This window comes from Amblyomma mixtum, chromosome 8 (assembly GCF_055824585.1).
Source record: "Amblyomma mixtum isolate Tamu chromosome 8, ASM5582458v1, whole genome shotgun sequence".
Lineage (NCBI taxonomy): Eukaryota > Metazoa > Arthropoda > Arachnida > Ixodida > Ixodidae > Amblyomma > Amblyomma mixtum.
In genome coordinates, this window is record NC_143019.1 from 30,398,314 (window position 1) to 30,470,402 (window position 72,089).

Genomic DNA, 72,089 nt, shown 5'->3' on the forward strand with positions numbered 1-72,089 from the left:
TTCAGCGGAGACGAGCTACGAAGTGTTAAGAGGTTTTTGGTCGTTTGGTGCCCAGCTTTCGCCGGTCGCAAGCCAGAGAATGGGTCGGAGCCAAAGGTTCACAAACAAAACAAAGTTTATGCAGCAATGAGACGATGCAGAGGATTTCACAATCCCTAGTACAGACACATACAAAGTGATTAACAAAACGGTGCAACTAGTGCAAAGCTAAACTCGAGAGAGGTTACAATACAAAATGGAAATATCACCCCAAGTGCACTAATACAAGAAAGAGAGGCAAATAAACAAAACACATTTTTTTCACCGGACACTGCGACAGTCCGACGACCAGAGGTCCACGACGATGCCGTCCCGCAGACTGGCGCGCGCTGGCTAGTTGGTGCGTGGCTGGGCGAGTGGTGTTCTCCCGGGAGTCGAGCGGGCGCACTTCTCCGAAGCTTAAGTCCGAAGCTCCGAAGTCTGAGGCGGCGCGGACTAAACTGACAGCGGTCAACCCCCTTCTTATATCGGCATGGTCCGCGTCATTTTGTTCTACGCGCCAAAGTAGGCGCACATAAACTCAGTGTCGGCCACGCTGTCTCCTTTTCTTTCATTTTGTTTCATTTTCTTCTTTCATTATCTTTCAAGTTTCGTTTTGTTGAATACTTGTCTGACAGGGCAAAACAAAGACAATCTGAAGAGTGTGCTTGAAGCGGTAACTTTAAGAGAAACGGGCAGAAGTTTTTATCCTGCAAAGCTGGAAGGACCTTTAAGGAAGCACGAAAGTTTATTAAACATAGCGGCCCAATTCCAACAGAGAAACATTTTTCATAGGAAGCTTATCAAAAAAATATATACATATTCGCAGAGAGGATACCTCACGTTGGTCTTTCGCCGGACTTTGCGCTTCCTCACTGTGTGCCCCGCTCACGTGTAGAGGATAAAGGTCGCAACAAGTTTACGTCCGGTCATTCCATAAAACAGGATTGTAGTTGAGAATTACTTCATTTGATGATGATGATGATGATTATGTCCTCAGGCTTATCTTCAAGCGCTCTCCGATCTTCGTTTTCCTCAGCGTGTTTCGCAGCTACTGCGTGCCACGCAAGGCACACTGGCTTGAGGCACGTGATTGCCTGAGCCGCGAGGCGTTCGCTAGTGTCCCTCCGACTACGATCGCCCTTGACTGCTGCGTTGCTTCTACGATTTCGTTCTCTGCGGGCTGTGTCCACCGCTTCACCATAGCGTTTTCCAGGCATATCACTCAACAATGCGTAAGTTGACGATATGTTTTTACTGTACTCTAAAGAAGAATTATAAATGCAGCCGCTATCCGCCACACCAACGACAGAGCTGCAACGCGCTCAGAAGAGGGACGACGCAGAAAGAACTACCGTTAGCATTTTCGGTTGCTGGATAACAGTTCTCTACGAGGTAGAACAGCATTTTGAAAAAAAAAGAATATAGTGTGTCCCATCTCTCAACGCACAAGGGGAAATTAATTTTTACGAAATCCCCCATGTCCATCTCTAGTGTTCAATTCGGTCATTTGCCACTCACGCTCAGCTGGGTCCTGGGTCCGGGGAATACCCGCGGTCAACGCGCTTCAGCGTGCTTCGTTTCGTTCCTTTGGGTTTAACGTTCCGAAGCAACTCAGGCTATGAGGGACGCCGTAGTGAAGAGCTCCGGAAATTTAGACCACCCGTGTATCTTTAGCGTGCACTGGCCTAAAAAATTTCGCCTTCTTCGAAATTCGGCTGCCACGGCCGGGATCGAACCCGCGTCTTTCGGGTCAGCAGCCGTGCGCCGTACAACTGAGCCACCGCGGCGGGGCACAGCATTCTTCGTGTTGCAGGCAGTTGTCAAGCGGTGGTTAGGCCCTGACTTCTCCCCGAGGTGCACCTACTGGGGAATATCGGCGGTCTGCCTTTTGTAGCCCCGCTGTGATCATCTTTTTTTTTTTAGTTCGTAAAGCGTTTACCGCATTGATTTTCTTATGGGCTTTGCTTGCTTCGTGTAGGCTAAGGGCAGATCTCCTGTGACAGACAAAATATTTTTCGCCATTTATTTATAGCCCCAACTCACAGATGTCTTTCGCAGGATCTCTCTCTATTGCCCCGCCTCCATCAGACTCCCTTCTTATTAGGTTGGCGCCACTGCTTGATATAATGGGTTCTCTTCCAAGCTGAAACGCACGAATGGTCGCTCTCGGACAGCAGTGCGCGCCCGTATCCAGCCTATATTTTAGTAGAGGACACACGAAGCATGTCTGGTATTTGTTATGCTGTGTACTGGAGAAGTAATAACACATCTGTAGTGGAACCTAATACGGTTGTTTTTGTCGTAATATTTGTCTGTTGTGAAAAAAACTTTAAGGGCAAAGAATTCTTTTGGAAACATCTAAAAATTTATTTCATTGGAGACATCTAAAATTGGTAAAGTCATCATTTTCACTTTGGAAGTACCGCACGTTCAAGGCACAGATCCCACAGATTCCTTTAACGCAATCAAAGCAGTTACGTCAAGGTATATTAAGAAACAGATGTCTGAAAAAAAAAACTTCTCTAGTGCCTGCAACCCTTAATGTATTTTTTAAAGAGTATATTTATTGACCACGCTTCATTCAGATGTGGTTCAAATTCCAGAGGAGATTTTCCGGAAAAGGGCGCTTAGAAATAAACACCCACCGAATGTGTATCTCATGCGGGGCTGTGAATTTTCAGCTGTAGCTTTTCTTCTGGCATACGCTTTAATGGTTACAGATTGGTGTAAACATGGTTGCGCCAGAATTCTCTAGTGCTAAATGAGGCTGACGCGATGCTCTTCCTGACCATTCCTAGAGTAACAAACATAAAATGTGACTTTTAACTGCAGCTACTACCGTCGAGGCTACTCACGTTCGCTGCAAACTAGTTATTAAAAAGCAGCCCTGCTAACAGTACATAAACCACAAGAAACGATAGGTAACCCAAGGACGTCAAAGCGCTTTTTTCCCTTCGTCCAGCTGCATATTTCGCAGCACATCAACTCCTAATCATCACGTCGACTTCCCGGAGTCAGACTGCCAGGGTGGGTTCAGTACCCATTGTGGAGACTACTACACACATGACAACATATCCGACAAGGTCGTTACATGACGATGGGCGCTATTTGGAGCTTATACCACGAGAAACATAAAAAAGTACAGCTGATATACAGGGCAAGAAGTACCTTGAGTACGGCCAATGGAACCGCACTGTTGCAAAAAATTCGCAGAAGGAAATATTCCAGGTGACGTCATTCCCACTTTCCCATGGTATGAAGCATTTCTAGTAGTTGTGAGTGTCTACTTTCAGTAGTTGTAATCGGTGCGGTCTACCTATTTCAGATAACACTGGAGGCCTTCTCAAACAATATTGGCCATTTGTCCTCTTCTGACGTAGGGTGTGCGTGACGTCACTCAGCTGTCTGTCGTGACGACAGTGTTCGCACCCCTTAGTGTGGGGCGTTGCAGTGCCCTCAAACATGGCGTCACTACATGATGGCACACCAACATGGCACAGTGCACCTGCTTCTCTCTCTTTCTCTCTCTCTCCTCCAATTTCCTCCTTGCCTACATTCGCCTTACCCCAACGCCGCAGAACCGGCAAATGCGCCCTTAGCAGCGGTGCCTGTAAAATTTCTCAAATATTTACTGCCGAAAGAACCAAATTCTTTTTCTTTGCTCTCTTCCAGAAGCGACCACGAGCACGACTGGCAGCCTGCCGACACAGTCGAGGCTATTAGGTGCGTTGGCAAATTTCACGAAAGACTTGGTTCATAGCTGGCAAAGATTCGTTCCAAAGATGGTCTTGCGCAACTTGAATATATCATTTTTATTGATTGCTTTCGCGCAGAATTCGACCTCGAGAAAGGTAAGTAAACAAAAGTTTGTTTGAGCTGTTTTGACGTATGAATAATTGATTAAAACACGGCAACGTATCAATTGCACGTGCCTTTATCCACTAAAGCAACTCGGGGAGGCTTTCGAAGACGCTTAATTACTGCTGAATAAATGCCCGAAATGTTCACCAAAACCTGCCCAAGGGAATCTCTCCAATTTCTCGCACTCCATTAAGAAAAAAAATCGAGAAGACTCCTATGTTTCGCCTTTCAGAGTGAAATATGATAACTTTTTCGGGCCCCATTTGCATACGCACCGATTGTTTGAGTGCAATCTCCGACATACAAATACAGTTTGGCTCAATCACTAATTGTCACTAAGTACCGTAGTCACTAATTCATATACCCCTCATACAAGGATATGGCACATACACACTCTTCAGTCGTCCAAGCAAAATGACACCTAGAATTCGTATTTCCTGGTTTAGATTCCAATTTAATCGCAGGATTATGAATTAACATTTTAATATTTCTATTCACAAAACAGTAATATTTTAGTACACCACACATAATCATGTACCAGATGGATGGCTAGGTCCACTAGAATAGCGTATTAATTAGGAAGTCTTTGTGTATTTGGATAGTGTGCTCTTCTCACAATCGAAGGGGCCTGGGCTGGATTCCCAAACGATTCACGCAAATTTGTTCTTCACTAAACCTGTTTAAATTTCAATATTTAAACGACTTATTGATGTTTGCGGCCAATCCCAATGCTCTAGCGCTAATTTATCTGACTTTTTTGTTCTTTTCCGTCCTTGCGATTTTCATGTTACAACAGCGACGCCGTTTTTTTTTCGCGACACGGAGCCATGAACACTATCTGGTTAGAAATGGATGCCATCACTATTCAGCACCAGGGCAAGCTTGACGTCTCGTGCCTAAATTCACGAGGAGAAGCCGGTAATGCCTTGGGTGTAGCTGAGTATTGGAATGAAACCTGTAACCTCTGTTTGCAGATTCGGTTACGTAAGTACAAGCACTATTCTTCTATTTGCCTCCTAATTTAACTTCTGGCATTCGTTACTTCAGGAGAAACGTGTGCAGACAGAAATCCGTTGCGTAGAAGAAACTGTATTTGGGAGCAAACAACGGCTGTCTGTACGCTTCTGTAATGAACATAATAGACAGCTTTACCATACCGTGTTACCGTTACCGGAGTGTTGGGAGCCCGCAGACAGCCAATGTGCATGCGCAAATTGCCTTGACGGTGCCAGATGGCGCCAGGTACTCGAATTATGCGCGAGAATCTGAAGCATCGGGGCCAATCAGCGCTTGCTCACCGGCGGTGAGCGGGCTTCCCGGCACTACGTTAACGGTAACACAATGCACGGTATGCCAAAGATTTCTAATGACATCCAATCCCCAGAACACGGAACTGGCCCGTGCAAAGCTGCATGAGTGCTGCTAATAAGTTGCTGGGGTCGCAAGCAACATGTAAATTTTGTTCATTTGGCTCAAGTTGAGGTGGGCAAACCAAACCGTCTATGCTCCAAGCCATTGTGATTGCAAAACAGAATAGGTAAACAAACGAAACCAATACATTGAATTTGTATTAATGGTTGTTGTTATAATACTTCTTTATAATGGTTATTGGTTGCAGCTGCTATCAGTTTACCAAGGGGAGTAGCTGCAATGATCTCGACTACACGTGGATCGTGTGCTTTGCGAGTGCCCTAATGCCAGCAACATCGCATTCAACAAATCCTTAATGGTATGGTGCAATCTGGTATATGCGGTTTAACATCCCAGAGGTTTCCATGGACTGAAATAAAGATGGGTAGTAGGGAGGCCTGGCTATTAAAAAAACAACCAAGGATTGCTTAACGTGCATTTATATCGCACAGTGCATTCGTGCTTTTGGATTACCCTTCCCTCGAAATGGAGGCGCGGCTGGCGGGATTTTATATCGCGTCCTTGGGCCCAGCAGCCTAACTGGATCGCCATTAAGGCACCGCGGAGGGAGCCATTATCCTTAATGCAATGCCTTTTGTTGCATTTTGGACCAAGGATTTCGTGTGGACCAAGGCATGCTTGGAATGGCACATTCGCTTGTTGCTAGCTACAATAAGGAATGAAATTCTGGCGCATGACAAATACCAGTTCAAAAAATTGTGAGAGGTTATGGCACACTAAATGCCGCTTACTGGAATCATAGGTATGTCTGGCATAATAAAATTTGTATGCTATGGGCCACCTCTCTGATTCCCAGCCCCTTTCGGATTAAGAAGTGACTCGCTAAATTAGCTGTCGTAGAAACGATGTGCGCGAATTATTGATATCAAACACACCACTGCACTTCCAGGAATGAAAGGAATGAAAAGATGCACTGGGCTTTCGCTTGCTGCTTCTTTATCATCGCGGGCGTCGTCTCTCTCCTCATCCTTTTTGCTGCTTACACTATACAATGTGAGTTTTACTTCGTACTGAGTTCTTCCGCGAGGGAGGAAAATTTTTTTCGAAATTTTGGAGTGTTGTGAAAATGAAATAAGCGCCTCTCTGGTAATGCTACCAATAGCCGGAAAAGCACGTTTTTTCACCTGTTTATCTTTATTTCAGCTATATTTATTATTGTTTAGTGTTTCTCGGAGAAGTACATCTTTTTTTATCTTTTTATCTCGATTTTAATGCTTGTTACGAAATTTTTTATTGTTCCTCGATTTTTGTTTTGCTGACTTTTTTTTCATGTCCTGGTATTCCCCATGCAATCCTTATTCTGTCCTTCCTCCTAATATTTACTCTTGTGTTTCTTCTTTCCTTCCTTCTTTGTTATCTCATCCTTCTTTTTTGTGTCAACTTCCAGCAGCCTTCTTGCGGCTTGCCTATTTGATCCGCGCAGGGAGGGTTTTAAAGAGAGCAGCTATCTTACTTTATGAAAGTCAAATATTTCGTATGATGTAAAATAGCCTGCAACTTTTGTGTCTTGAAAGAAAACAAGAGTTGAACGCTGGTTGCGCCATAGCTTTACTTCGTTCCGCCTCTACTCTTCCTAGATGACGACGACGTCGACGTTACTTCCAGCCGACGCGGCATTGAAGCCAGCCGCACTACGCTCCCTGCAAAGGTGAGGGATGCCGACACGTGTCTACCCTGCGGAGAGTGTTCCCTCTTCAGTATGAGGGTGGTAAATCTCTTGATGTTAACACTGTGGTAAATCTCTCTGCCGTACAGAGGTACGAAGTAGCCGCTAAGTCATACGGTACTGTTACGTACTTGCCGCAGAGAGGTGCATATAGCGGTAGTTGAGAAATGCGGTGCTGTTGCGTAGTATCGTTATACTGAAACTCTTTGTAAGGTCTTTCGAAAGGTCACGCGTGATATGGGACACAAAACGTGTTCTAGTGTTGCATGGAGCGCACACCGAAGCACATAACAATGCACTGACATTCGGCTTTGGAGGTGGTCGAAGATCAATGCAGCGTACCCTGGAATGTGAGCCGGGACTTTCCAATCAAGCTGTTGTGAGGTAACGTTTTGGCTGTGAACTTCCATTCTTTCATTCGCTTATTTGCATTGGAAAATTGAAGTGCCGGAAAATTGTGAGTTTTTATTGTTCGCAACTCTTTTAAAGTCTTGTTTTGCGGAAAGAGTTAAGCGCAATTTTTGGCTGCACCGAACAGAACAGCAGCAGAAAAAAAAGGGTAACAGATTGGAAAGCTTCTCATCGCATAGCTTTTCATAACTTTTCTTGTAGATATCAGCTTTCTTTAGTCCCGTTCCAATTCTCGGCTGTGGTACTTACACGTAATCATATAAATTTTACTGAACCATGTCATACTGTTTTGTACATAGTTCTAGTGAGCGAGAGCCAACAGAAAGTTTTTTGAGGTTAAGCTAAGAAGGTCCTCGCGTTTTTGCCGTTGTACCTGCTATATTGCTAGGTTCCCTCCTTCAACGAAATGTGTGTAAGCTTGGTACAAAGGGTAGATCTGGAAGCCAAACGTGGAGGGACGCTCAAGTTTTTGTGCGCATGGCAGTATTTTGGCCTTCGCGTGAAACAATTCTCTAGGAGCCCCTGGCGCTGACATCTATAACACTGTGTAGGGAACGTCGCCTTCGGTATATAAGGCTCCTTAAGAGCAAGTAAGGCATTGTATGGATCGAACGAACCGCTCTGCGAGTGCTTAGCCCATCGGGTTAGTAGTCTAATTTTTACGCGCACACTCCGCAGATCTAGACGAAGTTCAGAAGAATCGACTGATGGGTGATTTGGTTCATGACTATTTGAGACAAGGCACGGTACGGATGCTCGGCGATGAAAAAGACGCTCAAGGACATGGTGCTACTTCAACAGAATTTCATTCCACAATCTCTCCTGATATTGCAAGATGCCACGGAAAAAAAAGTTTGCACTGGCTTAGCTCTGCTATGCCAGGATATAAGTAGCGTAAGCAGCAACGCCAGCTGCGAACGCGCTTAGCGATGCGCGCCATCTGTGCGCAGTGACGTCACTCGCTCCCCGCGCATGCGCAGTATGGTCGACTGAGAGAGCACGCGAAACGGCGAGACACTGGCCAATGTAGCTCAGGCTACAAAACAGGTGAAAGTCGGCCCAAATAACGCATGTCTCAGTAATGTTATGTTATTGATGCCATGGTACTGCTTGGTCAGGTAGGTAAGTTATTTTTAATGCGAAAGCAGTAAATGGCTCATGAGGCAGAAAATGCGCCTGTGATGTGGTCACCCGACAGTACTACTAAACCGACGGGTCCTCCCCAGGAAAACAGGCAAAAGTAATACTGAAATCAAATTTCTCCTGGAGTGTCTCTCGGACTTAGGCTAGCCCGAACAATTGAGCTTCGATGTCCACTTCATCAGAGCACTGCGCCGTGAGGCCAGCACAGCACTTTGCGCTACTGCCAGTGTCTTGCCCTGGGTTTGGGTATCGTCGCGGGCGGCGCGAATGGATCAGCTTCGCTGGCCACTGTATTTATAGTAATAATACGCGATGGCAGCAGCCGAGCATCACGCGTAGATGCTTTCGCAATCACAGCACGTAAGTAGCCTTAAACGCCCTATATAACTTTTCGTCAATTATACCGAAGGGGTACTAGCACAAGTTCTTTTCTTTTTTTTTTTGATCGAAAGGCCTTGAATTACCCTTTTGAACACATTTTCCTAGTGCTTTCTAATCACGCGTGAATCTGAACAACTATGACCTATAGTGCTTTCGCTCCGTACAATAGGCAACAATATATGCTTTTACTGCTACCTTTCCCTCCTATACATGGCAAGCGAAGAGCCGTAAATAAAGCATCTGGCCATTTGCTCATGCAATCATTTCCACAAGAGAGCGGTAGGTGGTAAACAAGCAGTTCAGAGTGAAGTACAAAGGAGTCACGGCGCTTTATGCAGTCTCGGGGTAACTGTAACAACTTTTGCACCTATTCTACTGGAAATAGATACACCGATGATAAGCTAGTGTTGCTATGTAATGACAATGACTTCCATCACTGTTGTTTCTGGTGGTGGTGAAAACTTTATTTACAACTGCGGAGTTCGGCACACAGGTCCGTGGGCCCCCGCACGGCTCCACTGCACTCAAACGTTCATGTCCCGGAGGCTCATGACGCTGGCAGCCCGGCCGGTGGCGATGGCTTGCTTGGCCGGGGCCTCAGAACGCAGTAAGGTCTCCCATGCCTCCCAAGTGGTAAGGTGCTCCAGGCCCCGCGGGGGAGGATCCGCCGGGCAGAGGAAAAGGATATGGTCTAGAGTGTCTTTGGGGTGCTGGCAGAGGGTACAGGAGGGGTTTCTGAAGACTTGGTGATAGCGTGAGCGTATATAAGGGGAGGGTAAGTTGCGTGTTTGAAGCCGCCTACAAAGTGTCTGATGATAATGGTCGAGGGAGGGATGGGGTGGAGAGTAGAGCCGACGCTCGGCTTTGCAGGCCTGCGTCATTTCACTGAATGAGTGCATGCGCTCCCGTGAGAACCCCAGGTCGGAGGCCGCCGGTGCCCGGTTGAGAGAACCTCGGGCTAAAGCGTTGGCGGCCTCGTTTCCGGGATTTCCGGAGTGGGCAGGCACCCATATCAACTCCACGTACCAGGGTGGGTGTGCGGCGAGGGAGTTCAGTATGCGAAATGCAGGGACGTTAATTCTCCCGCGAGTAAAATTTAGTATGGCAGTTTTAGAGTCGGATAGAATATATCGGGCCTCCGTGCGTGCGATGGCCAGGGCAATGGTGGCCTCTTCGGCCTCCTCCGAAGTGGCAGTAGGGGTTATGGGAAGGGTGGCAATTGGATGGAGGAAGGGGTTCCTGACGGCTACACCCGCGTCCTCGCCCGTGCATGCGGCATCCACCCAAACGGCATTCCATTCCGTGCCATAGTGATTGTGGAGTGCCCGTGCGCGAGCTCTGCGGCGGGGTTCGTGGTAGGTGGGGTGCATGTTTTTGGGGAGAGGCTTAATAAATAAGTCGCGGTGAATGTGGCGGGGGACCTGGAGCTGTGTGGGATCCGTGGCTGGTAGGCGGATACCGAGGGTGGGTAGGATGTGTCTGCCGGTGGTGGTTTTCGCGAGACGTATGTATTGTGCCTGTGGATGGGCCTCGATAAGCTCCCCTACCGTGTTGTGCAGGCCTAGTTGGAGGAGTTTTTCGGATGAGGTATCTAGGGGTAGGTGTAGTGCTGTCTTAAATGCTGTTCGGATCATGACATCCAGGTTGGAGATTTCCCCGGCCTGGAGTTTCAGGTAGGGGAGCGTGAAGATTAAGCGGCTGAGGACGAAGGCATGAATGAGACGACATAGGTCATGCTCCATCGTGCCCCGGTGGTGTGCAGAAACGCGGCGGATTAGGTGGGATATCGACACAGTTGTCTGCTTGAGTTTCCGCATGGTGAGTGTGTTTTTCCCGTTGTTCGGAATGTGGAGGCCAAGTACCCGGAGAGTGTTTATACCTCCAGGATGGGCCGGTTTTCCAGTGTCACGGTGATGGGGTCTGTGGGGCAGTTTCGTGTTGTAAGGTGGATTATGAGGAGCTCCGACTTCTCCGGTAAGCAGGAGAGTCCGATACTCCGCGCATGCGTTTCGGTGAGGATAGCGTCGGACTGTAAGGTGTTCTCTATGTCTCTATCACTGCCATGGGTGGTCTAAAGCGTAATATCATCGGCATGGAGTGTATGCCGAAGGTGAGGGATGGTTTGTAGCTTGCGGGCAAGGGGAATGACAGTAGCATTGAAGAGGAAAGGGGAGAGGACGGACCCCTGGGGGGTTCAGACCCCACTAAGGATGTATGGGGGAAAGATGTGGGGACCGAAGTGAATGTCGGCCGCGCGGTTAGTATGGGATGTTTGAATATAGGTGTACAGTGGTGAGCAGCCTTGTCTAGAGCGCTTGAGCAGTGCGCACTTGGTAACAAAAACCGAAATTAGAGAGCAGCCCCTCCTTGCAGGGCAAAGTTTTCGTGCCTGCTTTGTTTACGAGGCTATCTGGCGCTACTTCCGTGCAAGCGTTGCAGCTGGATCCTAGAGGCTGCCACAAAATCTGCATTTGTTTGCAAGGAAGTGCACCGCCCGAGCGCTCTAGACAAGGCTGCTCACCACTGCTCACCACTGTACACTGTACTATGTTCAAGGGGGAGAGAGCCGCCATGATCGCTTGATGGTACAGGCAATCAAAGGCCTTGGAGAGATCCAAGGCTAGGACAGCTTTTGTGAGACCCGGAATGAGGGGTCCAAAATGTCCTGCGTGAGTTGGAGCATGGCGTCCTGTGCTGAAAAATGGGGATGGAAGCCCACCATGCTGTGCGGGTCTTGCTCCGCCATGTGGTGGGTGAGTCGGGCGAGTGCAACGTGTTCGAAAAGCTTGCCCAGGCATGAGGTTAGGGAGATTGGACGGAGATTGGCAGGGGTAAGAGGTTTGTGGGGCTTTGGTTTGAATAAGATTTTGGCGTGACGCCAGGATTGGGGGAGAGGGCCTTCCTTCCAGCGTTTGTTAAAGTATCCCGTGAGGTGGGCGATCGACTACATAATATACACCGGGTAGGGAGCCGTGTTGTCTCTCAAGAGCCCGAGCCCGCGCTTGTCGCCTGTTTACGTGGATGTCGGTGTCCATGTTACGGGGGAGCGGGGAGACCCAGAGCATATGGCGCCACAGTACTGGGATACGCTCCGCCTCCTCTGGAGTGCAGTCGTGTTAGATGTGTAAGCGGTTTAGCAGGCGGCGCCCAGGAGCCGTCTGCATGAGCCGCGTGTATTGGTTCACGAAGTGGGCCTCCTGCAGCTCCTGGTAGGAGTTTAGCACCCCCAATGCCTTGAGTTTGGCATTAGAGGTAGCCACCGGGAGATCCAGGGCTCGCTTAGTTGCCTTGCGGATGACGGCCGCCTCATGTGTTTCGCCTCCATCGAAGCGCGGCCGCCGTGGTCGGGTTCGAATCCGGGTACTCCGGCTCAGTAGACGAGCGCCTTACCACTGAGCCACCGCGAATCTCCTGGAAATAGTGGCATAAGATTTTAGACCCCCTCGACATTTCTCATCGTATCATTTCTATTAGTGCTATTGACCCTAGAGCTCATAAGCCACGCGTCCCAATGACTCCGCCCATTTCAAATGAGTGGAAACGGCCACCATGAGTTGCTCTAGGAATGTCATTCAGATGACATGCCCTCACCTTGAAAAACGCACTTTGTATAACTGTCTTCCGCGTTTTAAGCATTGATTGCTACCAGAGTTGTCGGCAGTGGCCTGTAGTGTGCTGAAGAAGAAGCTGACAGAATTTGGTTCCGATAAAATGAAGGAAAACGATAAAAAGCAGGCCATATTTCCTTGCGCCCATAGTGCTAGTCAACCTGAAAAAGATCACCAGTTGAAGCGGTGTAAAAAATTTTTGTGCATCCATAAAGCTTTGTAGGTTGTGCCAGACGGTGAATTCCCAGGACCATTTACCCCGCGGTTGTACATAGGGATAGTTTACTGAACACCGCTATCTTGCAAAGCATATTAGGTCGCAAACGTCTAGATGCCTTTATGAACGGCTGCTCGAACGCTACGGCGATGTGTAAAACGTGCATAAAACACTATCTTGATAAGCATTAATTGTATGGAGTTCAAACACTCTTCACCATAGCTTTCATACGCACATTTGATTAGAAAACAGAGAGATCGAAGCCGTTTGATCAAAACGCTGGCTTGTGAAACCTATGTAAATACCCCCATGGTGTCCCTGACGAGAAAAAAAAATAGCGGACGCGCTTAAGCTTAGCCTTTACGAGTGGAACGAGACAGCGTGTTGCGGCGTTGCCAAGGGGTCCACGGAATGCCATCGCCCGTTCGGCGCGACGCCTTGCCTGAAAGAAAGGAAACAACACCTGTCTCTCATATATTTCGGCGGTTACCCCAACCGCGCTGTAAGAAAAGGAAAATGAAATGAAAATTGGTTTTACGGAAACGACGATCTCTCATATCTCGGTGGACATTCGAACCGCGCCATAAAGGGAAGGAAGATAAAATGAAAATTGGTTTTATGGAAAGATAACGAAGCTATCTTTCTCATATCTCGGTGGACACCCGAACCCTGCCGCAAGGGGCTTATCCAAAATGAAATGAAATTTCGTTTTAAGGAAAAGAAATACGCCTGTCTCTTATATCGCGGTGTACACCCGAAAGGACACCATAGAGTATGTCTCTAAAGCACTCTTCTAAGACATTCTAAGAACAACGCCGTATTAATTAGGCAAAATCGGTAAATTGGTAAATTGGTTTTTGAGGAAAGGAAATGGAGCAGTCTATGTGTGACATATCTCGGCGGACACCTGAACCGCGCCGTAAGGGAAGGAAAATGAAATAAAAATTGGTTTTACGGAAACGACGATCTCTCATATCTCGGTGGACATTCGAACCGCGCCATAAAGGGAAGGAAGATAAAATGAAAATTGGTTTTATGGAAAGAAAACGACGCTATCTTTCTCATATCTCGGTGGAAACCCGAACCCTGCCGCAAGGGGCTTATCGAAAATGAAATGAAAATTGGTTTTCAGGAAAAGAAATACGCCTGTCTCTTATATCGCGATGTACACCCGAAAGGACACCATAGAGTATGTCTCTAAAGCACCCTTCTAAGACATTCTAAGAAAAACGCCGTATTAATTAGGCAAAATCGGTAAATTGGTAAATTGGTTTTTGAGGAAAGGAAATGGAGCAGTCTATGTGTGACATATCTCGGCGGACACCTGAACCGCGCCGTAAGCGAAGGGAGGAAGGTGGGAGTGAAAGAAAGGGGGAAAGAGGTGCCGTAGTGGAGGTCTCCGGAATAATTTCGACCACCTGGGGATCTTTGACGTGCACTGGCATCGCACAGCACACGGGCGCCTCTTGCGTCATGGAGCTGGAACGGTTGATCCAGCTCAACGTTCTCAGAACCTGCATAAGAGTACGCCGGCCCGCGGGAGTCCTGGGTGGTGCACAAGTACTGGTCCCGGAGCTTGTGCGCCAATTGATTTGTGTTGCCCTGAAAGCTGTGTATTGCTCTTTGGAGGTGTTTTTGAGTTTCCGTGCGTATTTGCGTTGGGTCAATTAGGGCGCGAAAGAGTCGCCATGTGTTCCGGCTGGACATTTGCCGCGCGGCCATATTGCATCGGGCCACCCAGTTGGAGTCGGCGAGTTGGACCGCATACTCAGGCTTGGGGAAGTGCCACTACCCATCGAGTGGAAGACCGCCCTGGTCACTTTCATTCCTAAAGCTGGCAAGGCCATCAACACGGACAACCTCCGCCCCATCTCTCTGACTTCCTGTGTGGGCAAACTCATGGAGACGATGGTACGTGACAGGTTGTCCGAGTTCATGGAATCCAAACACCTTTTCGCAGACACCATGTTCGGGTTTCGCCCACACAGATCTGCACAAGATGTCCTGCTACAACTCAATCGGGCTGTCCTCGACCCCGTGGAATACCCTCACAATGACAAGGTCGTACTCGCCTTGGATTTGAAGGGTGCATTCGACAACGTTACCCACGAGATCATTCTCACCCACCTCTCTCAAACTAACTGCGGCAGAAATGCCTTTCAATACATTCGGCAATTTTTAACCGACAGACAATCTTACATTCGGATCCAGGATAAAGAACATGGTCCTTTTCATTTAGGAACCAGGGGTACACCCCAGGGCGCGGTGCTCTCTCCCCTCTTATTCAATTTGGCTATGATGCGCCTACCGGCCCAGCTGGACGCTGTCGCCGGTGTGCAGCATGCGCTGTATGCTGATGACATCACCCTATGGGCCACGCAGGGTTCCCTTGCAGACATTGAGGCTAACCTGCAGGAGGCGGCGACCACAGTGGACCGTTATGCTCGCCGCTGCGGCCTCCAATGCTCCACCCAAAAGTCTGAATTTGTGCACATACGCCCCTCACCAAAGTGCACAGCCAAAATTTCATTGTCTCTCGAGACAGGTCCAATCCCTGAAAATATCGAAGTCCGGGTACTGGGGCTCTTTAAACATCAAGACGGACGGTCAGAAACAACATTGGCCAAACTCCGTCAGGTGGGGGACCAGGTGGGCCGCTTGGTCCGCCGGGTTTCTAACAAGCGCGGGGGGTTACGATGTAAGGACGCCTTGCGGCTGGCGCATGCATTTGTAACCAGTCTAATTCTATATTCGACTCCATACCTCCACCTGCGGAAGCAAGACGAGGATTCACTCGAAGTCATCCTCCGCAAAAATTATTAAGCGGGCTCTAGGCCTCCCCGTGACCACCTCCAACAAGCGCCTCCTGGGGTTAAGCATGGTGAACACATTTCGGGAGCTCCGGGAAGCCCACCTGACTAACCAATACACACGTCTCTCGAAGACATCGTCGGGTCGCAGCCTCCTTGCCCGACTACACATCCAACATACCACTCTCATGGAAGAGCGCGTACGTATTCCATCCCAGTGGAGATGCGCCCTCCACGTGCGCCCTCTTCCCGCGAACATGAACCGTGAGGACCATAATGGCCGGCGCCTGGCGCGGGCGGAAGCCCTGGCCCGCCACTATGGATCGAAACCCGGCGTATTCTACGTGGATGCCTCAGGCCCCCACCATGGGGGATGGTACACAGCCGCAGTCATCCACCAATCCAAAACAGTGAATGGCCTTACTTTCCGAGCCCGTGACATAACACACGCGGAGGAGGTCGTCATTGCGTTGGCTGCATCTGATTCCAATTCAAAAACAATTATTTCCGACTCGCGAGGGGCATGTCGGAACGTCGAGAAGGGCTGGGTACCGTATCTAGCCTACCGCATTCTTCAAAACAGCGTCTACACCGGTGACCCCGCGCACCGGCGTATCGTTTGGGCTCCCGCTCACATGGGCCTTGAGGGAAATGAGGCAGCTGACGCCGCCGTCCGCGCGCTCTCTCACCGGACATTCCCCTCCGACCCTGACGATCAGGAACTCGAATTTATTCCAGCTTACATCTTCAAAGACATCGTTTTACTCTATCAATCTGGCCATGGTCTTTATCCCCGCCCGTGTAAAGGTCTGTCAAAGGCGGAGGAGCGGCTTATGCTCCGCCTGTATAATACTTTGCTCTGCCCGGCAGCTCTGAAACACTTCGACCCTTCTTTCTCGGGCAGCTGTCCGCACTGTGCGGAGAAGTCTTCGGGCATCTACCACATGATGTGGGCCTGCCCCTCCAACCCTGCTATCCCCCCTCACCCCAACCCAACCCGGGAGGACTGGGAGGCGACCCTGCTCGGCTGCTCTGACCTGCAGGCCCAACGGGCCTTGGTCGGGCGAGCCTGGGCGGCGGCCGATGCCACTGGGGTCCCGAACTAGGGACCTCCACCTAGTATTTGTAAGGGCTGGCCCCCTCTAGGTCAGCTCATGCATAACCTCCTGTATTATACGTGTACATAAATGTTTTCCACCACCGTCTCTTGCGTTTCGCCTCCATCGAAACGCGGCCGCCGCGGTCGGGTTCGAACCCGGGTACTTCGGCTCGGTAGACGAGCGCCTTACCACTGAGCCACCGCGGCGGGTCACTGGGGGCGTTTTTTTTTTAATTCCAAACCATCTAGCTTCCGAGGCGGAGCGTTCTCGCCTGGCAATGCGGAGGCCCTGGTTCGATTCCCCCGATTCGACCGATTTCATACTCGGTTTTATTTATTAATTAATGCATCTGGGATTTTTCGCTCACGGCCAACGCCGCCGACTACGTTCGACCCCTTCCGACTAAGATGAACAAGGAGGACCATAATGGCCGGCGCCAGGCGCGGGCGAATGCCCTGCACCGCCACTATGGCTCAAAGAAACACGTCTTCTACGTCGACATTGCAGGCCCCTACCGCTCCAGGGGGGAATGGTACACGGCTGCAATCATACACGAGGGAAAACAGGTGGACGGCCTCTCGTTCAGAGCGCCCAACTCAACAAATGCGGAGGAGGTGGCGATCGCCCTCGCAGCCTGTCGTAACTTTGAGTTCGGTTGGATCACTCCACTCGCTCACCAAATTTTACACCGCAGTACTCGCGACGGCGATCCAACTCATCGCTCAATCATATGGGTCCCCGGCCACCAAGGCATGCCAGGTAACGAGGCCGCCCATGAGGCAGCCCGCACACTCACTCACCGGGCACCAGGCGTCCCTTGGGAAGTGCTCAACCCAGATCACAGCCCTCTCCTTTCTTTTAAAGAAATTACTGAGCACTATCGTGCCGAACACCGGCGATACCCAGTTCCTATGAAAGGACTGGGTAAAGCTGGCGAACGAATTCTTCTCAGGCTCTTTACAAACACCCTGCTGTGCCCGGCGGTTCTCAAGCACTTTAATCCTTCTTTTGACGGCCGCTGCTCATTCTGTGGGGAGGTGGCGGACACCTTCCACATGGTTTGGGCATGCAGAAAAAATCCTTCTCTCCCCCCTATCACCCCTTCCCCTACCCGAGAGGACTGGGAGGCGGCCCTGCTCAGCTGCCAGGAACTATCGGCCCAACAGGCCCTGGTTCGGCGGACTTGTGTAGCGGTCTCGACCAACGGGATCCCGGAATGAGAAACTCCGCCTAGCATTGTAAGGGGTGAGACCCATTAGGGGCCTCTCCCCGAACACCTCTCTGTAAATTACTAAATAAATGCTTTTCACCACCACCACTCCGACGACGACACCGGCTTTTCTGCAGCACGGGACCGTTAACGCTTTCGCGTTAAAATGGCATATCTGGCTGAGCCCAACGCATGGCAATGAGAACGTACCATTACCAGGCCATGTTTCTTTTTTGGCTGACCATTACTTGTTTCGTTGCTACGCACATTTCAATGTTAGTAGAGACAGTGCAATGAAAACCTAAACTGCCTTAGCGTCGCGTCCGTATGCGATTCTTTCTTCGCCCTGTGAATGTCTCGTACGCCTTGTCTCAACTCGATGTTGACAATGTTTTAGCTCGTGTACGTAGCCTATAACCGCTATTTACGCGTAAAAGCCGTGGGTAAACTACAAAAGCCGTCTTAGCCACATGGCACTTCCGTGTAATCAAGGATGTCCTCTTTATATTTGGAGTACCTGTATATGCAGAGAAATCCTCCTCTAACCCAATAAGTGAAATACCTGGGACAATCAACCAGCCCTACGTAACGAGGCTAGAAAGGTTATTTTTGTAGAAGTGTACTGATGGTGTTTTCCGGCAATTGGACCAATCGTAGCGCTTAAAAGGAATTAACATTCCCCCCCCCCCCCACGCCACATACAAATACTGCGAAAAATGGCGAGGGATTGCCGGTTATATCATTAACGCTAGTATTAATTGGCACCCCTGGACTTATAACCCTCGGGGCGGTATTATTCAATCAATAAATGAATGTTGCCCAGGATCCTCTTGTTGAACCGATCACACCACCGCAACCAAGGGATCCAGCAAGTGGTAAGTGGCAGTTTATAATGCGGCGCCTGGGAACGAGGGTTGACCTTAATACGTAATCGCATATGTTTCAAGTCCTTCAGAACTACTCGCGATATAGTCAAACAAAGTGCGTCTTATTCGATAGCGCGAGCACAGTCACCAACTGTACACGAAAGAGCAAAGCGAAAATATGTGGCTAGGCGCCAAATCTGTAAACCTTGCTTGTTTAAGGGAATGTTAGCGCCTTGAAAAGCACGCTGTGACATGTAGCACTGAATTCAGGAAATGGTCAAGTGCATTCTTAAAGGCACCCCTTAAATGTTAATGCTTGAGAGGCAGTGTTTTCATCTGATAGCCCTCTGCTTGAACGGGAAGTGAGATCTATTATGCGTTCTCACGCAGGCAGGTGCATGGGCGAAGCTCTAACAGGAGCTTCAATTCCCCACAGCGCATAAAAAGGCCGAGACAGAAAAAAACACACCACTAGAGCTCTCCGTCATTTATTTCCTTTTGTCCGTGTCTTTGGTGTGCGCTTTTGGGAACTGAAGCATCTACAACCAACTAGCCCAGCATTTCGCCTTCAGCTGACACAATGTTCAACGATATGATTATCTGGAATATATTGGTACTCTGAAGTGTCATTTAATGTACAGTTCTGCGTGAAGAAGCGTACGAAGAGGCAGACGTCGGTGGTAAAAAGTCCACATACGAATGAATTCAAGAACAGAAAAATCACGTGCTGAAGTTTGGAACTGGCCGGCCAGTGCTAAACCTGCGTCCACAAAATGGCATCTGAGCAAGCGAGCGTGCTTGGCACAACATAAAAAAGAGAGAGACAACCCGGACCAGCAACGCTTTGCTAGGCTTAAAACGAATTCGAGGTCAATTAAAGGGAGCTTAACACTCTAAAGAAAAAACAGTTTCGAGAGATAACCAGGGAAGTAAAAATAGAGAAAGGCAAAGTCTATGGCGCCAAGGCATACAGCTCCATGCAAGGTGAGGAAGGCAAGAAGAAATCCGGGAGATAGCAGCTGAAAGCGGAAAAAGAAAAGGGGAACAGCACCACAAAAAGGAATTAATAACGTAATATAAGAAAACAGAACGCGTAGGAAAGAAATGGTGAAGAGCATTTGTGCACAGAAATTGTAAGGCACAGAGACGAAATACGCAAAGAAAAGGAATATGGCAAGCAACCAACAAATGACACATGGAAACACGATAGGAAAGTGAAGTGGTACAAGTATGCAAGGTGGAAAATTGGGGTCAGAAAAAAATTTCTGGGGGGCACTTTGTTGACCTAAACTTTGGTGAGGCGAAAGCCTTAAGCGCAGTGTTGCTGCCTGTGTCACTGATGTGTGGTTAAGACGTTAAGCTTCGCCTCCAAGAGTGGAACGCGATAGCATCTTGCACTGGTGCCAGGGAGTCCGGAGAGCACCATCGCCCATTCGGCTGTGGGCCTTGCTCGACGGTAAATTTCTTTTTGACGAAAGAAATGTATCTTTCTCGCCTATCTCGGTGGACACCTGAACCTCGCAGTAAGGGAAGGGAGGAAGATGCGAGTGAACGAAGACGCCGTATTGACTAGACGCGCCTTTGTCCATTCGAAACCATCGAGCTGGCATGGCGGAGTGGTTAGGGTGCTTGTCTCGCACTCCGGAGACCCGGGTTCGATTCCCCAACTCGACCAATTTCCTACTCGGTTTTAATTATGTGGTCTTGCTACAAAGGTAAATTAGGCTAATTGGTCTTTACCGAGTTCTAATTCCAACCATCATGTCCTGTCACTCACCTGTCAAGTGATGGAACTGTCTAGTATGTTCGACACAATGACTCTGAAACGTCTAGGAACGTCTAACTATTAATGATGGTTAATGATAGTGAAGCTTGACTTGCACATTTCATGATTCTAGTTAATGCATGGTTAGTGATAGTGAACGTGACCTTAACTTGTACACTGATAATTAATGTTAGTTAAGGTACAGGTGCAGTGCACAGTCCCACATGCAACTTCTTGACTACTACTAATTACGAATTAGTTATTTAGTCATTAAGTACAATGATATAATCATGAAATCCCTTTATATCATGTTCCAATGTCTTTCAATTGCACCCAAATAAGTACCGATTGACCATTGATTGGCATATGCCCATATAAGGCATGCATCCGAAACACGTACACATTTGCTAACACGTCTTCGTCACGACAATATGAGACATTAAAGTCTTTTGCCTTAAAACTGAACAGCAAAGTAGGTCATTTCTGTGTAAAACGAGACTCAGCAATAGCTGCTGAAATGTCTGCATTTTGCGATTTATTAAGGCAAACAATTTGTGACAGAAATGCACGTTTGTACACTTATACATCACTCTACAATTTACACGCATGTTAGCTTTTCAGGTAGCACTCCCCTCCCAGTCACTGAAGGTCGTGAAGGAACCCTCGTGATTTTGAAGTGAATAGACATGCTTTCCAGGTTTTAGGCCATTGCCTGATTGTTAAAGACGAGGCCTATGCATATGTCTCGAGAGGTTGTTGCAGAAATATGAGTAGTTACCACAAAAAGGCACTGTACTATCGCTCATGGCGTGACTGAGTTCAAATTACTCAGGGCCGATCCGCAATATCCAGTTACTCCATCTACCGCCGTGGACAGCACATCCGTACCGCGAGAAATTCCAGCTTCAAACTTCGTCTGCAGTTTCTCAACCAGCACCAGGGGCTACTACAAGCACAGTTCGGACTCCACCGCCGCTGTTGTGCTCGGTTGACCACCAGGCAACTACGGCAGCTGTGTACCCGCCGGACTCGACGTGCGACATCCTCATCTATACGCACGTACGGATCGCCAGCAACAGTGAAGTGGTCCCCATCCTGGACAAAGCGAGCTTTAAGGTTTTTGCCGAAGTGTGTGCCAAGTATCCGACTACCGCATGCGGCCTCTCTTTCGACGCGCGGTGAGTAAACACAGCCTCAATGACGAAGATAGGGAGTGACATTACAAAGACCTTTACCCTACCCACCACCAGTACAAAGTTAATCCAATGCACTGTGACACTATGAGTGGAACGTTGTTCCCTTTTACACAAAAGATGTTGTTACCCTATAAGATGCAAAGGGGTCAATCTTTTATTTTTTAATGACCCCCCGAAAACGATTGAAATTTTCACCCTTTCCCGGAACGAAGCAATGACGGTGACACGAGAATATTTTGGACAAACACGTATGCGATGTTGCAGCGTTCTGCTCACTAATTGTTGGAGTAGGGTCCAACACTCGCCATTACAGAAATGAAGGCTACGTCTTCTAAACAGAGTTTTCTGGACTCGGACGACAGGCGTATGTTGGCAAATAATGCATAATGTCCGAAACGGCTGCCGTGACAATAATCGTTACAAAGCTTAGTATGTTGAGAAAGGTATACAGTTGACAACATATTTTGTGAGATGAAGACACACAAAAAAACATGTTTTCTCCATGCATCGATCTTTGTACTTCTGTGGATTGCATAGAAAGAGTCCGTTTTTAAAGAGGTGCTTTACAGAAGGTCGGTCTCGAATAAGACTTCCACCTGTGAGCAGCAAATTTTTCACGATAGTGACAATTGCAACGTACATGTTTTGTGTGGATTAAACCCGGTCGCTATTCCTGCCAGATAGAGCATAAAGTACTTGGCGTAACGACGTTTTCGTTATCCTCTCAAATTGCATCCGGCCTAGTAGAAGAATAAGACCGAAAAATTTGGATTAGGCTGACTGCTACTTGCTATTGGTTTGAATCGCCATTCAGAAAAGTGTAACATGCACACAAGCCCAACGATATATGTATCATCAACAAGGGATGTTCCATCGTGGTACGAAACGTAACTACTCATAGGACGGGCATAATATTTGCATACATGCACATGAATAATCACCGGAGCATCATATGTCTCAAGAGCCATTAGCGCTGACGCCATTTCAATAGCATCAGATGGAATAGAAAAAAATGGCTGAGGCTTAACTTGGTTAAGCCTGGAGAATGCGAAGCATCATCGTGTCGCGTAATTTGGAGGCGCACAACCACAGCGACGGCACGAGGTGGGCCCCCGTTTCTCCACTGTCGTGACATCATCAAGTCACGTGGTGTGACGTCATGTATCACGTGATTTGGAGGCGCACAACCACAGCGACGGCGCGAGGTGTTCCCCCGTTTCTCCACTGTCGTGACGTCATCGTGTCACGTGGTGTGACGTCGTTTTCGTGACGTCATCGTGTCACGTGGTGTGACGTCGTGTCACGTGATTTGGAGGCGCACAACTACAGCGACGGCGCGAGGTGGGCCCCCGTTTTTCCACTGCCGTGACGTCATCGTGTCACATGGTGTGACGTCATGTATCACGTGATTTGGAGGCGCATAACCACGGTGAAGGGCTGAAGTGGTAGCTAAAGTAGTATGCTTCGCATAAAACGCCAACAAATTGAATGCAGTTATGCCTAATTATAAAACTGCTGTTTTGGAATACTGCTTCCAATACTGCTGTATTGGAAGACTGGAAATGCACTATTAATTGCTCACATTTCACAATTTCTTTTAATCGCATGGTACTGGCTGGCTCATGTTCCTTGAAATCGCAGTGCAGTAAGAAACACATTAGAAGCAGTGTGCTTAATTCCCAAGTGAAGCACAAAACACCTGCATAAATCTTTCTATATTACGTCATTGCACAGATGGCTCTGCCTAGTTGTTTCGGTCCATGCAGCCAAGAAAATTAGGTTCTTCTTTACGTTCAGACTTTAAAAGTGCCTGGTTAAACAGGTGGGCACGCTGGGCAAATATTCCTGGTCCGCTGACTACAACTCCACTGAAGATTAACTGAGGTGTCGCCTGGTTTTGCAGCTCCACAACAGAGGCGTCTTTCGACAGCACAGCTATGAAACGCCTGCAAAATTTGCCACTTATAATGGACCATTTCGCAATGATGAACGTGCACGGTACAAAGAAAAGGGTGTCGCACTACGTATCTGTAGTGGTTCCTGGAGTCGTGCGGGTAAGTATCCAGCTCCCCTTCATCCTGCGCTTCAGGACGTTTTTTTTATTTATTTATTTGCAAGATACTGCCTGCCTCAGTTTGAGGCCTTAGGCAGGAGTGGGCATATCAATAATACATCAAGAAAACGAACATAAAAAAAATGCAAGAATTTAAGTGAGAAGAAGAGACGAAATTTAGCAATAATAATAGTAACGAAAAATAAAGCGCGACAAAAACAAGACGCGTAAACAGCAGCATGACACAACCACGCATGCTCAATCCCTTGAACAAGAAACGAAATGTACAAACAATGAAAATAATCATGCATATGAAGCACTCAAGGCATTGCGCATAACGACACGATGGTAATTCTATTTTGCCTCAATACTGTTAAGCGTGCCGCAGAATGACTGGACCGTCGGGCATTCCACTGTACTCGAGGTGAGCGCATTCCACTCACTTACTGTCCGTGGAAAAAACGAGTTTTTAAACACGTTAGTCCTGCAAGAAAATTCTTTTAATTTTTTCGAATGATTAGATCGTGTTGGGCGCTTAGAAACTAAATTTATGTACACATCCTTATCTATTTCCAGCATATCATGATATAGTAGGTACATATATTTCAGTTTGTCCCTATACCGTCTCAATTTTAATGGCTCTAAGTTTGCGTTGTTTAAAAGAACCGTCAGAGATACTTGCCAGCTATAACAGTTGAATATAAATCTAACCGATTTTCTTTGCATGCTTTCTAACTGTGTTATGTTTTTCTGGGTATTCGAGTCCCATACTACTGAGGCGTACTCAAGAATGTGTCTAATGTACGTTTTGTACGTTAAAAGACGGATTTCTTGTGTTCACTGTCGAAGCGACCTCCTCAAGTAACCAAGCTTGCGCATTGCTTTTTTTTTTGAAATATATGCTATATGCTCGTTCCATCTGAGGTCAGATGTAATTACGAGACCCAAGTATTTGTAGCTGCTGACCGTAGACAGATTATTACCGCCAATGCTGTAAGAAAATATTAAAGGGTTTCGTTTTCGCGTGATTGAAATAGCGACCGTTTTCTTTGCATTCATAGTCATTTGCCATGTGGCGCACCATGCTTCTACGTTGGCCAATGATGAATTCAAACAAACCTGGTCACTGCAGTTATTGATTTCTTGGTATAGTATGCAGTCATCTGCAAATAACCTTATTTTCACGTTCACTACTTGTATTATGTCATAGACGATGATAAGAAAGAAAAGGGGCCCAAGGACGGATCCCTGTGGAATGTTGTTTTGTTTTTTCTTCTTATTTTTACTTTCTCATTCCTGTTATTTTATTTATGAAACCCATGCATTCACTTGATATGCCGTCGTGGCGGAGTGGTAGCGTCGCCGCTTCAATTGCCGAAGGCCCTGGTTCGATTCCCAGCCTCGAAGCAGTTTCTTTTTTTTTTGAGTAGTGACGAGCCTACGGTGACGGCTACGGCCACCTGCGCCGTGCGTGACGTCACTCGGTTTCGCGCATGCGCAGAAGTGGCAAATCTGGGCTCCGGCTCACGCGTAGCGCGATGTTGACTAGCCTAGCGAAGCTTCTCGCTTCAAAAGACAGTGCTGGCTCTGACTGTGTGATGTCTGTTATTCTATGACTTCGTTATCCCGTAGCCAGGATCTGCAAAAGCACCGTTCGCACTTGAACGCGTGGTAGCACTTGCTCGGTTTCAAGGTCACACTTGTGGCGTATTGCTCGAATATTGCACCTTACAAATAATGAGTAGGTCTATCGTTACCTGACACTAAGCAATGTGCCTCATTAAACCCCATAAATGCCGCCATAACCCTCTTGCACTCAGCAACCCCTTTCAAAGCTATAACTGTGCCAGATGTATCATATTTACGTTAACTTCGTGAAATTTTTTTGGCTTAATAAATTCTTAAAAACTGATGACCTGATTCTGCTATTTTGTCTTTTTCGCTTTTTTTTCTCGCTTTCAGAAAATAAAGAGCATATTTGGAACAGACAGCGGGACTCGAAAAATAATTATCGGATTTGGCTATTACATATACAACGGCGCGGAATCTTGGAAGTCACTCCAGGACGCCGTTAGCAGCGTCCTGTAAGTGTTCAAACATCATATATTGGACTCAGCTCTGTTCTCTTAGCTCTCATGCGTGCAGTGTCAAAACTCGCTGCACGCACCGCACAAAGCTCTCCATCTAATAGCTTTCCCAGTATTGGCTATATACAGTAAAGTCCGCACTGTTCGCTTCGTCTCACTAGCAGCTTTGAATACCTTGGCCGACTTACCTGCTCACTCGTCCATATGACTAACCTGTCACTGAATTTCTGTGTTAAAACCTGTGCTTGGCCATCAAGGTTGTCACCTTTCTTGAAGTTTAGAAGCACGACCATTCTTATCAAAACACTGTCAGTTGTTTACAAATCTGTCGCGCCGCGTGACGCAAATAAATTTCGAACCTTTCTCTCTTGTCCTCCCCAAGTCACTCCTGCACTTTCTCAAAACGTCATCGTAGCAACCATAGGTGCGATAAACATAGCTAAGGTCTGGCACGTGGTAACTGCCGTCAGGTTCCGTCGAGCACATGCATTTAGCCCCAGTGCCTCCCATCGCTAGTTGCAACAGTAGTCCCACAGATTTTCGCCCATTTCGCAGGGATTACACTGACATAGCTGTGATAATCACCTGCGTGGTGAGCGCACCCTACTGGGGCAAGTGCATCGCCCTGCCAAACAACGCCTTGCAGAGTCGGTCACCCTACCCGCCCACATTGGTGAGTTCGTGTTATACATATGTCGAACACGTTCTTCCATTTCCTTTTTATTAACCTGCCTTAATCTGAGCTATGAAGTATGACTGGATATGATGTGATTTTAAAGAATGACACACTAGCTAAAGAGTAAGAAAACTAAGCTACTCTTAAGCGTTGCACCACCAGGAAATGTTGGTTATAGCGCAGCCCTACTGGGTTTTGCTGATCATTCTCAAGTTCGCGACATTTGTTAGTCGAAACACTTGTATTAAGAGAAATAATCATCCGATATGGGGCAGTGTGAGCCTTTTAGATTTATGGCGTGGATAAAGCGCTCTTTTATCTGTTTTATATGAACAGATAAAGCCGATAAAACTGAAAAAAGCCTGTTTTTGCTTGTATTTATTTTACTCAGTGAGTGCTATCTGTCCATATCCTTTGCTTAGGGAGGGACATTAACACTGGACAACACACTTCAAGAACAGGCTCTTTGAGGCTAAGGCCTGGAACAGTATTCTACAAGAGGTCCATTTTAAAATTGTCATTTCGCGTCAGTCTGGTGCTTGTTATTGGTGACTCAGATATACCAGCCCTTGGAGTGCTCACGTGTGTAAGTACTAGGCCTTCCTGCTCCACTTCACCCCACAGAAACAAGCCCTACCCATGGCCCTATCGAGCTTCGCAAATCCCGAGAAGACCGTGGCCTTCGCCTTTCAGATGGGAGCGGCAGCCTTCGAAATGACTGAAAACTACACCACCTATCTCCAAGCTGTGTACATGCCGTGCAACGCCGTCTTAATCGACGACATATCGCACGTAAGCTGGTTCTTCTTTCGATGATAATGACGGCGTGCTTTGTTTTTTTTTTCTTTTCGAGAGAATATGTTGAAAAAATAGCGCCATGTTGTGTGCCGCAAAACAAGCGACAATTCATCATCAGTTGTGTGTCTATTGGTGTTAACCCTTGCCGGCCCAAATTAAGACTGTTCAGCCTACAGAGGTGATATTCAGAGTGTATAGCACGTCTAAGAGGAGGATGACCCTTAAAGATCAGAAAATGAAAGTTCCGGTGGTTCGTTATCAATTTTTTTGCATGATTCGAAATGGAATCAGTGAACTGAGTTGCTGCGAAATGCATAGTTTTCTCAGTTATTTGATATTTTGATGAAATATGAACGGCTTTAAAACTAGGTTTGTCTCTGGTGAAGTATAGAGAATGCTATAGTTCTTATCAAGAATACGGTAGAACGCTATAGCAGACAGTTTGTGTCTGATATTTTTTCATTCCGTGCAGGTCAGTGTGCCGTCCTATGTAAGCTGATTTGAGTTGGTTGTGAACAAACACTTGTTCTTTTGAAGATGCCGTGTAAAAGGCAGGGTGAAGACGCTCCCAGTATCCAGATTTACAGCCTACATCTCCAGCAATATCATGCTGCATCCAGAATACAGAAGTTTCTCTAATCAATTTTTTGGTCTCACAACACGAATTATTTGGCGACTTGTTCGTCTTCACGACGACTGAAACCTGGATGGCTATAATGCCCAAGCGCAGATACCACTCGGTACTTCATCATCCAAGAGTTTTCAATTTGATGCCATGGGCAATATGTCCTAGAGGTTTAGTTTTTCGTGTTATGCTGTGTATTTGGGTTGCCGTTGTTGTTGACCTAGGTGCGATAAATGCTGTTGCTTGATCTTCGCATGAATCGACACTGCGACGCATGCTGTGGGCCAATCTTAAGCGTTTTCCGCAGAAAAATGCTTGTTTTGAACTCACCCATACTCTCAAGAGGAAAAACATTGATTGTTACATGTACACTGCGGAAAAGGCGATATGTGTCGTTACTACCAGGCTGCGGAAGAAGCGATATTTGCAATATACAAGCACTCAGAATTAACTGAAATACGACTGCGCTACTTATTTTACGGCCTAAAGTTCCTAATGATTGAATTTATAGTCCATATTTTTTCCGAATTATTTTAGGACATGTAATTGTGTTTTGCTGAAGCAATATATCTTGAAGGAGTAACAGCACGCATGCTTGCACCCTTCCACTCGATTATAGAAAAAGAGCGATAGGTTTCCGCCTCAACATTGTGTAGACTAAGAGTTGATACCACGAGATGATGACAACAAACGAACAGATTTTCTGTATTCCTTTCGTACTTACTGGCATACGTCACAAGTGAATGAGCTTCAGCATATGTTGTTCGATTGTTGAATATCAGAACTACTGTGAAATCAGTAAGACTTTCTCGCTCAGTTGGCGACGGGTGGTATCTAAATTTGTAATTCCAATTGGAAGGACTGAGCCTGAAAGGATTAACAGCACAATTACGCATCGTCAAGCATCGTGGTGAGCGTGTCAGCTTCGTACAGACACTGCGGCAAAGGGGAGTTGTGGACGATACTCAAGGTGCGCAATTTTCTATTGCTCCCTGCTCAGCAGCCTTACTTAAAAAAGCACTGAACGCCATACCTCACTTATCTTTCTGCCACAGTAATTTCGCCAAGAATAATTAGATAATAAACACAACAGGGAACTTGCTAGGAGCATTAGATTCATTCACGCGTCAACAGATGCCCGAGAAGAGGAGCTGGAGCATTTGAATCTTCCTCTGCACTGCGCTCCAACGCATTGGACTCATGTGTGCGGTGCCTGCTTTTATCTTTTGGACGCAACTATCTCACCACTTTGGTCGAAAAACGGAGGCGATATATTCGCACTATGCGTATAATTTGGGTTAGAAAGGCACCATAGCGCACCAAAGGCACCAAAGGTCACCATAGGGACGAAACACGTACAGACAATACGTTACAAATTTTATTATGTCCAACAGTTTCCAACACTGCCAGACAAAAAGGTATCTAGGAGTGTCTTTTGACAGTAGCTTAACCTGGCATCACCACTTATCTAATGTCTGTTCTAAATTGAGGTCAGTGGCATGGTTGTTGTTTAATATCAAAAGTTTTGTGCCTGTATCTGTAAAAAAAAAAACTATTGTTAATGCTTTGGCGTGCAGTGTATGAAGATATGGTATTACTATCTTTGGGTTTTGCTCGGACCGCTGGATTTGCAGGATAGAGTGCATTTTAAAGAATATTCTGAAAAACATAGCTTATAACACTCCTACTTTGTCAGCTGAAAATATCTTCCGTGAAATAGGGCTCCCAAACTTCAAATCTTTGTTCGTTGATACAGTTGTGCTTAAGCATTACTGGTCCAGTGAATTTAAACAGGAATATACCTCGACGAGGCCTCTCAGGAAACATAACCGGTACATTGTTCCTCGTTCAAACACGAGGTATGGTGCGGCCAGGCGTTGCGCTTATGTGCCGGCTACTTTTAACAAATTGCCGGATGAAACCTTCACGGCCAGTTCCAGAGGCAGACTTCTAGAATTATTGCAGAATGAATGGTAGAGTGTCTGGTTTAGTGCAATCTGTTTAGTTTTGTCTGATTTTGCGCCTTTATGCTCCTTTCAGTTTTGTTTTGTATGGACTCACTAATTTTTAGTATGCTCTTTTTCATCTTTATTGTCTTGGTTTTTAAAGAGCGGGGTGTATCGAAAAATTAGAACCGGGATCGCAGCACCCGGTGCGTTAGGCTGTGCCGTCGGTACGTGTTCGGCGCTTCGGCTGCAGTGTTATCCGGTCTAGGCGCTGCTTTGTTTTCTTCGGAGGAACGCAGCCGTGCGAACCAGCTTGCGGGAGGTCGCCACGAAGCAGGATGGGCAAAGAGATGGAAAAGGCCTCTTTCTTCGTTGCCTTCCCAGAAACGTGGTACCTGCCCATGCAGTGCAAGTAATCGACCCAATATCTGAATGGATGATTCCATTGCGGTCATTTGTAGGAGCGGCCGTTGCCAATGCGTTTCCGATATTGGGACGATTAGTTGTCGTAAGAACTGGGACAAGCCCGGTATCACTTTTCAGGGTGTGACGAAGAGCGTGAGAGCATTTTCAGAAACAACACACACTGTTCATTTGTTCTATTAATGCGTGTGCAGCGCAGATACATGCAACAAAAACAATAAATATTCTTCATCAGAATAATGCGATCGAGGGTCACGAAACATACCTGCCAACAGCTCTATCATGAACCAGCACTGCAAATAGCGCACATCAAAACTTCGATATACCGAGAGATTGTTCGTCCGTGTGTTCTTGCAGTAGTTTCGTTGTTTCTTTGCCAGATATAGAAAAAGCTGCTGACATCTGTCGACCACCTACCCATGCCCACTTTCGTTCTTAACCAATGCCCTCAACCAATTTCTGTCTCCATTTATTTATGAGGCGCTTCGATTTTGAGATCCAATGTAGCAGTGTCGGCCCCCTCGTATGCATGAATTGTGGACCCCCCCCCCCCCCCCTCCCCGTTGCTTCTTGGCACGTGTCAGATATGTAAATTTCTGAGAAAGCGAAACTCGCTTACACTTTCAGCTGATCTCGTCAGCCTATGTTCGACGGAGGGTTTGTCAACGTCTCCCATCGCCTGCCACACGGGAAACGCCACGGGCAGACCCAGACAAGAATCATGTTCTCTTGGTCGGCGGCCGAGATGTTTATCGCTTTGATCCCCGCGATGCTTTAAGGGACGCATGGAGTTTCTTCTTCGCGAAGGGGAAGGGAGCTGTGCTAAGAACAAAGCACACAGACGGAAATTGTCTAAAAAAATTAAGTTTAGCCCGCGTGAAGCGAATGCAAGTGATAGGGGTGGCCGTAGTAACAGAGCACAGCGCGCAGTTAGACGCTGCCGCGAGCATCGAACAGAACACGCGTACCCACTCCCAGACTAATTTAAATATGTAGGCGTCCGGCTCAACCGCATGGCGCGGGCGGCGGGACGGAGATGTTTGGTGGCGCAGGGCAGTTTTAGGAGATCGTTTCCGGTGCTTGATTTTAGCCTGGCAAAATACGAGGGACGCGTCGAGAGCTTGGGTCCCTCTCGGCGGGCCGGGACTTCGGTTATTTACAATACGGCGCCGCGTCAAAAAGAGACGGGGACGACGCCCCGTGCACGGGTAATAGAGCAGGGAGCGAAGAGAGGGAGGATCGGCGCAGAGGCAGGGAAACACACTCGCACTAGGAGAGGGTTGAAGTGCATGCACGATGATTTGCAAAAACCTACATCGGCTGTTTTTTGGATGTCCGCGCAGTTTATGTGCGGAATTTGTATTTCATAAATTAAAAATTAAAAACAGGCAAGAGTTTAAAGAGCTGGTGTTATTTTTATAAGTGTGTACAGCGTCTATGCAACGATTGCCCATCCTTGCTCAGTGGCCAAGAGGAGTGAGTGAGTGAGTGAGTGAGTGAGTGAGTTAGAGTGAGTGAGTGAGTGAGTGAGTGAGTGAGTGAGTGAGTGAGTGAGTGAGTGAGTGAGTGAGTGAGTGAGTGAGTGAGTGAGTGAGTGAGTGAGTGAGAGCACAGATGAATTTTAGATGCTCTGTTTTGTGTCTGCTTCACGTGACACTTACGCATAAATCAGAAGGTCTGTGAAAGGCGGCGGCGCTCATCGGTGCAGCAACAGTAAGAAAACAAAGCAAATGAAATTAAGCTATTGTATAAATGGAATTTAGCGTTCCGAAGAGTCACTGGGGCTCTGAGGGACGCCGTTGTTTAATCGTCCAGATTAAATTAGATCACCTGGGATTCTTTAACCTCTGCAGACATCGCACCGTAGACGGGCGTTTTTGCATTTCGCCTCTGTCCAAATACAGCCGCCGCGAGCAAGTTTCATCCCACAACCATGGGATCAGCAGCAGAACGCCGACGCAACTGCACCACAGCAGCACGTTCTGTAATAAGCGCAAGGCCTTTAAGATGCTCCTTAAAAGCCAGCCTTTCCGCTGAAAACTATTTTATGTGGCGTTCTTTTTTATTTCATCGCCCTGTGTCTCGTTTCGTTTTTTTTTTTTTTTTTCAGAAGCAGTTCTTTGGTTTTGCTCCCGTAATGTGAATATCGGCTGATGATTACAAAGAACATTCTTACATGCACATTTAAATTCTCATTGTCTATCAGTGAAAGGGAAAAGGCAAAATCATAACGTAGAGCCGGCCAAATCTTTAGCTGGCGTGCGTGACAGCCGCGTTTTCCGTGCTCCTGCAGGTTATGACAGCGCAAACTTGCTAAGATACCAAATTTAAGCAGAGGCTCAAAAAACCCCTGCTTAATATTGAGCTTTCGCCAAGTTTGCTTCGTCACAAAGCGCACGAGCGCAGAAAAAGCGGCCGTCGCGCACGCCAGCTAAATATTTGGTCGGCTGTACATATTCGCAGCGTGGTAGAAATAGGGATGAAACGAACCCTAGATATTTCTTTTTTTTAGGCTTTACAGCTTGAATATTTTGCATCAAAGACGTACCGAACCGCAGCTTTTCGGACGTCTACCACGGCGACATACGAGGGTAACATACAGCAATTCTATCAAAGCGGTCGGACCCGAAGCTGTCCGGGCTAGTTTTTTCTCGCTGTCATTTACATCCTGCCCCGGAAGGAGGGGAATAGAAATATGAAATGAGACGTCTCTCCGTGTTACGACTGGAGAGAATGAGCCCATGCCACTCGGGTTTACACATTGCTTTGATTGACGCAAACTGCCGGACATCCAGATATCTTCCATTCGCTTCTCTTTTTATCATAGAGTTTCTTACTATTACCTAGAGGGAAAGCTGGCGGCGCTGCACTTCAGCCACCATGGACGCTCAAAGCATCATGGGGCGGTGAGCTACTTGTTGCGGAACAGTCGTAGTTTTTCAGGAACACGGAGTGTCATTACTAAGATGTTTCATTCCAAAAACGCTGTCCGTGTGTGCGCAGACGACTTTCGCGCGAACGCAGTGTGCAAAAGACATAGTAGTAAAAACGCACAGACACACGACGCCAATAAAAGGTTTCACTTTTCCGAAATGCCATTAAAAAACTTCTTGAAGTAACTAAACAACAACATTTTTTTTAAACATATTTACTTTTAAAAATGCGCTTGTTAATTACGAAAAATTAGTTTTTGTAGTGTTCACTACTTGGCCAATAGGAGAGCGAGTCGTCTCTTATTTTGGGCAAACTTTGCACTTAAATGCTTTTCTGCTCGTTTGTTGCAATCATTAGACAAGATATTGAATGCTATGACGTTTGTAGTTATCAAACAGCTTTACTTTTCTATTATTTTTTGGCCAAAAGTTGCAGCTCCGCAACAAGTAGCTCACCGCCCCATGATGCTTTGAGCGCCCATGGTGGCTGAAGTGGTCTCGAGGGGTCGCCATGCAAACTCCCATAGACGGGCTGCCAGCTTTCCCTCTAGGTAATAGTAAGAAACTCTATGCTTTTTATCTCTCCATGCCATCCAATCACCAAACCACAGCGCCCGAATGACCACACGCGTCGCGGCTTTGGGAACCGCGCACCACGAGAGGCGCTTGGGAGCGCGCGCAGGCAAAAGAGGAAACAACAAAACCACCGACGAAGCGGACAGCCAGCAGGCTGTGAAGAGGGTTTTTCTTTCTCTTTTTTTTTCTTTTTTAAGCGTCCATCGCTGTAGCGGTGGCGTGCCTAGAGCGTGCTCTCGGTGTTGAACGTTTTACGAGCGCGGCGCTGGGCGCTGCTTTATTTTACGACCATGACACAGCGGTTTCCGGAACCAGCGGGCACACTCCTAATTCGCGAGTCGCGCCCAGCGATACATTCAGGGCGGTCTGCAGTAGCACACCGATTGCGGTTTCAGAAACGAGAAGCGAGCTACCGGCCCACAGGAAATAAAAAAGTGAAAGCGAATTCATTCGGTGCTGCGTACAAGCATACAAGAAAAGGGGAGTGCTGAGTCTGTTAGCGCGGGACACAAAACGGTCGGTCGTAAATCAGTGTCTTATGAATTGCGTGAACAAATTGTGGTGCCCCTCGCCATTCGGCAAACGGGTTCTTTTGCGCGCTAAATGGTCGCGGACAGAAATGTGGGCATGCCGAAGATGGGCGCGTGACCGAAGAGAGAAAAAGTTGCGATGAGTCTCCTTCTTTCTTTGTGCTTTCCTTTATATCGCGGAGAGCCCAGCACTCGGGTTTGCTGCTACAAGGATTTAGTTGCCGATAGGATCCTGAGAGCATATCTTTGTCATGTCCAATATTCTCGCACAATAATTGTTAATATTGGAAAATTTTATGATACTGCTATAGAAATATTGAAGGTAAAGGTGCATTTTTGTGACGTGTAAGAAAAGCTTTCTTTTAGCGGATTCCCATCGATAGCACGGAGGAGTTAAGAATGCCATAGAGAACGAATGGTGAACACTTTTGACGATAGCAAAAACACTAATAGCAAAAAAATTCAAAACTGCGTCAGGTGGTCGGTTGATATATCGACTGTTATACTGAAATCTTACGTTACATAAAAAAACTTCGTACATAAATTGTTTTACGCTCAAAAATGTTTTTGTCCAGAACTGTAGGTACTGCGATATTCAGCCTTCGGCCAGTTATTCTGGAAAGTGAGGATCAACTGGTATATCAGGATGACCACAATCCTGATCATAAGTGTGACAAAAAGTTACCGTTTTACCTCTGGACGGGGGCAAGGCACTTTTGAAATCAGTTGTTAGATCCCTAATAAGTGATGGAAAAATGCGCAGAGGGCCCGTGTCCCACCTCCGCTCCAATGGCACACGAGCCAAGACCAGTTATGGTTTCGAAGCATTGCGACTCACCACCCCGTTCGTTCTCTGACACGGGACCTTTAATCTTTTTTTTTTTTGCGTCCGCTGAAATAAATAAATTCTAGTAAAATAAAAACCCTCGGGCAGCGGAATTCTTTCGTTCTCCAGGACACATGGAAAAGGGGGGAAAAAAAACTCCAGCGATGCCGGAATAAAGGATTAAGCATTTCGCTCCCAAGTCTCCCTCGCTAATCCATCGCGTTGTGTTGCGCGCTCTGGCCCGTGTATGACGCCGTATGCAAATGGGGCGAGATTAAGGGCGAACGCTCTTGCACCGACAAAGGTAGTACACCTTCATCCCTCAGGAGGACATTGGTGATAATGATCAGAGTTGGGGAGATATAGAAAGCGATTGAAAGGAATGCCTGACTGCTTGCATACTTGCTTCTACAAGGGCTCGTTTCTATCCCATGCTTCCCGTTTGTTTTGTTTCCTTTTTGTACTTTTTCATGGTTCTAGGAAACGTTCAATACTAAAACTCTAGCATTTGTTTTGCCTACTGCCGGCACTTTTTTTTACTTCCTTATTTCCTTGTTGTGAGCGTTTCAGTTTGGATGGCCTCGCAACGACAGACTCATAGAGTGAACTTCTCACTTTATTTTTCAAGACTACCAGAGCTCATCACAAAACAGGAAATGAGACAAAGAGGAATGGCACAGCTAAGACATGGATTTCATTCGAATCATGAGAAGGCAGCTGTAACAAAAAGCAGCAGTAAACAGGCAGCAGTCAGGAAATAAAGGTTGGTGCTAAAGGGTGAAATTTATGTGAAACATAAATAAGAGTTAGCATCAAGTCAAATCATAAAATTCTTGAAAGAACAGTATTCGACCAACCTTAACATCAACTTGAAGGTACTGCTGCTTCCTCTTAGGAAATAAAAAAAAATATTCGGTATGCTCTAGTATTATCGAAATCAAATATTTGCGAGACACACGTCTTTGCAAAAAAAATTAAATGAACTGCGCCTTAGCATCTAGGTTACCTGATCTGTTACCTGCAGATTACGCATCCAGTGCACATAGGTATACCATCAATTCATTTGCATGATTGCGATTGTTACGCTCGACTCCTTCCGCTAAAGCGCCGAAGCATCGGGACGGCTCCTTGGTGCCGTATGTGTTAAAGACGCGTAACGCCGGTCTACAAAGAATCTCCAGACATCTGGAAACTGTCAATAGACAGGACTTCGGAGAGGCGTAGGCGTGGCGGCCCCGGCACCCCGAAAGCAGGGAGCGGCGTCAACAAGGGGACCCCCTGGTGGTTTATGGGGGGACATCCGCTGCACGGGAACGGCTCAACTCCCATTAGCGGTGCCAAACCCAAACGAAACGCAACGGCATGGTGTGTCGGCGGCTGTTCTGTGTTGTTTGTGGCCAGCGCGGGTGCTGGCGTGCTCGCGCTTCGATAACGGCTTCCGGTCTTCCTGGAACCTTTCGGCGCAAGTGCAACGCCGGCCCTCCGTCCCCGCGGCTCGCTGTGAAGTGCAGGCGTCAGACTCGTGTTTCGGCTGACGAATGGCTCGAACTCAACGGCTTGTCATCGTTGCCGCGAGGGATCGGCCGGACAGCATCTTCGAAGAAGTGGCGAGGGTGAACTGGGGGACGTCCTTGTGGGCGGACCACTACGAATGGACCCGTGACCCAGTTCACAGTGATTGCACACATTTTTGATTAACCAATTTCCCCAACTAGGGACCTGGGGACAGGACACCCTATTTAAGCCGCTGTTCGGCATGGGAAAGGGCTTTTTTCTTCAACCTTGTAACCTTGTCTACCTACTTTCCTTCTTGTCTCATCTTTAATCATGTATTAAACCTTTATATTTTACCTGTTACCTTGTCTGGGAAGTTCGTTCTATGTGCCGGCAGAGAGAGGGAAATTATGATTATGGTAGGGAACTCAACTGCGATGAAAGAATTTTTTTCATTACTCATAACTGCGTCCCCCAACTTTTTGCGGCCGATAGAACGTACTTGACAGGTGCACACTACAGTCCGACGAGCCCTATGGCGAGACCTAGGGAGTCCTCCCTAGGGGGACCTATGAAGGCCCCTGAAGCCTGCCGCCCAGCTCAGCAACAGCCCGACTCGACCAGAACCATCCAGCCGATCTCTCCAGTCCCTGTCCTCAACCCCATCCATAAGAAAGGAGAAGTTCACGACAGCCAGGTGCAGACTCAATCGGACCCGACCCTCAAAACTCACGACGGCGCCCAGACCAGCGGAAGTCATGAAGCAAACGCAGCACTCCCACCAGGGAGTCCCACCAGGGCACTCCCACAAGGTGTCTTTTAAGGAAAATAAACTGAAGTGAAAAGATTTAAGCCTGAGAGCTTTTGTCAGAAGGTGCAAGAGCGAAATCTACTGACATATAATTTGTTTAAATTTTGCATGGAATATTTCTTTGCGTGAAGTGGTGCTCACACCTGGTGGTGGCGGTGGTGGTGGTAGTGGTTTATTTTGGAAAAAATAAGAAAAAAAGGTGAAGGAAAAGAACGTTGCCGGCCGCGGCTACTAATATCTTAAGCACCCGAGCTGCAGCCGGCGGAAATGAAAGGGAAAGGGAGGGGATAGTCAGGAGAAGTATAGACGGGAGAGATAGCAAGAAAGGACAGGGGAGAGCTTTGTACACTATTTACAAAATACAAAAGTAATCATGTTCCCGCCGCTCGAGTGCAAATGTCCAAGCATTGTCCGAAAATAAGTTCGCGCGAGCGGCCACTGTGCACAATCAGTCGCAGGCATTAGTGGAACATAATTTAATGCAGTTTTGAATGCTGTCCGAAGAGGTGCATCAGAGTTTCCACTCGCATCGAGCGATATCCAGAGGCATTTGTTCCAGTAAGATGGACGTCATCGAATGAAGTGGTGGTCGTCAGGAACAACCAAGTTTTTCCGTCCACGTCCTCTGGAAAGTGGTCATCCAGGTTGGTCGGTGGGATGGTCTTACTCCGCTCACAGCATTAAGCAGCTTCGGCATGATCGGCGCCCTCCGTATCGAAAGCTATGGAGGGCCCGGTGCGGAGTTGCAATATTAGCCGCTTATTGCAGCCCCCGTGGCTCACGGCCTCTCAGATTTCCGAGCAGGAACTGCCACATTCTAATAAAGAGGAAAGCACAGAAAAAGTTGTACTCCACACGTGGTTTCTGAAGTCACTCGCTTCAAGCAGGGCAAATTTCCGGGCCCTCCCTCAGTGCTGATCTGAGGTTCTCGTCCAAGAGACTCTCTCTGCAAAATGCATTAAAGCGCTTATGTGGCACGACCAGACCATGAAATTTAGGTAGTGCGCCATCCCCAATCCACCTTCAATAACATTCCGACCAAATAGCAAGAGCAGCATAAGTTTTCATTTCAGATATAGTTATCGACTTGCCGCGACCTGTATTCCTGTTTTCGTTTGAGTCTATACGTCGGCCGCTGCAAAACAATGCTCCGGTCACAAACTCTAAGTGACCAACTGCTTGATGATTTTCTTCGGATTCCTGCATGGCATTATTACCAGAGGCTGGATAATTTGATTCTTCTGAGAGGTTATCATCTGGTCAACATTGCGGAAGTGATTTGAAAGCACGGCTGCAAAACAGAGATAAACTTGGCAGCGACAATGCTTAACTCAAATAGTTTCTACGATAGCTAATGAATGGTGCCTATCTGCTTTTCCATTGCGCGCTAAGCACAATAAGAAAAAAATTCAGGGGGAAATTGCGATTGGCGTATAGAAATATGTGCCTAATGACAATCGCATCTAAAAGACATGGCTTAGCGATGAACAGCTAGTCCTTTGAAAGCAATAAAAACAGCTATGTGAGGTGACGGACTAAATTCTGTAAGCAGAGCAGTTAGATCCTAGGTGACTTTGAGCATTGCTTAATTACTTAAGTCGCTTCTTAGCGGAGAGAATTGTACAAAGCCTCTCGATTGGGGCGATTAGCACAATCACCATGATTTTTACAACCATTAAGTGAAGTTTTAGTGAAAATCTTGCAGCAGATAACGAAGTAGACATTACCCTTGTAGGCAGGTTTACGGGAAACTAAGATAATAACATAAGAGGCTTTTGTAACATGAATCTTATTTGTTAAAATGCTTGTGTTGAACTCGCCCATACTCTCAAGAGGAAAAAACATTGATTGTTACATGTACACTGCGGAAGAGGCGATATGTGCCGTTAATACCAGGCTGCGGAAGAAGCGTTATTTGCATTATAGAAGCACTCACAGGTAACTGAAATACGACTGCGCTGCTTATATTGCAATACGGCCTAAAGTTCCTAATGATTGAATTTATGGTCCATATTTTTTCCGAAATATTTTAGGACTTGTAATTGTGTTTTGCCGAAGCAATATATTTTGAAGGAGTAAAATCACGCATGCTTGCACCCTTCCACTCGATTATAGAAAAAGAGCGATAGGTTTCCGCCTCAACATTGTGTAGACGAAGAGTTGATACCACGAGATGATGACAGCAAACGAACGGATTTTCTGTATTCCTTTCGTACTTACTGGCATACGTCACAAGTGAATGAGCTTCAGCATATGTTGTTCGATTGTTGAATATCAGAACTACTGTGAAATCAGTAGGACTTTCTCGCTCAGTTGACGACAGGTGGTATCTAAATTTATAATTCCAATTGGAAGGACTGAGCCTGAAAGGATTAACTGCAGAATTACGCGTCGTCAAGCATCGTGGTGAGCGTGTCAGCTTCGTACAGACACTGCTGCAAAGGGGAGTTGTGGACGATACTCAAGGAGCGCAATTTTCTATTGCTCCCTGCTCAGCAGCCTTACTTAAAATAGCACTCAACCCCGTACCTCACTTATCTTTCTGCCACAGTAATTTGGCGTAAATGAATTATATAATAAACACAGCAGGGAACTTGCTATGAGCCTTAGATTCATTCACGCATCAACAGATGCCCGAGAAGAAGAGCTGGAGTATTTAAGTCTTCCTCTGCACTGCGCTCCAACGCACTGGACTCATGTGTGCGGTGCCTGCTTTTATCTTTTGGGCGCAACTATCTCACCACTTTGGTCAAAAAACAGAGGCGAGATATTCGCACTATGCGTATAATTTGGGTTAGAAAGGCAACATAGCGCACCAAAGGCACCAAAGGTCACCATAGGGACGAAATACGTACAGACAATACGTTACAAATTTTATTATGTCCAACAGTTTCCAACGCTGCCAGACAAAAAGGTATCTAGGAGTGTCTCCTAGGACCACTCCTGCTTACAACGGTGAGGCATTAAACGCTTCCGCCTTAAATTCCAGCGCGTGCTTGCTTTCATCAAGCGATAACTGAGAAAAACCTTGGTTCTTTCAGAGAGGCTGTTTCAGATATAGCCTGGTCTGACGTGCTCTCTATGCCAGACGTGGAAGCCACTTACGATATTTTTCGTGATAAATTTAAAGCGCTTTACACCGAAAATTTTCCGTATAAGGCGTACGTAGCACCTCGAGAAGGGCGCAAGGAGTGGATGACATCAAAATTACTCTAAGAGATACAATCTAACGCTAAAATGTACCAAGACTTCATTAATACACACGATTCCGAACTATTAGCAAGATATAAAGTCCTCAGAAATAAGCTAAACAAAATTATGGCGTGCCAGGGATTTATGTTACTACTGTAAATTCGAATCATGCCACGGTGATTCTCGAAAGTTCTGAAACCAAATTAACAACGTTGTTTTACGCACACAGCAGACTAGCTCTCCTCAAGAAATACTTATTCATGGACGGAGTGTAAACGGGCAGGAACTAGCAGAGGCGTTTAATCAATATTTCGTCACCCGAGAATACCAAACCAAACTTCGTCAAGCATGTCATATGATGTTACCATGAGGAAAATTAGCGATTCTATGTATCTAAGTCCAACTACATCTTCTGAATTATTCGCTGCATTTATGAAGATGAAGCACTTTGGATGCCTCTATGCGGATGATTTGCGGATACGGCCTGCAAAGCATGTGTAAGATGTTCTATCCCCAATTTTCGCACATGTATTTAATATAAGTTTTGAATACGGAGCGTTCCCACAGCGCATGCAAATTGCTAAAGTGACAGATTTGTATAAGAAAGGTGATAAGCTTTGCGTTTCAAATTATAGACTAGTTTCCGGGTTGCCAATCTTTGCTAAAGGACAGGAAAAATTATCCACATGCGAATATCATGCTTTTTTGACAAACACCAAATAACAGATCCATAGTTCGGTTGTATCAAACACAAATCGACCGAGGCAGCATTACTATGCAAAAAAGAGTATATCTTACACTGTTTCGCGGTAAAGAAACTTGCGCTTGGTGTTTTTGTACAATTTTCGTAGGCTTTCGCCTACATCAGTCACAATATACTTTAGACAAAACTGTTTGACTACCGCTTCAGGGGTCGTGTTCACGCGCGTCTTGCGTCATATCTTAAACACCGCTTTCATTTCAGTTTGTTAGTATTAATAGCTGTCGATCGTCAGTAAAAAAAATAACTGCTCGCGCAACTTAGGTAAGTATCCTTGGACCGCTTCTTTTTAACTTGTGTATAAATGATATCGTTAATCAATGTCTACATGCGAGGTGTGTTATGCATGCAGATGACGTCTCGCTGTTCATCAAGCGCATGTGCAGATCTGATCTGCGAGGCAAATAGGACACTAGACCCCTTCATCAATGGTCCCTTAATTATCTGTTGAAAATTAATTTGACTAAAACGACGGCGATTATACTCAAACCAAAAAATGCTGCTGACCCAAAAGACGAGGGTTCGATCTTGGTCGTGGCGGTGGATTTTCGATGAAGGTGAAATTCTAAAGGACCATATACTGTACGATGTCAGTGCACGTTAAAGAACACCAGGTGGTCGAAATTTCCGGAGCCCTTCACTACGGCGTCCCTCATAGCCTGAGTCGCTTTGGGACGCTAAACCTTAATAAATCAAACCAAACCGATCTTAAGCTATGATTGGAAACGATAGAGGTTTTAGTCAGTTATAAGATACTAGGGTTTCATTTCAACATCCAGCTAAGCTGGGACAACCATGTAAACGCTGTCATCAGTAAGCTTTCTCGTGTCACAGGTATCATTAACCGGCTTCGTCACTTACTTCCATGGAAAGTTAAACTTTTCCTGTAAAATTCGCTCTGTGAAATTCGCTCTTTATGTCCTAAGTGAACTATACGCAATTAGTTTGGGAAATAACTACAGGTACGAAAACAAAATTAAGATTTACGTTTTACACAAGAAGGCTCCACGTTCAATACTAACTACGGTTCAGATATAAATATATGCGATTTATTCCACAAGTTCAATGCTATAAAAGTGCCTGAAATGTATAAAGTGAGGCTGGCTGAGAGATATAAGAAGGACATAAAACAGAATGTCAATTACTTGCGTGACACGGCGCACCTTTCGCTAAATGTACAAGTTTACCGTAGCAGACACAGCGAACTGTGGCATATTCCAACATGCCGCAAAATATATGGTACATGTAGCCCAGCAAACACGTTGCCCCGTCTTTGAAATAAGTTTCATGCTGAAAAAGCTGATCTATCATGAGCATGCCGCAAAGGTGTATATGCAAAATATATGTGCTACATTTTAGATTTCACCATGCTTTTGCTGCTTTTTTTATCTCTCGTTCCGACCTGATTTGAATAACCAAATTCCTGTCTTTTTTATGATGTGTATTTTTCTGTTTCCTTTTTTGTTAAGATTTTTTGTGTGCACTTCATTCCTTATCATTTTTCTAATAATGCGCCAAGCCATTTTTAACAACCATTGTTTGCATTTTGCGATGCTACTTGTGTAGGAAATTTGCAGGTTACCTGCTGCCCTGATGTAGGTGCCGATGGGCATGTCAAGAAACAATTTCTTCCTTTTTTCCCTCGACCCTCACCATGTGTACTTGGTGAATAAATAAATTGAATTCAATTGAAAAACTTTCTTGGTCACGTGAGAGATTGTTCTCGAAGAAAGTAGTCTCCAAGTATCTCATAGCCGTGAGCTCAAAATGTTATTTCAGTCAGGCTATGTTTTCTTTACGTGCCATTTTACGTAACCCTTAGTATTCAGGACCAACGTTTGTTTGCCCCTTTCAGTTTGTAGGTGAAGGGCACTTTGAAATGACATAATTGCAACAATATCTCCGTCTTTAATGTAGATAGTAACTGAAAAGGAAAGAAAGCATACGGCCACGCGTCAGCGCTATTGCGTCGCCATGTATTCATGTACTTGCTGTTTGTATATTTTTTCTTAAGGTTCTCGAAAACCTAGAACTACACAGAGGTCTTATCCCCCTGGGACAGTACTGATGCTCCTTCTTTACGATTACCACCCATAGCAAGGGATGAATGTACGTGTGGAAAGCAGTAAGAACATGGGATCTCTGCCACGCGAACTGCATGTTGATCTAGACTAAAGCACCTTTCCACATAGTGTCCACTCAGAGTCCACTCAGAGTCCACGTGCTGCCTAATGATGTCAGCGGGGGTGGGAGGGAAGGGGGGTCAGGAGGGGTCAGTATCGTATACTACTAAAGATGTAAGTACAAAGAAACGAACACACCACAAGCGCTCAGTGTCATTACAAACATTCATGTTGTAACCTTTAACATCCCTTTTTAAAGCAGCTGTAAAAAACTGATATTGCTCACAGATGGGAACACAATGGCGCAATAATGGCACATCATCGCAATGGTTGCCTCCCATATCACGCGTTGAATACGCATGAGCAAAAATGCAAGACCGAAAAATGGCCGGTTCTGGTAGTGGATATTTCGATACACTAAAACGCTTTACCAATACCCCTGCTCGTGCTTCCTGAAGAAGACAGTATATTTGCTTTATGTCAACAAGCAGCCAAGTTTCAGAAAGAACACGCCTTAGGATTTAGTCTTAAAACATGGGAAACTCGGGGTATTCTTAAGAGAAACCAGAGTTTACACTGGAAATTCTCAATCGAAACACTCATATATTTCCCATCAACAGGAAACGCAGGTGCAAACTTATTAAGTAACGATAAGAAAAATCTTTCTAATGCTAGTACTCTCGTTGCTTGCGAGGTTCTATTGATTCTTTATTCCGTCGATCTAGTAGCTTGGTGTTGGAGACTATCAAATACATAGCGAAAATTCAGCTCGTGTAGCGTTCCATTAAATTTCCTATTAAGCTCGTCAGGTGATGATTCCCATGCCTTCTTACTCTTCTTCTCTTATAGTGGTGCGGACCCATCCTTGATGGCTTCAGTTCCGTCATCGGGGCAGATTCATTTTCTTTGGTGACCCAGGTTTCCGGAAAATCGTATTTCTTGGCGTTCGACTCAACAACCTCAATGATATCAAAGGTAGAGTATTTTGCTTCTGTCACTCACGAACGAACGCAGCAGAAATGTTGATTTATGTTTGTGCTTTGATTAACTCTTTACTCTAACGCGAGAGCAGGAAGTGGACGTCAGACCGCCTCGCATGTGGGAGTTACGGCGTTCGATCCCGTTGGGACTTGGATAGCGACATTGGCGCCTCCGGCGTTGTGTCGGGCCTGAGTGAAGAGATTTCCGAAGTTGGGGGAAGACGAAGAGCTTTATATACAAAAGGTTACATGTTGTGGGTTGTCGACAAGAGAGGCCGCTACATGGTGGTGTTCTATAAGTGCAGTAAAAGTTTCCCAGGTCCCCACACATTCTCCACATGTTTTCACGCCACATTTGCTAGTCGAAGAAGAGGGTCAGAGGGAAGCTTGGCGCGGGTTGGTTTACCTTTCCGCCGCTGGGAGGATAACCCCGGAGTCATGACTCGGTCGTTGCGCGAACAAAACAGAGCAGAGGAGCCGGAATGCACGATGTATAAACAAAGTTCTTGTACGGCCGTTGCTCTCTGCTCAGTGCCTCTCCCCGGTCGAGATCGCGCAGAAACTATCAAGCCATGAAACAGACGCTGGAATGGATTCGCTGCGCAAATGGTTTTCACTGCAGCCTTGTGGAAAACACTTCGGGCCAGAAGTCACGTTGAAATCGCTCCGTATGCAGTCCCCTCTGCCGCTGCTGCCACCTGATCATACAATGGGTGCAAGACCCCCCCTGGCGAGGTGCTCGGCTTAATTAGTGTGGAATGCTTGGGGGATGGGTCTTTGACGCAGCCTTTAGCAAACGAAAATACGTTGTGCTATGGCGCTTTTAACCGCAGACGCCCTTTCGCAATAATAATTCACTACCATTAGGTAGGCGTGGGAGATGCTGAAGATGGTAACTAAAATTAAATACTTCCTGAAATGCGGGCTACTAGCATTCTTCCCGTACGCACAGGTGCTAGAAAAAATCGGGAGGAGGACCCAGGATAACCTAGGATAGAAGTATATGTGCTGGGATAACCCAAGAGTTTTAAATGAAGCGTGGAATGTTGGGGGGGGGGGGGGGAGAACAAGACAATGTACAGGCTTGGTTTTCTATAGGGCACCTACTTTCTTCGAATAATAACTTCATGACGTCATATAAATACATCATAACGCGCATGCGATTAGTGACGTCTTGAACAGTATAACCAGAGTGCAAAGTTGTGTAGGTGGCACCAGGTAACCTGGCAGGCAGCCTATTTGCAAGCGCTGCTAGAAAAGAAACTATTCCTCTTTCCTTTCCTTTCCGCGCCTAATAAAACCGTTTAGTTCGAACGATAACGTGGAATGGCTGATTCCGCGCCATTGGAGCCAATAATTTACAGGTAACTCCATTCAATACGTTGCAAAAGGAGTCCTATTTATTTAATTATATGGTGTTTTCGTCTGCCGTGTGCTGAAGTGGTTTAAAACTGGCAGCAAAGTTATGTACTTTACCACCGAGCTGTGGGATGTACACGCCCGGAAGTCTATCTCGTTAATCCTAACTATATCATTACTGGCCTGTTAAAACATGCAGGTTGCTTACACCGAAGATATGGTATCTTTTTGTGAATTGAAATACATCTTGAGTGGGCTCTTTCCCAGCGATAGATGTTCAGGGGTTCTCTGTTGATTTCAAGTGGCCTAGTGAACAAGATATCACACGCATGTTGTAATACATAAGGTATCACATCTTTTTGGTTAGAATTCAAATGCAGCTCACCTGGGCTTTCTCATCGGCATTTGCTCAGGAGCAGATTGGTAACTTCAAGTACTATATGACATGTCTATTCTGCAAAAGATCCTACTTCTAAGTGCTAGAAAATCAGGTGTTATTAACGTGTGCCTAACTGATACACACATTAACGACAGTCCAATGAATATTATCGACGTCTCACCTCCGACAGTTCAGTGGTCAAGGTTTGGCCTAAGCCCGTGGGTGGAAAAGGAAGTGGTATGGACAAGGTGTGCACCTTGGTCACGCGATCCGCAGGCGATGTGCCATTAGCCTTACCCGAAGGGGTATAGAGGTTTCCTGGAAAGGTACGGGCTTCGTTCATGTCACGCATGCCATTTTTCTGATGGTAAGCACAATGCGGACGTGGTGAAGTAGCATGGATGCCAGAGGCACTTTCCCTGGTTCCCCTTGAAGTAGTTTTGCGTTGGCTGAGCCAAAACATTTAATGAGTGGGCTGACGGGGCAATAAGGCTGGTAGCGCCCAATAAGTGTTTTAAGACACTACGATCTTAGCGATCGTCGCACTGGAAGTTTTCTCGACGCTAAGCATGCATTCTTATCGTGAGCTGTGAGCGGAGACTTCAGAGTTCACCTACGAAGTATCGTTATTCTTGTGTGCCTTGCGTGCTGCTGTTCTCGAGATTCGACCTTTCATTGTCATCTCATCTAAACCTTTGTGGCACATATATTCCTTCAGGTTGGGCGCCATTATGTTGGGTCCAGTTTCTGTCCTACCAAAATGGGCTTTGCGAGGTCAACTGATTTATCGAGTCTAGTCATCAGCTATATTTCCAATGTGCTCCGAACCATATGCGACGGCCGTGAAGAGCAATACTTTGACAGCACACAGGTAATGATGAAGTAGAATTGTGTTGATAAGGTTCACCTGCAGTTGTGCTTTCACTGCATGCACGCGCTGAATCGCGCTTTGATTGTCTTTCGTGAGCCATTGTTCGTTGATGAGTTAAAATAAAAAAGCTAGCCATGTTGTAAGTTATTACATGCATTTTCAAGGTAATATTTGACCTTTTTTCTCGGCATCAAGCATATAGCTATTGACTCTATATAGGAGCTACTACAAGGTGCACTGCGATAACAACATGAGTGATTGAGAGGAAGAATGGTTTAATGATTCACTGATACCGAACACCCCTTTCTTTACAGGCGCAAAACATCGTATCCACGCGTAACCTACGAGAAAATTTTACCTGGTTCCTGTTCAACGTGCACCTGACGGAGCTGAACGAATGCCTAAAACGTCCAAAAACCGGCCTCACCGAATTCAGAGGATTCTTCAATCAATTTATCACGGAGCGAGGTATCTGGAACACTGCGCCAGGGCGTGCGCAGTAGAGCCAGATGCCATGGTCATGAAATGCCATGAGGTAGTTTCCTTAGTATAGCTGTGTTCACAGGACACTGCTCAATGCGTTTGATTAGTCCGAAAGCAGCAAGTAAAGTATACGCTAGTAAAACCCCGCTTATCCGTTTTTCTTTAGTCGTGTTGCCTCTTTATTGTACTTTCTTCATCATAAAATGAACAAGGGAGGGGAAAACCTCAGGTTTCTTGAGCCAACGTTTCGACAAGGGGACTTGTGTTCGTCTGGGCAAAGCGTTCATCATTGGCAGGGATTAAATAGGGCCTTCGCTCCGAGGAGGAAGGCCCCGGGGGATGAACGCTTTGCCCAGACGAAGACAAGTCCCCTTGTCGAAACGTTGGCTCAAGCAACCTGAGGTTTTCCCCTCCCTTGTTCATTTTGTGATCGCCAAGGACCATCTACCCCACCCTCTCTCTACCATTTCTTCATCATAGTTGTTACAAATCAGCGCTTCCAGAAAAAACTGTTTTCAGTTTGGGGTTTTCTGCAAGTTGGATTCCGACGCCTTCCTTACTGGATTCAACGTCGCGAATCGCATAGCTTACCACATAAGGGCACCAACCATTTTGGCGCATTATATTTCTGTGCAAATTGAGGACAAAACGAAATGCGTGTAGAGTAGTGTTTGCTCTGAATGAAGCGCGTATGCAATTATGTGCCCTCAGGCGTCGTCATCTCTGTCGTAATTTTTTCGCGCCGTGCGCGGTTTTATTTGATATTGTCAACTTAAATAGCGTGTAAGTATACGCAGCTGTATTTTACCGGCAATCACCTAGGGGGCAGAAGCGTGGAGGCTAACAAAAAGGGTTCGGTTTAAGTTAAGGAAAGCGCAGCGACCTATGGAATAAAAATGACAAGTGTAACCTTAAGATACCGAAAGCGCGCAGACTGGGTGAGTGAACAAATGAGGATTAATGACATATTCGTCGGAATCGTGAGGAAAAAATGGGCTTGGGCAGGGCTGTAATGGGAAGGAAGGATAACCGCTGGTCTTTCAGGACAATGGAGTGGACTTCAAGAGAAGGCAAGCCCAGCAGGGGACAGAAAGTTAAGTGGGCAGATGAAATTAAGTAGTTCGCGGCAAAAAACAGTTGGCAGAGTTGTTGCCAAAGAACGAGGTTAATTGGAGAGACATGCGAGAAGCCTTTGGCCTGCAGTGGGCGTAGTCAGGCATATGATCACGATGATGATGATGATGATGAGGTGCTCAACTGGTGAGTCGTCAACAAACGGAATGTCACATAGCGACTTACGCGATGCCGGATCACGCCGTTGGAGAGAAGCAATAGGTCAACCAGTTTTTTTTTTCTTACTTTAAGGTCATTTTGACGTGCGAGACGCGGCGCGCAGCTGCTCTTCAAGCAAATTTTCTGAGTCATGCAGATGGCAGACGCCCCACCTGACCAGCGATGCGCTTACCAAGACAGCAGCGACAGTACCTTCTGCATGCTTGACTAGCCAAACTGCTATCTCCACTGGCTAAAACATGGCGGCTTCCAGATCTTGCTCTGTCAGCATGCATATGTTTACTAGCAAGTAGACGCTGTCAGGTGCTCATTTCCCCCGCTGCGACTAAATTTCACGCAGACATTCAGCGGATTGATATACTTAGCTGCGGGACACTACGCAGAAAAGCGGCGCCCCTCCCCCAACCCCGTAACTCTGCACATACAACTCTCCACAAAAGCGGCATCATGCAGTCGTTCAGTGCGGTCATAGTGTAAGCAGAAGCTGCCGATCGGCGCGTTGCGTAGCACCGATATTAGAGCGACGCCATCCGGCGGCGAAAAAGCTCTGCGGCCAGGCACGTAGCCGACTCTTCGTTTGAGCGCCGTTACGCTAAAGAGCTTCTTGCTGTAATATGGACAACCTGAACGCTTTGTAACCCACTATCGCCCCTTAGAACCTTGAGTAGCCATTATAACGCTTTAGCCTTCGCGTATTTGATGCTAACAAGTGTGATGTGGGGGGTATTAATTTTATATATTCGAGAATTATGATTTCAAAACCAGACAGACAGACAGACAGACAGACAGACAGACAGGCAGGCAGGGCAAGGCAGGGCAGGGCAGGGCAGGGCAGGGCAAGGCAGGGCAAGGCAGGGCAGGGCAAGGCAGGGTAAGGCAGGGCAAGGCAGGGCAAGGCAGGGCAAGGCAGGGCAGGGCAGGGCAGGGCAAGGCAGGGAAGGGCAGGGCAGGGCAGGGCAGGGCAAGGCAGGGCAAGGCAGGGCAAGGCAGGGCAAGGCAGGCAGGGCAAGGCAGGGCAAGGCAGGGCAAGGCAGGGCAGGGCAGGGCAGGGCAGGGCAGGGCAGGGCAGGGCAAGGCAGGGCAGGGCAAGGCAGGGCAGGGCAGGGCAGGGCAGGCACGGCAAGAAGGCAGGGCAGGGCGGGGCAGGGCGGGGCAGGGCAGGGCAGGGCAGGGCAGGACGGGGCGGGGCAGGGCAGGGAGAGGCGGGGCAGGGCGGGGCAGGGCGGGGCAGGCAGGCAGGCAGGCAGCGGGTTCTCGCACACCTGCCGCTCTTGACCTTTCGATCACGGTACATGTGACCATCGCTCTACTGCCGAATATTATATGTGCGCCGCAATGGATGAGGTTGGCGTTGGTGAACATGATGAAGGTTAGATTACACGCAGCACAAATGCCCTCGCAAGAGGAAGACAGCAATTCCGGCGCCATAGATCAAGGGGTAGAACCCGGTACGCGAAGTACGGAGGTCATCGGTACAGATCCCTGTGGCGGCATGTGGTTGTTATTTATCGACTTTCTTTTCAACCAACGTTAAATCATGAAGTTTCCTTACTAGCAAATTTATCTTAATGCTAGAAAACAAACTCTATGCTTTATTCGTTTCGATCACGGTTGGCAACCTTAGTCTGCATGCTGCGTCAGAATTGATATGTGCAGCATATATCATGCAGAAAGAGGCGGCTGCCGTCATATGCTGGACAGCGCTGAAATTAAAAAAAAACTACAACGTCAATTTAGAATGCGCAGCAAACCCTACTGGTTTTTATGGTTGTAGGTTCTGTTCGGTGTGAACTCGAAGCATTTCATAAGCGTTATTTAGGAGCTAGTAGCTATAGAAGGCCTTAATAATCGACATGTTTGTGACGTAACTCAATGGAATCTATTGCTCAATCTCAATTGAAACTATAGCCATTGATTTACGTGACTGTCACTACTGGTGCCACACAAACGGCGCCAGGTGGAGTTTTTAGGGGAAAGGGGCTCGGTATAGGAAACACTGCAACTCACCATGCTGTAAAATGGGAGTATTCTTCGAAGGGAATTTCTATCGTGGGCCAATGTCTTTAAAGATGATTAGAAAGCGAATGAAGAGAATTTTCAAAGAAATTATGTTTGACCGGCTGGACAGTAGAAAGAAAGCTAGACTTGAAATTTTCACTAAAACTTTGGAGTCTCTGTGGTCTTAAAGAACAAGGTGTAAGCACGAAACGGATTGTTGTAAAAGCTTGGCCCTTTTCTGGTGGTCTTCAAAATTGCCGGCACACTCAGGTAATTCCCGTGACATTTGCCTCCTGGATCCGTCTTTACGTCCATCTGCTTCTATTCTTCGACACGGGGCAGCGCTCATAACCTTTAAGGCTCCTTTCGAGGCTTAGAGAGGAGCCGCCAGCAGTCGCCTCTTCCCACATGAACACCCCGCTTTAGGGTCTTGCACTCCTAGGCGCAAATTTAACCGATTAAAGTGGACGTACACAGCAAATGAAAGCAGTATCAGGAAGAGTAACCAATTAGATTACACCATGCGTGAGGCTACGGTGGCAGCGCAGTGGTTTTCGACCGGCGAAAAGAAAGGGTGGCGCTTTACAGCAAGCAGTAGTTCGAATCCCGTTAGGGCCGAAGGCTATGACTGATATGTAAGAGAGGCGAGAGGCCTCTTAGGGTAAGAGGGCAAAAACTGAATAAAATTTTATTCTGAGTAGTTTGTGGTAAAAATAAAATGTAACAAAAAGGAATTAATCGGTGGAATTAAGCGCTCCAGTTCAATAAAACAGAATATGAGTATCCGCAGTAGCGGTGAGACAGCACATGCTGGCGTCAAGATCAGTGAATCAATCAATCAATCAATCAATCAATCATACCGTTGGGGGTACCCAGGCCGAAAAGCTGTTAGAGAAACAGCTTGAGAGTGGCCGGGGCCCGTACAAGGCAGGAGCGTACTGAACACTACAGCGAAATAGTGCAACAAACAAACAAAGGTTAGTGACTATTTGGCACAGTTAGGAAATTTACATTTCACACGCAATAATAGTCACAACTATTTTCCCATTCCTTTGCTGCTTTTTGTAGAATAGATGACTCGATTAAATCAGACTAAACGAAAGCTTACAAAATAGCACTGATAAAATTTATGAACAGCCTTAAATTCATTATAAATTCATTCATTATACATTATACAAATTCATTCTACGACATAATTTGTCTTGAAGAAACGAAGTACAATATTATTAGTAAAGGGACTAGAAGTTCACACAAGGACTATACTGACACAAATAGCTGCCGTATCTGTTTCCGGGTCGCAGTGTCAAGTCAATACCCCATGCCCTAGTCATGTCAAGTCGCACATGCCCTCGAAAATCAGTTCTTCATATGTCACGTGTTCCGACGCTGCCATTCTTCCCGGAAGAAGTGCCTGAAGGCCCTCACGCGGAAAAACGGGCCCGCAGGAATGCAGCTCCTTGTGGCGTCTGTGAGGTGTACGTTGATCAAGAACAACGTGAAGTTGGCACGAGTCTCTGGCGTCTCCATGACTAGCTTGGCCTGCAAAGAGCGGAGATAGGCATCTTGTAGGTGCACCATCGTACTTAGTTTACAAAATAATACGCTGGATACCGGCTGCAGTGCAAGGTGATGGCAGTACATATTTGGCGTTTGTTAGCCCCGTTGGGAGTTAATTCCATATATTTGACGCTGCATATGCATGTAAGCGGTAAGCTATTCCATGGTTTCGTATAATGCCATAGCGGAACGATAGGCAAATCGCACGCGGTGACAAAGACCTAGCTTTCACATGCCATCGTCTGTATGCTCAGCTCATGCCTCCAAAAATGCGCCTCGAATTAGTACTTGCACGAGAAATGATAAACGGTGCCGTTCTTATATAAGTTGGGACTCGGGAATTGTAAATATTTTCGACATTTAAAAACGTTTTGCACAAATATGGCGCCTTTTATGCGGAATTCAGAACTGTATTTAAAGTTATCGTAGCTATTACTATTGTGAGACGGGAAACAGAGCGGAGGATGGAGCGAGCTTTAATACCACCCGCCATTAAGGCGACCAACCTTCCCAAGAAGAAGATGAGCGATGATCATGAATATGTACAGGTGAAGACGAAGGTCGCATGTTGTGATTAGACTATTACTAACTAACCGGTATTAACAGATTCGTAAAGTCACTCCCGGGCCATTAAATATTAAAGGAGGAAGTGCGGAAATTGCGCTTGTTAGCACGTGTACAAAATTCTCATGTTCAAAAATTTCCGTCAGAAATTCTGAAAAGTAGAAAATTGCAAGCTGCGTTTCAATGGAATTATTCTCGTGATCCTCCCAGAATTTCAACATGGAAGGGCATTGAGTTCACTAAGTTGGTCATGAAAAAAATAGAAAGAGATTTCTTTCTTTTTTTATGACTAGAGACCGGATTTTAGGCAAATGCCTATTTTTTTCAACGCTTCGTAGGCGCACCATTTTTACATATGAGCACGAATTAGGTGTTGACAATATGTTTAATACTCTTTTTATAGTGCCTATAAATGCCTATTTTGAGTGTCAGTGCCTATAAATGCCTATTTCCGACGTCGGTGCCTAAAAATGGCCTATTTTACAGAAAAGGGGCCTGAAATACGCTGCGGTTTCGCTTTCAGATTCTGTTGGCTTTCGAATCCATTTTGGTTTTGAGTAGAACACACACTTTGCAACATTAGATGACCTCGTCAGTTGGCTGTGGTGAACACTGCACCTACGCCGGCTGTGTACACAATACAAACCACGTCAGCCGAAAATATGGAAGCAACCTTTTTCCTATTTTCTGCCATTTTATCGTGGCAGCTTGTTGATGACTTTGGCTGTTAAAGATAGTTGACCAGATGGCACCACATTTCGGAAAGTATACGGAGTAAGTTATAGGCTCGTCCAAATAATTCCCAATTTGTTCCAATTGAAACCACCTGTAAAATGTTCCATAAACCTGCTGGAAACAGTTTAACTGATTTTTTTCTGAAGAAGATTTTTTTTCTTTCTAAAGAACTCGGAAAGCACTTCAAGGACGGTAATGAACTTATTGCTTCAGTGAAGGGTGTGTTTTGCAAAAGCGCCTTCTCGTGTGTGTGCGTTTAAAGAGCAGTTGCCGGAAGTGCCTCTCCCGCCGGAGCCTATCATCACACGTTAGAGAACGTGGCTGGAAGCCGTTGAATACTACAACTACCACCTTTCGGGCCTGAAGACCGTCATAAACACTTTCTCAGGCTCATGCTCTAGTCAGGAGGGCTCAAGCTGCCCTCTCTCAGGACAACCTTCAAGGAGACCTCGCGTACTTGTGCGCTAACTTCACTTTTCTTGCGAGCACTATAAAGAAATGGAATGTCGGGGTGTAATGCTCACTACCAACATTGAATTAATTGAGAATGTGCAGCAACGGATCGCTGCTCTTAATCACGGAGAAGTTGCCGAGAAAATCCGCGCAAAGTTGCAGTCCGTCTTCGACAAAAACGAGGGGTTCTCAGTCCTCAAGCAAATTTCAGGAGTACTTACCGGTGAATATTCTATGATACCGAACAGTGTAATGCCATCAAATGTTCCTAAGTACAAGCACGCTCCTGTAACATCCGTTGATGTTGAGCGTTCCTTTTCAGCATACAAGCTTGTTCTTACTGATAAGAGGAATAAATTTGAGTCCATAAACCTGGAGATGGTGCTTGTCTGCTACTCCTTCCATAGCTTTAACAGTGATTTCTAGATGGATGATGTTTATTTTACCATGAATCCTCGTGGATGTACGCAGGCCCGTGCAGAACTATGATTCTTTCCTGCAGATCTCTGATTGCGCATCAAGCAGCACTGTGTGTGACATTTTCTAGCATCTTGTATTTATGGTTTCTAGACCCTTCTAATGTCAAGCACCATTTGATAGTCGCGTGGTTCTAGACACGTGAAGCCACAAACTATAAAACACTGTTCAATTCCTGTGTGAGCGAAGACTGAACTCGTTTGTCAGGTGCTTTGATTGACAATGTTTCTATCAATTTCTAAATACATGGCCTCCTATAAGGTGTTCATTGTTTCTACTTTTGTACACGACTAGCGAATTGTTTGTTTCGAAGTATACCAAAGTGTTTTAAAACGGTTGGTAACCGTCCCTTTTGTTCTCCTGAAGCATGTGTATTGTACGAAAAGTTGCGCGACAGCCTTAAAGAAACGGCTTCTAAAGTTCGCACCTTGCTTAAGGTCCCAAATCATTCCTGCTGTGTTTTTGTTTCATTTTACAGCAGATATTGCGCGCTGAAGTTCGGAACTGTGTACACTTTTGATAAAGTTTATAGTGCATATTTTGCTCCGTTAGGTGCCTAAAATGCAATTTTAGGCGCCTATTTATGGCGCATAAAACGTGAGTTTTAGTGCCTAAAAATCCGGCCTCTATTTATGACAATGAAAAAAAGAGAAAGAAATGAAGGTACCGAAACAAGTAAACTGATACAACACAAAAAACATTATTGCTGGGTGTGTGCCTTTCTTTTGATCATCCTGTTTTCTGCGCTGTTTTCATGAAAGTAAGTTAAAGATTGGTTTGGTTTATTGGTTTATTGGGGTTTAACGTCCCAAAGCGACTAAGGCTATGAGAGACGCCGTAGTGGAGGGCTCCGGAAATGTCGACCACCTGGGGTTCTTTAACGTGCACTGACATCGCACAGCACACGGGCCTCTAGAATTTCGCCTTCATCGAAATTCAGCCGCCGCGGCCGGGATCGAACCCGCGTCTTTCTGGTCAGCAGCCGAGCGCCGTAACCACTTAGCCACCGTGGCGGGGCTAAAGATTGGAATAAATCATAATAACATATCCTTTAATAGCAGTGAGTCTTAAGATTAAGACCTCCTTATAAAACTGCTTCTTCTTCGGTGGCAAGATCGCGAGAATGTGATGTGGCGTTAGGATTTTACTGCACGCAGGAAGTGGCAGTGGGCTAGCACAAGTAACGATTCTCTCACCTTCTCCCTCATGAACTTAGTCGTCTCGTAGGTTAAGAGATATGAGTTTCTGGTCCTGAGGTTCGATTCTTCATCGCTGAGTGCGACACTGACCCTTGCGCTATTGAGCCCTTCTATACCACCGCACCCCTTAGGGAGAGAAATATGAATGCTGCAAAAAAAAAATGCTTCCAAGCGTTTACAGGAAGCTGCGTAACGGGCTAAAGACAGCACAAGCTGCTGCCGAGTTGCTTGGTGCCTTTTGATAAGACATTTTCGAAGACCCGGGCTTCCTTAACGATCCCAATGCACACATGATCACGTGTTCACAAGTGACCGTTCTTTCACTGGGAATACTGACAGCCTTGTAAGCTCATTCATCGCGAAACAAGTGTATTCGCAATATATTTCAGATGAATAGCTGAAATAGAGAGCAATATTTTGTGCTCATTTTTGTGACGGTCAGTGCTTTTGCTACACCTTCGATTATGCTTGCAGCAGCGTATGCCATTCATCAAAGTGTTCAGTCGTCTCGAGTAGTCTATGAATCGAAGAAAGTAAAAACCCATGTGCCATCCGATAAAGAGAAAGAGAAGCCCATTACATGCAAAAAAACATTATACCTTCAGGGGCGCGGTTTAACGGCAAGTAAGTAAATAAGTACAACTTTTTCCGTCCGGTACCATAGAAAAATATATTTGCATTTTAAAAGGCAGCATAGCATGTTGTATGGCTGGAATTGTGCGAAAAAATGATTCCATATATATACTCTCCTCTTGATTGTGTAGATAGGCACGTTTAAATCTCTTTCCGCTTTTGTAGCAAATTTTTGATGCATTTATTTGGGTAAGCTGATAAGTGTGATTTCCATACATTCAGAGTGGAGCAGGGCTGTGCTTATATTTGTAATCTAGTATTTTCTTCATTTTTTGATCGTTACCCAATTGCAGTGACAAATTCAGCTGCTTTAGATGGACGTAGCAGTTTGCGTGTAATTCCAGAGAATGGACTCCATGCAACCATTATTCCAAAATGAAAGCAATAGGACCATAAATAACACGCAGTAGAAAACAGCTTTAGCAGAAAGCATGATCTCTTAAAAGTCACAAAGGAGCAGAGTACACAAGGATAAAGCTAACTGGAATAGGATATTGCCACCTAGTATTGCCAGGTGGCGCATACGAAGTAGGGCGACGACGACGAAGTAGGGCTCGCGCCGTGTGGAGTCTGTCGCTGTTGTTGCCCCAGCTTGCCTGGCCTTCCCTTTCGTGCCTGCTAATGAAGCCCCCCTTCGTCAGCAAGTACGTTACAGTCTGGTGTAGGCGCTGGGTAAGATCCCTGTATATGTCTAATACTCCTCCGCATACCCTGGGCTCCAGTCCTTCGCTGGTGGACACCCCTGTGCACCGTGCTAGCCGGAGAAACCAAGGCCTACCTCCCGAACACGGGCTTTTGGAGTCTGCAAGAGCACCCACCCATCGACCTGTTATGCCAGCTGCAGCCTACTATACCTTGCAGAATCCGCGACTGCCCAAACCATTTCATGGCAGTCAGCTCGAAGACGTCGAAGACTGGCTGGTCGAGTTTGAACGCGTGGCCTCGTTCAACCAGTGGGACGACGCAGCCAAGCTTCGAAACGTCTTCTTTAGCCTGGAGGATGGGGCACGTACGTGGTACGAGAACCGAGAAGATGCGCTAACATCATGGCATGAGTTCCGCCGACGCCTGCTGGAGACCTACACCAGCACGGATCGCCGAGAACGGGCTGAACGGGCTTTGCAGTCTCGCATTCAAATGCCGAATGAGTCTGTAGCCATGTACGTGGAGGATATGACTCGGCTCTTCCGGCGAGCTGACCCGGCCATGCCCGAAGAGAAAAAGGTGCGCCAACTCATGCGCGGCGTCAAAGAACAGCTCTTTGCAGGCCTCGTGCGCAGCCCACCATCGACCGTCGCTGCATTCCTTGCCGAGGCCACGACGATGGAAAAGGTTCTTCAACAACGTTCTGCGACTTACAACCGGCCCGTGCATGCTGCTGCAGTCACCGAATCGTTTGCCACCGCCAGGAGCCACCCTGACGATTTGCGCGAACTGATTCGCACCATCGTGCGTGAAGAGGTCCTCAAGTTTTGCAGCCCTTCGCAGTCTGCACTTGGTTCGATTTCCGCTCTTGTTCGCGAGGAGGTGCAACAGGCGTTCAGGGGTCCTACCGTCGAAACACCACCTCTGCCGGGAGACTACAGCCGCCCCACCTATGCCGAAGTTGCGAGACGCCCGGCTGCAGCTTCGCCACCGCCGATTCCAGTAACGCCTCCTGCACCGCTGTCCCCAGTTCCACCAGTCCCGTATTTCGACAATCGCCGAGTGCACTTGCGGAAGGCCGATGTCTGGCGCACACCTGACAACCGGCCACTCTGCTTTCACTGCGGAGAACCAGGCCATCTCTACCGTAATTGCTCTTATCGACGCCTCGGTCTGCAGGGCTTTCGAGCCGATTCGCCCAGACCCCGGTTTGGCCACCGGCCTCCAGCCATTGAAGACTTCCTCGCGGAACAGCGACTTTCAGCCCGTGCGCCGCATCAGCCGCGCTCATCTTCTCCGCGGCGCTCTTCCCCGAACCCGCACAGCTCCCCGCGAGCAGTACAGGGTCGCTCGCCGAGCCCTCGCCGGGAAAACTGAGACCAGCGACCTTCGGGGGCGAGGTCGCTGGGAGTCACTGCGCTGAAGACCTCCCGCCGCCGCCGCTACGCTCCGACCGTGAACAGATAGTACCGTCATCTGACCAAAACAGCTGCGTTTCCTTGGACATACCTGTTCTTCTCGACGGTCACAGAGTCAGTGCATTAGTGGACACCGGGGCCGACTATTCAATTATCAGTGATAAATTGGCGACTCTTCTAAAAAAAGTCCTTACGCCTTGTTCTGTAGTGCATCTCCGTACTGCCGGTGGTCATCTCGTTACTCCAAAGGGTATTTGCACGGCTCGCGTTCAGATTCAGGTATCTACGTTCGTCGTCAGTTGTGTAGTTCTGTGCAATTGCTCCCGCGATCTCATTATCGGCATTGACTTTCTGCGGGAGTATGGTGCTGTCATCGACCTCCGCCGACGAATCATCACCTTTTCGACCAGTAACGCGACCCACCTCGCCGACTCTTGCCACCGCAGTGCCGCCCTTCGTGTTTCTGCAGACAGTGTCACGTTGCCGCCACGGAGCAGTGTTTTGGTTGAAGTCACTTGCAACGACTTGCATGACGCAGAAGCAGTAACCGTTCACTCCTGCTTACTCAAGGCATCTGCGCTGCTCGCAGTCTACTGACGCTTCGTGGTGGCCGGTCTGCGGTCCTGGTCACTAATTTTTCTAATGAGTACCGGCACCTTTTTGCAGGAACGGCTATCGCTTCTGCCGAACCTGTTACCGATATTCCCGTTTGTTTTGCGTCCGCGGCAGCCGGCACTGACGAACCTTCCCTTGAAAACGTCGACATAAACTGCCACCTGTCTCGGGAGCAACGCCTGGCTTTGGAACAGCTGCTGAAGGAATACAAGTCGTGCTTCGCTTCCTCCTCGAAGGTTCGTCAAACACCCATCACGCAGCACCGCATCATCACCTATGACGACGCTCGCCCTATACGACAGCAGCCTTATCGTGTTTCTGCTAAAGAACGGGCGGTTATCCAAACTCAGGTTCAGGAAATGCTTGACGACGGCGTTGTTCAACCCTCCCAAAGCCCGTGGTCTTCACCTGTAGTCCTTGTTAAGAAGAAGGACGGCACTCTCCGGTTTTGTGTCGACTATCGCAAACTGAACAGTGTGACCAAAAAGGACGTCTACCCGTTGCCGCGCATTGACGACTCGCTGGATAGATTACGGCGCGCTAAGTACTTCTCATCCATTGACTTAAAGAGCGGCTATTGGCAAATTGAAGTAGACGAACGGGACCGCGAAAAAACCGCCTTTGTGACTCCAGATGGCCTCTATGAATTTAAAGTGCTTCCTTTCGGTTTGTGCTCCGCCCCGGCTACGTTCCAACGGATGATGGACACCGTCCTCACAGGCCTCAAGTGGCAAAGCTGTCTTGTTTACTTGGACGACGTCGTAGTTTTTTCGGAAACGTTTGACCAACATCTCCAGCGCCTGCGGGCTGTCCTCGAAGCCCTCCGCTCGGCAGACCTTACCCTGAAGCCCCAGAAGTGTCATTTCGGTTACGAAGAGCTCAAATTTCTGGGTCACGTTGTGAGCGCTGAGGGAGTGCGGCCGGACCCCGAAAAGACTGCCGCCGTCGCACGTTTTCCCGTTCCGACCGACAAGAAAGCTGTCCAGCGCTTCCTGGGTCTCTGTGCGTATTATCGGCGCTTTATTGCGGACTTTTCCACGATTGCTGAGCCGTTGACGCGCCTCACAAAGAATACCACCTCCTTTGTCTGGACCACTGACCAACAGACCGCTTTCTCTACGCTCCGCCAGCGCCTTCAGACACCTCCCGTTCTTGCGCACTTCGACGAAGATGCCGATAACGAGGTCCACACCGACGCCAGTAACATCGGTCTTGGCGCGGTCCTTGTTCAACACCAAGACGGCCTTGAGAGGGTTATCGCCTATGCTAGCCGTACTCTCTCCCGCGCCGAGAGCAATTACTCCACGTCTGAAAAAGAATGTCTTGCGGTCGTGTGGGCCACCATGAAGTTTCGCCCTTATCTTTACGGCCGCCCATTCAAAGTGGTCACCGATCACCACTGCCTCTGCTGGCTGGCAAATTTGCGAGACCCATCTGGACGCCTGGCACGCTGGAGCTTACGGCTCCAGGAATTTGACATCACTATTGTCTACAAGTCCGGCCGCAGACACGAAGATGCCGACACACTGTCGCGTGCACCAGTTGATCCTGCCGACGCAGCGCCCGATGACGACAGCGGCTTCCTTGGTACTCTCACCGCCTCCGACCTACTGACTCGGCAGAGGGCGGACTCGGACCTTCGCCCTCTCATTGACGCCCTTGAAGGTAGTGATACGGTTATACCTCGCCACTTCTCTCGACGTCTTGGCTCTTTCTGTTTGCGGCAAGGTCTCTTGTACAAGAAGAACTCGAGAGGCAACGATAGACCTTACCTTCTCCTCTCGTCATTCCAGCCGACCTCCGATCTGACGTTCTTTTCGCCTGCCACGATGAGCCCACGTCTGGCCACTTGGGCTTTTCACGTACGCTCGCCAGAGTGCGGAACATGTATTACTGGCCTGGACTTTCTGCTGATGTCAAACGATACGTTAAAAGCTGCCGAGAATGCCAGCGCCGGAAAACGCCCCCACTTAAGCCGGCGGGTTTTCTCAAGCCCGTTACTGCCCCTCGTGCTCCGTTCGACCAGATCGGCATGGACCTCCTCGGCCCTTTCCCCTTGTCGCAGGGCGGCAATAAGTGGATCATAGTTGCTACCGACTATTTGACTCGCTACGCCGAGACCAAGGCGATCCCTCGTGGCACATCTTCAGAAGTCGCAGAGTTTTTCATGCACAACATCGTCCTGCGACATGGCGCTCCTTCACACGTGATTACAGACAGAGGGACGGCGTTTACAGCGCAACTAATCGACCACATCTTTCGGCTGAGCTGCACAACACACCGCAAGACCACGGCCTACCATCCGCAGAGCAATGGCTTGACCGAACGATTAAACAGGACCCTTGCGGACATGTTGTCCATGTACGTAGATGTTCAACACAAAACTTGGGATGAGGTCCTGCCGTATGTCACCTTTGCCTACAACACCGCCCTGCAGGAAACTACGCGCTTCTCCCCGTTTCGCCTTGTGTACGGACGCGAAGTCCAGAGCATGCTTGATGCCATGCTCCCGTGCCCAGAGGATGACCAACTCGCCCCAGACGCCCAACAGTTTGCCCAACGTGCTGAAGAAGCCCGTCAGCTGGCCCGCGTGCACATCGGGCAACAGCAGAGCTCGGATGCGCGCCGTTACAACCTTCGCCACCGACAGGTTGACTACAAACCCGGTGACCAAGTCTGGGTGTGGACTCCTGTTCGTCGCCAAGGCTTGTGTGAGAAACTGCTCTCCCGCTATTTTGGCCCTTACAGAGTGGTACGGCGTGGGAGTGAGGTTAACTATGAAGTGGTTCCGGACGGTGCTGCGCAACCGCGACGCCGACAGCCCGACTCTGACATTGTGCACGTTGTGCGGCTTAAGCTGTACTATACACGGTGACGCAACCGTGCTGATGTTTTCGCGCTCTTCAGTTGCGGCAGTTTGCTTGTTTTTTTTTGTTTTTTTTTTGTTTCACCCTTACGTCGACAGCGACAGCGCTCTTTTTTTTTCCTTCATAAGGGGGGAATAATGCCACCTAGTATTGCCAGGTGGCGCATACGAAGTAGGGCGACGACGACGAAGTAGGGCTCGCGCCGTGTGGAGTCTGTCGCTGTTGTTGCCCCAGCTTGCCTGGCCTTCCCTTTCGTGCCTGCTAATAAAGCCCCCCTTCGTCAGCAAGTACGTTACAATATACAGGTTTCAATAGAAGTTCCAGTACGGAACCCCGTTCCATAGGCTGAGAACACTAGTCGTTTGCAGGTGACTGCCCATTTTTAAGGTCGGCTTTCCTCGCGGGAACCACAGACATCTATCCTGGACTTACTAACGGTCTAAATTTCCTGTAGACCCCTGAAAATGGGTGCCACAGGAAGGAAGCGGAAAGGACCCTTCATGAAGCACAAATGTTTGTTAAACATAGCTGCACAATTTAAAAATACGCGAAAAAGTGACCCGTTTTTCATGAGGGGGTCATCAAAAAATATATATATATATATATCCCCATAGAGAATACCTCACGTTGGTCTTTCGCCGGACTCTGCACTTTTCACTATGCGCTCCATCCACGCGTAGAGGATATCGGTCGCAACAAGGTTATGCCCTGCTGTTCAATAAAACACGATTGTTGTCGAGAATTATTTTATTGAAAGCGCTCGCTGGTATTCGTTTTCCTCAGCGTGTTTCGCGGCTACTGCGTGCCGCGCAAGGCACACTGGCTTGAGGCACGTGATTGCCTGAGCCGCGAGGCGTTCGCTAGTGTCCCTCCGCTCACGACCGCCCTTGACTGCTGCGTTGCTTCTATCAATCCGTTCCCTGCTGGCCGTGTCTACCGCTTCACGGAAGCGTTTTCCAGGCATATCACCCAACAATGCGTAAGTTAACGATATGTTTTGCTCGACTCTACGGCAGAATTCCCGGTCCGACCGCTATCCGCTGCACGACCGACAGAGATGTAAACGCGCTCAGAAAAGGGACGGCGTAGAACTCCCGTAAGCATTTGCAATTACTGGATAACTAAGTGATCACCGAAGCAGACCAGCGTTTGAAAAAAGAAAAAAAGTGTGCGTCGGCTCTCGATCCCGCAAGGGAAAGCTAATTTTACAAAACCCCAATTGCCCAGTTACAGTGTTCAATTTGGGCCTTTGCCAAACACCAAACACGCTCATCCGGGTCCTGAGTCCTGTGGATACCCGCGGTCACGGCGCTACAGCGTGCTTCGTGTTGCAGTCCGTTGTCAAGTGTTGGTTAGGCCCCGACATCTCCCCGTGGTACACCTACTGGGGAATATCGGCGGTCTGCCTTTTGTAACCAACAGTGATCTTCCATTCTTTTTTGCCTTAAGCGTTTACCGGATTTATTTCTTTATGGGCTTTGCTTCCTTCGGGGTGGCTAAAGGTAAATCTCTGACATACAAAATATTTTTGTCTAAGTGTTTTAGTTGTAACTCACAGATGTGTTTGGCAGGCTTTCACTCTATTGCCCCGTCCCCATTAGTCTCCCGTCTGGTTAGTTTGGCATCACTGCTTAATATAATTCTCTTCCAAGCTCTTCTCTTCCTCTTCCAATCTCAAAAACACTCATGATCGCTCTCGGACAACAGTGCGCGCCGGTATGCAGCCTATATTTTAGCAGAAGACACATGAATCATCTCTAATAATCGTTATGCTGTGTACTTCAGAAGCCATAACTCAACGGCTGTAGTGGCCCCTAATGTGGTTGTTTTTGTCGGGATGTTTGTCTGTGTGAAAAATTATTAAGGGCAAAGAATTCTGTTGGATCTAAAAATTATTTCATTGGAGACATCTAAAAATGGTAAATTTAAAAGCAGTCATCATTTTCAGTTTGGAAGTATCGAATATTCAAGGCACAGATCCCAGAGATTCCTTCAACGCAATCGTAGCAGTTACATACGGCTATATTAAGGAACAGACGTGCGAAAATTAGTGTCTGCAACCCTTATGTATTTTTTAAAGAGTATATTTGTTGACCACCTTGCATTCAGACATGGTACAAATGCCAGAGCAGATTTCGGGAAAAGGGCGCTTAGAAATAAATAGCCACCCAATGTGTATCTCACATGCGGGGCTGGGATATTTAAGCTACAGCTTTTCTTATGGCATCCAATTTAATGGTTACAGATTGGTTTAAACCTGGCTGTGCCAAAATTCTCTAGTGCTAGATGAGGCTCACACGATGCTCTACCTGACCATTCCTAGAATAACAAAAATAAAATGTGACTGTTTTAACTGCAGCTACTACCGTCTAGGCTACTCACGATCGCAGCAAACTATCGAAAAGCAGTCCTGCTAACGCACATAAACCAGAAGAAACGATACGTAAGCCAAGGACGTCAAAGCGCTTTTTCCCTTCGTCCAGCTGCATATTTAGCAGCACATCAAATCCTAATCATGACGTCGACTTCCCGAGGTGAGACTGCCAGGGTGGGTTCAGTACCCGTTGTGGAGACCATTACACACATCACAACATAACCGACGAGATTGTTGCACCACCATGGGCGCTATTTGGAGTTTACACCAAGAGTAACATAAAAAAGTACGTCTGCTATAGAAGGCAAGAGGTACCTTGAGTACGGCCAATGGAACCGCACCGTTGCAAAACATTCGAAGAATGAAATAATCCATTTGACGTCATTCCCACTTTTCCATGGTATGAAGCATTTCTCCTAGTTGTATCTACTTCCCGTAGTTGGAATCGGCGGGGTCTACCTATTTTAGATAACGCTAGAGGCCTTCTGAAACAATATTGGCGATTTGTCCTCTTCTGAGGTTGGGTGCGTGTGACGTCACTCAGCTGTCTCTCATATCGACAGTGTTCGCACCCCATTAGTGTGGGGCGTTGCAGTGCCTCAAACATGGTGTCTCTACATGCAGACAAACCAGCATGGCACACAGCAGCTGCTTCTCTCTCTCTCCTCTAATTTCCTATTAGCCTACATTCGTCTTACCCCAAGGCTGCAAAACCGGAAAAAAGTGCCCCTAGGAGCGGTCGCTGTCAAAATTCTAAAATATTTATTAATGAAACAATCAAATTCGTTTTCTTTGCTCTCTTCTAGAAACGACCACGAGCACGACCGGCAGCCTGCCGACAATGCCGACGCTATTAGGTGCGTAGGCAAATTTCACGAGAGACATGGTTCATAGCTGGCAAAAATTCGTTCCAAGGATGGACTTGCGTAACTTGAATATATGGTTTTTCTTGATTGTTTGCGCACAGAATTTGACCTCGAGAAAGGTAAGTAAACGGCAGTGGGTCGAAATAGTTTGTTTGAGCTATTTGGACGTATCAATAACAAGTGAATAAAACACGGCAGCCGATCAACTGCGCAAGACTTTATCCACTAAAGCAACTCGGGGAGGTGTTCCATGACCCTTAATTGCTGTTGAATAAATGCCCTAAAGTATTCATCAGAACCTGGCCAAGGAAATCTCTAATTTCTTGCACTTCATTAAGAAAAAAAATTTAGAAGACTCAAGTGCTTCGCCTTTAAGAGTGAAACGCTATATAACTTTATCGGGCCCCAATTTCATACACACCTATCTGTTCAGTGCAATCACCGATATACAAATACAATTTGTCCAACAACTAATTGTAACTAATTATCATAGTCACTAATTCATATACACTTCACATAAGGATAATGCACATACACACTCATCAGTTGTCCAAGCAAAATGACACCCAGAATTAGTATTTTCTGGTTGAGATTACAATTTAATCGCAGAATTATGAATTAACATTTTAATATTTCTATTCACACAGTAGTAATATTTTAATACACTACACACAGTCAGATACCACATGGATTGGCTAGGTCCACTAGAATAGCCTATTGATTAGGAATCCTTTGTGCCATTTGTGTAGTGTGCTCTTGTCAGAATTGGAGGGAGCTGGGCTCGATTCCCAAACGATTCACCCAATTTTGTTCTTCACTGGGCCTAATTAAAGTTCAATATTTAAACGACTTAGTGACTGTTGCGGTCAATCCCAATGCCCTGGCGCTAATTTATCTGACTTTGTTACTTTGCTTCCTTCCGATTTTCACGTTAAAACAGCGACGCCATTTCTTTTTTCGCGACACGGGACCATGGACACTGTCTAGTCAGACATGGGCGCTATCCCTATTCAGCACCAGGGCAAGCTTGACATCTCGTGCTTGAATTCGGGGATGTGGCCACAGGAGAAGCCGGTAATGCCTTGGCTATAGCTGAGTATTGGAATGAAACCTGTAACCCCTCTTTGCAGATTCGGTTACGTAAGTACAAGCACTATTCTTCCATTTGCCTCCGAATTTAGCTTCTGGCATTCGTTACTTTAGGAGAAACGTGTGCAGGCAGAAATCCGTTGCGTAGAAAAAACTGCAATTGGGAACAAACAATGGCTGTCTGTAAGCTTCTGTACTGAACATCATAGACACCTTTAGCACACCGTGTTACCGGAGCCAATGCGCATACGCAAATCGCCTTGACGGTACCAGATGGCGCCAGGTACTCGACGGCTGCGCGCGCATCTGGAGCATCGGGACCAATCAGCGCTTGCTCACCGGCGGTGGGCGAGCTCCCGGCACTGCGGTAACGGCAACACAATACACGGTATGCCAAAGGTTTCTAATGACATCCAAGCCCCAGAACACGGCACTGTACCCGTGCAAACTGCATGAGTGCTGCGATTAAGTTGCTGGGGTCCCAAGCAACATCTAAATTTTGTTCATTTGGCTCAAGTTGAGATGGGCAAAGCAAACCGCCTATGCTCCAAGTCATTGTGATTGCAAAACAGAACAGGTAAACAAACGGAACCAATAGATTAAATTTGTGTAATGGCTATTGGTATAATACTTCTTTATAATGGTTATTGGTTGGTTGGTTTATGGGGTTTAACGTCCCAAAGCGACTAAGGCTATGAGAGACGCCGTAGTGGAGGGCTCTGGAAATTTCGACCGCCTGGGGTTCTTTAACGTGCACTGAGATCGCACAATACACGGGCCTCTAGAATTTCTCCTCCAAAGAAATTCAACCGCCGCGGCCGGGATCGAACCCGCGTCTTTCGGGTCAGCAGCCGAGCACCATAACTACTGAGCCACCGCGGCGGCTTATAATGGTTATTGGTTGAAGCTCCGATCAGTTTACCAAGGGGAGTAGCTGCAATGATCGCGACTACACGTGGATCGTGTGCTATGCGAGTGCCGTAATGACAGCAACATCGTATGCAACAAATCGTTAATGGTATCGTGTAATCTGGTATATAAGGTTTAACATCCCAGAGGCTTCAATGGACTGAAATAAAGATGGGTAGTAGAGAGGCCTGGCTTAACCTGCACTTATATCGCACAGTGCATTCCTGTTTTTAATTACCCTTCGCTCGAAATGGAGGCGCTGCTGGAGGGATTCGATATCGCGTCCTTGGGCCCAGCAGCCGAACTGCATCGCTATTAAGGCACCGCGGAGGGAGCCATCATCCTTAATGCACTGCCCTTTGTTTCATTTTGGACCAAGGATTTCGTGTGGACCAAGGAATGCGTCATGCTTGGAATGACACACTCGCTTGTTGCTAGTGTAGAACGGTTTATTGGCACCTTCAAGCGCCGGCGACGAAGACCCTGGCGCAAGAAGTCTAGGAACGAGCGAGGCGAGGGACCGGCACACAAGCGGCAGTTCTCCAGCACGAGCCTGCTACGGGCGGCGCTAGCGCTTCGTCGTCGTTGGTGGCGGTGCTGGATCATCTTCTTCATTCCAACTGCCCCGGCGGAAAGAGGGAGCCATCCTGGCGACTCAAGGCGAGGAGACGACAAGAGGGCTGTAATAAGGCTTCAAGCGGCTGACATGAACGACGTCGCGACCACGGCGGCGATGCTCCAAAGAAGGTGTCACCGGTTCGATGATATAGTTGACAGGTGACGTACGCTCTAGGATACGGTAGGGACCAATGTGCTTGGCCGAAAATTTGGACGCAGCCGGAACAGAGAGCCAGACCAATCATCCAGTTGAAAAGTGTGCAGCGGGCGTGCCTTGATCGGACTCATGTTTGCGGAGTCCTTGACGTTCGGCGGTGAAGGAGCGAGCCAACTGGCGGCACTGCTCAGCATGGCGGGTAATGTCAGAAAGGGAAGTATATTCTGAGCTGTCCGGGTTGTATGGAAGGATGGTGTCCAGGAGGCAGGAAGGCTCGCGCCCGAATAAAAGAAAGAAAGGGGAAAAGCCGGTGGTTGCCTGGGATGCGGTGTTATATGCATAGGTCACGAACGGAAGGACTTGATCCCAATTAGAGCGGTCGGAGCTAATGTACATGGCGATCATGTCCCCAAGAGTCCGGTTGAATCGTTCGGTGAGGCCGTTAGTTTGAGGGTGGTAAGCAGTAGTGGTACGGTGGACTGAGTGGCACGCATCGAGAAGCTCGCGAACAACTTCAGATAAGAAAACACGGTCGCGGTCACTGAGAAGTTCTCGCGGAGCGCCGTGACGCAGGACGAAGTGATGAAGAAGGAAGAGGGCGACGTCGCGAGCAGTAGCCGCAGGTAGGGCAGCGGTCTCAGCATACCGAGTGAGGTGGTCCACGGCAACTATAATCCATCGATTCCCGGCGGCCGTGAAGGCGAGCGGCCCATATAGGTCGATGCCGACACGATCGAAAGGGCGAGCCGGGCACGGTAATGGCTGAAACGGAGCAGTCGAGGGTCGAGGTGGCGACTTCCGCTGCTGACAGGCTGTGCAGGAGCGAACGTAGCGACGAATGAAGTTGTACATGCCTCGCCAGTAGTACCTCTGCCGTAGTCGCTCGTAGGTTTTTAGCGATCCAGCGTGAGCGCTCTGAGGGTCGGCATGGTAGTGTGCACAGATCTCAGACCGAAGGTGTCGGGGAATCACGAGGAGCCACTTTCGGCCGTCTGGACGATAGTTGCGGCGGTACAGGAGATCGTCGCGGATGGCGAAATGGGAAGCTTGGCGACGAAGAGCTCGAGGGAAGGGGGACGTAGAGTGTGCACGAAGGACATCGAGCAAGGACGAAATCCATGGATCCTGGCGTTGTTCATTGGGCATGGAAATAGTAGTGAGCGCTGCGAGTAGGGGATCAGAAAAAGGGGGAAGAGGGCGCAGGAGAGGGCAGTGGCGAGCGGGACAAGGCGTCGGCGTCGGAGTGCTTGCGGCCCGACCGGTAGACTACGGTAATATTGAATTCCTGAAGACGGAGTACCCAGCGGCCAAGGCGTCCTGAGGGATCTTTGAGGGAGACCAACCAGCACAAGGCGTGGTGATCAGTAACGACGGTGATCGGGCGGCCATATAAGTATGGGCGGAATTTCGTGAGAGCCCACACTACGGCCAGACACTCCTTTTCAGTCACTGTGTAATTCGACTCTACTTTGGTGAGAGCACGGCTGGCGTACGCAACAACGTATTCAGAAAATTCGGGCTTGCGCTGGGCCAGAACAGCACCGAGGCCGACTGCGCTTGCGTCGGTGTGCACCTCAGTAGGAGCACTGGGGTCATAGTGCCGAAGAATAGGGGGCGATGTAAGAAGGCGACGGAGCGCAGCAAAAGCTTCATCGCAGGCAGAGTCCCACGTAGACAGGTCGGCGGGACCATTGAGGAGTTTCGTAAGGGGCGCGACGATAGAGGCGAAATTAGGGACAAAGCGCCGAAAATAGGAGCAGAGGCCCACAAATCGGCGCACCTGTTTCGTAGAGGTCGGTTTAGGAAAGTCAGCAACAGCACGGAGTTGTCAGGATCAGGTAGGACGCCATCTTTGGATACGAGGTGGCCGAGTATTGTTAGTTGCCGGGCGCCAAAGTGACATTTCTTGAGGTTTAGTTGAAGGCCAGCACGGGTGAGGCAGCTCAATATCTGACGCAAGCGCTGGAGATGCGTCGGAAAATCTGGCGAAAACACAACAACATCATCTAAATAGCAAAGACAAATGTTCCACTTGAGGCCGCGCAAGATGTCCATCATTCGTTCGAACGTGGCGGGAGCGTTACACAGACCGAATGGCATTACGGTGAATTGATATAGGCCGTCAGGCGTAACGAATGCCGTTTTAGGACGGTCGGACGCAGACATCGGGACTTTCCAATAGCCGGAACGAAGGTCCAGAGATGAGAAGAACTCGGCGCCTTGCAAGCAGTCAAGGGCGTCGTCAATACGGGGTAGCGGGTAGACGTCTTTCCGCGTAATTTTGTTGAGCCGGCGATAGTCCACGCAAAATCGTATCGAGCCGTCCTTCTTTTTCACCAGGACAACTGGGGATGACCAAGGACTGGCAGATGGCTGAATAATGCCGCGTTGTAGCATGTCGTCCACTTGCTCAGCGATGAGGCGGCGCTCGGGAAGTGACACACGGTAGGGGCGCTGGCGGAGATGAGGATGTGTACCGGTTTCAATGTGGTGCTCGACAGTGGTCGCACGGCCCAAAGAAGAGAAGTGGTGGTCAAACGATGAGCGAAACTGATTGAGAAGGACAAGAAGCTGCACGTGTTGAGCTGTGTCGAGGGCGGGATCAATAGAACGGGTGATCGGGAGGAGCGGCGCGTGGGGTGAGGGCAGCGAGGTCGAGACTGGAGGAGGGTATATCGGTGTCCAAGGAAGAGATGAAGTCAGCGGTTTCAATATGACCAAGGCACTCGCCACGAAGCAGGGGAAACGCAGAGAATGAGGTGTTGGAGACTAGGATGGCGGCAGCACCGTGGTGTATGTCGATGACGGCGAAGGGAAGAGAGAGACGTCGGCGAGAGGCAAGGAGGGGAGAAGGCGTGAAGAGAACGGTGGCGTCAGAAACAAAGGCGGCGCACATAGGGACGAGCACAGCACTCTCAGGAGGAATATCGGTGTCCTCGGCAACAACAAGTTTATCATCACAGCGAATCGGAGGTTCGTCGAAGAGTGCATCACAGAGCGGAGAAAAGACGACATGCGCACAGGCACAGTCAATGACGGCGCTATGGCGGGATAGAAAGTCCCAGCCAAGGATTACGTCATGGGAGCTTGCACGGAGGACTAAAAATTCGACGACGTATAAAACATCGGCGATGACGACGCGGGCTGTGCAAGCTGCAGAAGGATGAACGGGCTCGGCGCTAGCTGTACGGAGGGAGAGTCCAGAAGATGGGGTCGTAACTTTTCGAAGCGAACGGCAGAAGTTTTCGTTAATCACAGAAACGGTGGCCCCAGTGTCCACAAGCGCAAGTGTCGGGACGCCGTCCACAAACACGTCAAGAAGATTGGGCGGTGAAAGGCGAGGACTTGAACAGGGCGATGAGAGCGCAGTTCGTGCCCCAGGAACTGCGGCTGCTAGTTTTCCGAATCGGCGGTGACGGTGCGACGCCTCATGGGCGACAAGGAGCGGCGGCGAGGGGACCGGCACACAAGCGGCAGTTCTCCAGCACGAGCCTGCTACGGGCGGCGCTAGCGCTTCGTCGTCGTTGGTGGCGGTGCTGGATCATCTTCTTCATTCCACTAGCTACAATAGGGAACGAAATTTTGGCGCATGACAAATACCAATATCCATCCAGTTCAGGAAATCATGAGAGGTTACGGCCCACTAGGTGCCGCTTACTGTAATCATGGGTATGTCTGGCATAATAAAATTCGTATGCTATAGGCCACCTTTATGATTCCCAGCCCCCTTCGGATTAAGAAGCGACTCGGTTAATTAGGTGTCGTAGAAACGATGTCCGGCAATTATTTATATCAAACACACCGATGCACTTCCAGGAATGAAAGGAATGAAATGATGCACTGGGCTTCCGCTTGCTGCTTCTTTATCATCGCGGGCGTCGTCTCTCTCCTCATCCTTTTTGCTGCTTACACCACACAATGTGAGTTTTACTTCTAGTTCCTCCACATCCGAGGATTGTTCATTTTTTTTTCAAACTTCGGAGTGTTGTGAAAACGAAAGAACCGCCTATC

At 47.6% G+C, this 72,089-nt stretch overlaps 1 protein-coding gene across 1 annotated transcript; it reads left to right on the forward strand.

The window, feature by feature from the left end:
- The first annotated feature begins 27,135 nt into the window (after nt 1–27,135).
- LOC149331892 (uncharacterized) lies at nt 27,136–47,631 on the forward strand. Its single transcript, XM_089557433.1, has 3 exons — nt 27,136–27,294; nt 44,389–44,514; nt 47,443–47,631. The coding sequence occupies exons 1-3, from the start codon at nt 27,142–27,144 to the stop codon at nt 47,629–47,631; spliced, it is 468 nt and encodes a 155-aa protein (XP_089413559.1). The 5' UTR covers nt 27,136–27,141.
- Nucleotides 47,632–72,089: the final 24,458 nt, after the last annotated feature.

What these genes read in the sequence shown, in the direction of transcription:
- LOC149331892 (XM_089557433.1), top strand. Translation starts at nt 27,142, where the DNA reads ATGGCCCTATCGAGCTTCGCAAATCCCGAGAAGACCGTGGCCTTCGCC. An exon ending in TAATCGACGACATATCGCAC is followed by an intron (nt 27,295 to 44,388) that starts GTAAGCTGGTTC and finishes CTTCTCTTATAG; the next exon opens with TGGTGCGGACCCATCCTTGA. An exon ending in CAACCTCAATGATATCAAAG is followed by an intron (nt 44,515 to 47,442) that starts GTAGAGTATTTT and finishes CTTTCTTTACAG; the next exon opens with GCGCAAAACATCGTATCCAC.